The sequence below is a fragment of the Oncorhynchus masou genome, chromosome 13, assembly GCF_036934945.1.
Source record: "Oncorhynchus masou masou isolate Uvic2021 chromosome 13, UVic_Omas_1.1, whole genome shotgun sequence".
NCBI classification, from domain to species: Eukaryota; Metazoa; Chordata; class Actinopteri; order Salmoniformes; family Salmonidae; genus Oncorhynchus; species Oncorhynchus masou.
In genome coordinates, this window is record NC_088224.1 from 55,657,728 (window position 1) to 55,729,816 (window position 72,089).

The following is a 72,089-nucleotide window of genomic DNA, read 5'->3' on the forward strand; positions in this document are numbered from 1 at the left end:
CTCTGGTCACCCCCAAAACCAATTCTTTCTTTGGCCGCCTCTCCTTCCAGTTCTCTGCTGCCAATGACTGGAACGAACTACAAAAATCTCTGAAACTGGAAACACGTATCTCCCTCAGTAGCTTTAAGCACCAACTGTCAGAGCAGCGCACAGATTACTGCACCTGTACATTGCCCACCTATAATTTAGCCCAAACAACTACCTCTTTCCCTACTGTATTTATTTTATTTATTTTGCTCCTTTGCACCCCATTATTTTTATTTCTACTTTGCACATTCTTCCACTGCAAATCTACCATTCCAGTGTTTTACTTGCTATATTGTATTTACTTCGCCACCATGGCCTTTTTTTGCCTTTACCTCCCTTATTTCACCTCATTTGCTCACATCGTATATAGACTTGTTTATACTGTATTATTGACTGTATGTTTGTTTTACTCCATGTGTAACTCTGTCGTTGTATGTGTCGAACTGCTTTGCTTTATTCTGTGTTCTCAACTTGCCTACTTGGTTAAATAAAGGTGAAATAAAAATAAAAAATAACTGAAAAACAAAATCTCTGTTGTTACAGACATGATTCAGCATATTCACCGTTTCTTCATATAAATAATCACCATCTAATTATTTTCCCAGGTGATGTTGTTCTAAATTATATATAACCATAATGAATCATTTAGACTGTATGAGTTTTTAGATCACATTTTCTCTTGTAAGAAACATTGCAGTTATGTTCTTTTGAGTTTGCATTCCATTATTAAGGAAACGGCGATATAAATATTATATGTACATGTAATATCATTCAGTGGCTTGGGAGAACATACTCTTAACTGTGAATCTGGAGATACATTGTCTTGCAATATTGGGCACCACTTCTCGTTTTAGAAACCTATCGATGACTCTGAAAGAAAAAAACATGAATCAAAGCAGATGGATAAATTATCTTTGGTTGTCTACGGAGAGTTTCTGTAGTCAGACATGTAGAGAATAATATTTTTCGGAGAAGTAAAACCACACTGTGTTTTTCTTCCATAATGTCACTACCTAATCAGACTACCTACAGCCATCTTTGAGGCATAACTGATCTCATTTTACACCTTGAAATGAGTGGTTGAATGGCAAAGTAAACATAATTCCAAATAATATTTTTGTATGGAGATCCCCTGACATATATAGATGAGTCTTTCTCAGAACATGGTCAGAACCCCATTTAGTAGTAGTAGTAGATTTGATTATTTTCTCTCATTCATGGACTAAATTGTACACCAATTTGCAATCATGGATTATTATTAAATATAACACAATGCGAAAAGATACAATATATACGAAACAATAATACCCCAACAACAATGTTTGGGTCGCAGCAGAAAAGCGCAGAGCCTGACAAGTATATGGTATAATGTGTAGGCCTAATTTTCCACCTGTGCCTTTAGATCAAGCCAGAACGAACGGCGGGCAGATGGTGAATAGTCCATTTCAGTTGCTATAGGCCTATCAGGTATGAACATAATACATTGGTATTACAATGTAATCCTTTTCAATTTGATTATATTCTATCATATTATGTTCTGTGAATCTTTGAGCATTTTCCAGCTATCAATGAAGTGCAGAAGGCGCATAGCTTTCTGTAAGCGTGAACGAGGCCACTGTCCAATGTAATCTAGGTTTCGATACAAAGGACTATTTAGGCTACTTAGATTGACATTTTATTATTTTATGAAGCCATTTCCTTTACATGCGTGCTCCTTTTATTGATTGCCACTTCTATCCAAGCGTTTTCATAATTTGACACCCGTCTTGCGATAGGTTATCATATTCAGGTTAGGTTAGCGATTTATGACTGATCCAATTATTTGGAGGAAACAACCATGTTTGTATTCATTTTTCTTTTTCATTTGGTGCTGTTTAGGTCCGTGCTAAATGTGATTTACAATACAAGATTTCAATAATATAAAGACAACATCCATGGTAAAGAACAACCCTGTCCAGAACTGTTTGGATAATGCGTTGTGTCATTCTGAGATGCACTTTGTAGCCTACTCTGGAACTCAACTTGTTTCGGTTTTTACTGTGTGCATTAAGGCCTTACGTGTCATTTATATTTATACTGTGAAATAATTGTATTTTGGACATACATCCAGATATTCAGCTCGTTTGTGCGGTGATGTTTTTTTTTTTTGTATGGCTGTGGACAGGTCGAGGTTATTGGGACTACAGCCGATTACGGCCAGTCTTACATCGTTGGATAACAAACGTAGGCTGTAATGATCAGTATAAAACTAAAACTGTGCGGTTTTCTGTCAATTTATACAGCTTGTGTCATAACGGAAGGTCCAAGTCAGGTTGAATGAATTTGCATTCAGGGATGGACCATGGCATCTGGGCACAATGCGGACGCAGTGGCAGATAAGATACACATTTTATTACCATGTGTAGACACAACACATCTTGATCCGATAGCAATCCACGATGACAACCACATGTTAATGCAAAGTGTAAATCATGGCTTCTGTTATCTGATTGTGCCATTTGACAGAGTATGATGCATCTGGTTTGGAATGCCGACTCTCAAGAGTTGGATCAAGATTGACAGGAACATCTGTCAAATACATCTGCTGATGTCAAGATAAACAGGATTTATCATATCATCCTTGGGGCAGAGAGGGAAAAGGGCTAAGGTGTTAATCTTACATAGATACAACCAGACCATGAAAGCTTATTTCCTGTTGGAAAAAAACTGTTGGATCAACAGAAATCAAAGTTTGAGTGTGTGTTAGTGACATGAGACATATTCAGCTTCATAAGTTAAATTTTAAAAAGCTATAAAAAATGTGCACCCCAGTTTCAATTTATTTATCAGGCTGTAGAGAGCATAAGAGGATCCATGTTATTACGTTTCTGTATATCAATTATTCATAAAAGCAATTGAAGCATGGCAACGCCATTTTAGCATGATATTTCTAGTAACAAGCCTACATTTCAAATGAAACTTAGTAATTATAACATCTAAACCTCTGTATATTTTTTTCCTGTTCCCTTTTCCAGTTTGAACATGAATATCAATTACAGTGTCATATGCTCATGTTTTTTTTGTCAAGCTTATTTAAAAAAGCATCAGCTGTAATGTAAGATTTCTTAATGGCCTTGTTACATGATAGAAAGCCTTTATTTGGGCTTCAGTATGTGTCACCAAGACGTCAGACATGTACAACATTTTTCTCCTTCCTATTTACAAACACATCCACAAATCTGTTTAAATACATCATCCTATGAATGACAGAGTGCTTTTTTTGTGTTCACTGGACGGCGCAGGCAAATTATGCTAAAGCCTTTCAGTCAACGTAAGTCTGTAACGCAAGAACGCAGTTAGTCAAAATGGCTTCCCTGCGTAGTTGTGACACCTTACAAATTTTAGGCTGCAAATTCTGCAATGTAATCCTGCATGACAGCCAATTTGCGTCGCATACTTACATAGGCTATACATTTGCATTAACTGTGCTTCCATACTTGGCTCAGTCAAAGCTTTGGAGATTGAGGGCTCAAGCTAGATTGCTAATATACAACCATATGTTCACAAATGCTTAGAAAACATAATTGACTAAATTACAGTATACAAAACATGACAAGCAAGTCAATTATTCTTTTTAGACAATTACATTTAAAAAACTATACAAAAAGACAAACCCTACTGTTACAGTTGTGCTGTGAGACTTGGCAATGCTGATTCCACAAAGCCATTTGTGTGTTTTTATGTATCTGTGCAAGTGTCCCGCACCTCCGCAGCAAATGGTTGGGAGAGGTGATGGTCAGTGAACAGTCTCATCTTTCCATAGAGAGGTAGTGTCTTGTCAGATGAAACGCTCCTGATCAGCTCGTGGTCTTACCCGACCAGGTGATAGGTCAACCAGTACATGAATATGGGCTGGGCGGCTGCGATGGACATGGTCAGGTACATCCTCAGCTGGTTCCTGGCCCTGTGGATCAACACGCCTTGTGCTGCTGCCTCAGACAGGAGCTTTAGTCTCAATGTCCGGATCTGAAGAGAGGACCAAGGGAGGGAGCAAAAATGTATTTTGTAAACCTGAGTGCAGTAGTCAAGGCACTGGCAGGAGTAAATTAGATTCTAAAGTTAGCTCTTCCTGCTACTCACCATGAAGATGAAGATGGATATACAGCACCACAGCAGCGTTAGGTAATAACCCGTTCGACCAAATAGTAACCCTGCCACGACCCCTACAATCATCCTGCACACACAAGGAAATCCTTCACAATTCATCCAGTCTACACAACTTTTTGTTTTTGTTTTTAAATCAGACAACATCAAAGTTGAAAGACAGGAAAATCCAGAACCACAAAGTCATACTAATCATGTCAGAGTGAGAGACCATCCGTACCCCACATATTTGTATCCGGAGAAGGCCACAAGGTCGATGGTGGTGAGGTCTGTGTTGACTGTGACCAGGTAGAGACTGAGGAGGACAGCCAGCACCTCCATGATGAGCCACACCAGGGCCGAGCTGGCCTGCATGCCCAGGATCTCAGGGGTAAACCTAGAGACAGACGGGAGGTTGAGATAGATACAAGTTACAGGATACTATTTATACAGAAAACTGGGAAGAAAGTTGCAAAACAGTGAGTGGAAGTGAACCACCTTTACCTGTTCTGTGTTCCAAGTGCTAACCCAGACACCAGGATGTATGTGATGAAACCCATTGCTGCAAAAAAAACATAAAAAAACAATAGGCTAGTTGTGAGTCTTATTAGTTTGGTTCAGTCAGGGTGGTAGACCTGACCAAATCTACTTTACCTGGAATGTACAAGTCAGGAGCGTTGATATCAAAGTGTGGAGCCACTGGGGTGTCCTGTTGGTAGCTCACTTCCCAGTTCTAAAACAAAACAACAACAAAAAACATACATCTTCTTTAGTCACCCAATCAATGAGTGTCATCCAAGGGCGTAAGTTCAGTATCAGCTTGGTAGCTCGGAGTCTGGACATGGACACAAGCAATATGAACAGATGGCGACCAGATCTTACCTGGTGCATGTAGGGGAAGACGAGCAGTCCGAGTTTCTTGCCCACGTAAACTGTGTCCACAGCAAAGTAATACTTCAGTTTGGAGATGGGGAGGAAACGATCCAGCTGTAGATTAAATGGAGCAAAACCAAGATGATTTAGCCTTTCTTAATGTTGCTACTTACTAACTGGTACCACAACTATTTATCATCAGTACCATGAGTCTTACATTTTTGTCTACCAAGTCTTTGCCCTGGCTGGCCAGGCTGCTTCCGTACGCCATGGCCAAGTTGGACATGGGGTCTGAGAGGAGGGTCTGGCCGGGGTAGCCCATCGCCCCAACACCCTGGCCCGGGAACCCAGCGGGCTCCAACCCCGGCGCTGCGCTGGTGTCGTCAAACAGCTGGCTGGGATCTGTTCTGTCCTTTGACGTGTTCCTCATCCTCAATTTGGGATCTATTACACAAGATGAGGACGAAACCACACTCTGGTCAGTGGAGTGGGGGATACGGACTGCAAGTACTGCGCAACACATGCATGCATCGTTAATAGCTGTGATGTTGTGTGAAGTTGTAAGGTGACAAACATGGCAATCTTCCAATGCATTTGAAGGACCAACATTTTTTTTGCTGCAAAAGAAGGAGCTATGCAGTGCACTTTGAATCGTAGCAGCAAATAGCCTGGCCGAATCAGACAGTGCCAATAATGGGGTCTTTTCACCCCATGTGTAAGACAAACCCTGCTCTCAGTCATCAATTCTGGGTGTGTTTTATCCCCTGAGGGCAGAATGGTCCCATCATCACACACTAAGCAGAAGGACATCCTTACATCACTCCAGCCTCTTCCTATCAATTTATGCTTTGTCCTTCTTTCACAGACATTCATTGGCCTGCACTGTAGACTAATCATATTATTAATGCTTAACAACAGGATCCCTTGAGATTAGGAACCTCCTTATCAAGGAGAGATATCTGGCTAGAAGTCAGCCAGAACAAGTAGGCTCTATTTCAAAATGGACCAAAGAAACATTCAAACAAGCACACATTTATAGATCTTCGCTTGTGGTCTACTGTCGAGCTGGGTCGATAAACCCGAAAAGTAGAGAAACTTAACCAAACCCAGGATTTATCGAGGACATTTTACTGAAATCGATAATAATGATAATTAGCTTTGTGATGTTTAATGAAATAAGTCTGCTAATATGGGCTATTACTAACTGGGCGAATGGTACAATATTACAAGTAGTAGTAGTAGTTTTAAAGGGTCATAGAAAAAAAACTGGTGCACACTAATGTCAAAGTTATCATTTATTTCATCATTATCGTGACAATTGAGTCAATTTACAGTGATAATCGCCCAGCTCTAGTCTACTGTGTCAAAAAAGCTTAAAAGCCTATAGGCCTAAATAATTAAATACAATGTTGGTTATGCAGCAGAAGCACATCTCTTAATATCTGTAATTCTATTTCTGACATTTTCATGGGTAGGCCTATTGTTTCCTATCCTTTACAAAATCAGTAAGTTTACCATGGTGCTCTTAGCCCTTCTCATGACTCCAATTACATTCCAACTGTGCACAGTAAGTGTGTATTATTTGAAAGATTATTTCTCTCTTATATGAAAGTTAAGTTCCAAAGGTTTCCAAAACCGTATTGCTAGCAAGGTATAATAAAGTTTCAAGAAGTTTATGAAATGTGTATTTATTGCAGATTTCAAAAGTGCTATGTGTTCTTTTCTGCAAAATCCTCTAGAGGGCAGAATTTAAAAAAAACTATACGGGATACCACGGCAAAACATTTTTTTAAAGAAAGTGGGGAGGAGGATTGTGATTTCCCCTAGTTTATTTATTTTTGGTCTCAAAATCACACTTTTTTAAACAGAAAAACAACACAACTGGATGTTCTAAGTCCACAACAATGCTTAAACACTTTAGAGGACAATTGTTTCGAAAATTGTATATGTTTTGTGTAGTCACCCTTTAATTCAGGTGCGCGCCAGCCAGTTGTTTGGCTAGCCGTGTTTCTGTAGCGCACATGTGATGGGAGTTTTCAAAACAAATGGCCACTGGATTGATGCAAATAATTAAAAATGCCTAGCAGACCTAATTACCTTTTATTTGCTTTTCCATCTACCCGAAAACGGTTAGCACACAGGCTCATCTGGTTGTGTATTCTACATCACAATAAAAAAAATGTGGGCATACTACAAATTATAATTAATGCGAAGTTGTCCAATAAGACCTCATTGAGTTGTTTGGCGGTCATATTGGGAAAAGGCTTCTGTGGGTGTAATGCGTGAATTCTGTGATGGCCCTGTATCTACAAATATTTTTAAACCCCTGTTCGAGCTGTGTGTGTGCAATTTGGTGCCTTTATCACCAAAGTCACAATCAATAAACACAGCTTCCCCATTATATGGAATGTTATGTCTATGCTTCCAACATTCTAATGCCAATGGCACAATATACAAAACTAGTTATAGCTGGTGCTTTTAAAAGGTTGGTTATATTGTATATCATTTGAAAAGGTAATTTCATGACCTTTCAGAACCACTTGTCAAACAAAATTATAAAATGTATCAGGGTTTCCTTTTTAAAGCCATTTATACAGGCAATTCTAAAACGTACCCTTAGAGGTCAAAGTTACGTTGGCCTGAACATTCCCGAAAATATGTCTGATGCATAGCTGTGAATCTATGCTTTCCAATGATATATGATTAAAGGGTATAAGTGAACAACAACTTGCTGTATATTGACATTGTTTGTCATAGGGTAAAATCCCTATGGGAAAATTGAATGGGATGGGAGTGATGAAAGAGAGTGATAACACACAGAAGGCTACCATTGCTGCACTGCTCTCACATTTTCCAACTCTAGGGACATAGACCTTTAAAAAAAAAATCACTAAGAGTGTCGGCCCAAGTGAGCCTAACCGACCCCCCTGGCTCACGGCTACCTTGGATTTTTGAGAGATTGGGGGCTCTATCATAGAGCATATGCCCATTCATTTCCATTGCATCAAACAACTTCCTATATATAGTATTATAGAGCAGAATGAATCACCAACTCAGTCAATAGTACTAACTAGGCTTGTTATGGAGCCGTCCAGGAAGTCAGCCACCAAGTCCTACAAATCCCAAGTTCAATTGCACAAGATGCTGCCAAATTGGGACACCCATAGGTGGCCATTGTTGGGCTTACCACAGCGGTGCCAGTTATTTTAGCAAGTACAATGCCTTCAGAAAGTATCCACACCCCTTTACTTTTCCCACATTTTGGTTGTGTTACAGCCTGAATAAAACATTTAATAAATAGTGATTGTGTCACTGATCTACACACAATACCCAAAAATGTCAAAGAGAAACTTTGTTTGTAAATTTTTTTGACATTTATAAAAAAAGCTGAAATGCCTAGAGTCAATAAGCATTCAACACCTTCGTTATGGCAAGCCTAAATAAGTTCAGGAGTAAAATGTGCTTAACAAATCACATAAAATGCATGGACCACTAATAGTGGTTAACATGATTGTTTTGAATAACTATCCCATCTCTGTACCAAAAGGAGGGTTCATCAATCTAGTAGTGAATTTCAAGCACAGATATAACCGCAAAGACCAGGGAGGTTATTCAATGCCTCGTAAAAAATGGGCACTGATTGGTAGATGTGTAAAAATAGCAGATGCTGAATATCCATTTGCTCATGGTGATGTCATGAATTAGGCTTCGGATGGTGTATCAATACACCCAGTCACTACAAAGATAAAGGCGTCCTTCCTAACTCAGTTGCCGGAGAGGAAGGAAACTGCTCAGGGGCCAATGGTGATTTTAAAACAGTTATAGAGCTTAATGGGTATGATATGAGAACTGAGGCTGGACCAAAAACATTGTATTTAATCCACAATACTAATCTAAATGACAGTGTAAAAAGAAGGAAGCCTGTACAAAATAAAAAAAATCAAAACATGCATCCTGTTGACAACAAGCCACTTAAGTAATACCACAAAAAGGTGTTGCAATTTTTTAAAAACTTTTTGTCCTGAATACAAAGGTGTTATGATTGGTGCAAATCCAAAACAACACATCAATTACTGAGTACCACTCTTCATATTTTCAAGCATGGTGGTGGCTGCATCATGTTATTGGTATTGGGGCTTTACTTGGCTAATCGTGACCGAGTGCCTCCTTGTGGTGGGCCGGGTGCCTGCAAGCTGACCCTCGTCGCCAGTTGAACAGTGTTTCCTCCAACACATTGGTGCGACTGGCTTCCGAGTTAAGCTGGCGGGTGTTAAGGAGCGCGGTTAGGTGGGTAATATTTCGGAGGACGCATGACTCCACCTTTGCCTCTCCTGAGACCGTTGGGGAGTTACAGCGAAGAGACAAGATGGAAATTAGGGAGAAAAAAGGGGGGTAATAAAATTAAGAAATAAATATTAAAAAGTAACAGAATACAGCTATAAGCACAGTCAAAATCCCAGAGGAAAACCTGGTTCAGTCTGCTTTCCAACAAACACTTGGGACAAATTCACCTTTCAGTAGGACAATAACCTAAAACACAATGCCAAACCTACACTGGAGATGCTTACAAAGACAACATTGAATGTTTCGGTATGGCCTAGTTACAGTTTTGACTTAAATCGGCTTGAAAATCTATGGCAAGACTTGCAATAATCAACTTGACAGAGCTTGAAGAAATTTAAAAAAGAATAATGGGCAAATATTGCACAATCCAGATGTGAAAAGCTCAAAGATTTACCCCATAAGACTCACAGCTGTAATCACCGCCAAAGGTGCTTTTACAAAGTATTGACTCAGGGGTGTGAATACTTAATGTAAAGTATTTCTGTACTTCATTTCCCGCAGCTTTGGCGCAGCTTTCTAAGGCAATGCATCTCAGTGCAATATATATACAGTACCGGTCAAACACCTACTCATTCAAGGGTTTGTCTTTATTTTTACTATTTTCTACATTGTAGAATAATAGTGAAGACATCAAAACTATGAAATAACACATATGGAATCATGTAGTGACCATATTTTATATTTGAGATTCTTCAAAATAGCCACCCTGTGCCTTCATGACAACTTTTGACAGAGAGACAAAGAGAGAGAATTCAGGATTTAACACAAAATGTGGAACAAGTCAAGGGGTGCTAAATTACTAAAAAATGTAATGTATGAATACTTCCTGAAGGTGGCTACTGTAGCTCTGTTTTGGGGACAAGTTCTGATTGGCCACTGGGCGGAGACCAACAAGAACCTAACGTTAGCTGACATAACCAGAGGCACAGTCCCATGACCCGATTTAGAAGCAATGCAATGCGGGCAGTGGGTAAAGGCTTGATAAAAGAAAACGTAACTCTAGAGAGCGAATAGCGCGACCCTCTAACGTAAACCTGAATAATGTAGCCCGAAACTGATCAGACATGTTTCAGGTTCTCTGTCTACATAGAATATGAAAACCTATCTGGTGATATTATCTAATGTGGCTAACCACGAACAAGCTAACTTAGTCTTGTGCAACATGGTGTCAACTAGCTATATTAGCAAGACATTTGCTGTCATGATTGATAACACACAAGATATGACAAAAAAATAGTTGTCTAGATACATTTGCCAGGTAGTTAGGTTAGGTTTGGTTTGAAGAGCAGACATGGAGTGGGTTAGCTTACGAGCTAGTTATTAGCATGCCGGTTAACTAGCTAGCATACGTTAGCTTGATTTCTCGGTCAAAAAGCAAGACATCTTACCAATCCTTTGACCAAGTAACTTACACTGTGTGAACCCACTTTGGGTTGCTGTGTAATCCATGTCCATCAATTATTACAGGTAATTTGGGATATCGTCTCTAAAAACGCTGATATGACACCATTCAATAGACTTCTACAAAATTTGTACACAGCCACACCCATGTGTCAACTGGCCAATGATATTATCATACAACTAAAAAAAAAGACAAAGGCGTTCCTGGTAAAATGTGGACCAATCGTTGTTGTTTATCACTATAATCATTTATTTACGCAGGGAGGGCAACTCCGTGAAATCTTTTTTCGTTGTTAGTTACAGTACATAACACAATGTTAACATTAGTACTTTATACCACTGATTTTCACCTATATTTTTGGCACATTACATCTCCTGCACAGTAATGTGCAGCTGTATTGCATCCTTAGCAGGAATATTTAGATTCCAATCAGGTTATGTTATGGAGTGGGAAAGTTAATATGTTTCTAATGGGCAATGGTGTTCTAATGTCTTGCTGCGTTCAAATGAGGTCTCCTGCACGTTTTCAATTTAAGTCAACATTTTCTATTACTGCTCAGTTGAATTTACTTCACATTTAGGTAGCTAATGTAATGGTTTGTTTGCCAGTGCAAGTCTAGACAGCACAACCTGAAATATGCCTACAACAGTGAAGTTTCAGTCCGCTAGGTGCATCTCCACAGCATGGACATATCTCACATATCTCTGGACATCCCCATGCATCCCCACGTGAACATCCCCAATATGACGTTCAATATTGCACCATCCCATTCTCTGGGCTCTGTCTGCAATCATAACCAGTAGTATCTAACAGGAATAATGAAACATAGAATAATAATAGATATTTGGTGAGTATTTGAATTATGTATGACCACTGGAGTCTTTGCCAATCAAAATATATTTTTATTCAAATACTTTCACATTAATTTCGTCACTCAAAATCTGCCAACGCATATTCTGTGGGAGGGGTTAATATGAATTCAAAATAATTGTACATGATTTATATGAATTGGGTCATGAACATATGAACTTTGAAATGAACAAGGGAGAGGTTAAACATAGGCTAAGTCTGGGATAAGCTTATTCCCAAACTTTACAATAACTCTGTTGCAGTAGTTTTAGGTAGTCTCAGTATAAGCTATTCCCTCTATTGCAACACTGCTGCCCAGTTGAAGAGTTTGTGATCTCCATGCAGCACCACAGCACCATGCGCCTTCGGAAAAGCAGCCCTCAGCTTCAGAAGATGCCCTTCTGGAGGCATGAAACCATAGTCATTATACCCTTAATGTAGGCCTTTTTGCCTACTAGCCAAATAGTGCAGAGAATGCATGATGCTTGCAACGTATCATTCCAACATATTTGTACGTTTAATTCCTCGTTCAGTCAGTCAGTATGTCATCCATTGTCATTTGTCTGAGTTACAACAGGAACTAAATCAAAGAGAATAGAACAGTCTTAACCATTTGTTTATGTAAATCTAAATTCTCCAAAGTTCTTTAGCCTACCATTTTAATAATTCAATGTTTAATTTAGGCCTGTCCAAATAACTAAAAATAGGCCTTCACCTTGTAGGAATTGCAATTTAGGCTTTCATTTTGGGTACTGGTGTCTTGCCGAATACTTTTACAACTCTATTTGTGTTTTATAACTGTTGTGAATGGATCTGCTTGTCCGAAGCACCCTAACACAGGCCTGAGGCATAAAATGAATTGACCAGAGGCAGTGGTTGTGGTTCCTTTTCTTTTGTATCGTTTACTACATGGGTCTTCTTTCACCCAACAAAATAACTCCAGTACAGGGAACATCCAATGCTGAGAACACCAGTGTAATGAACTAAGCCGTTGACCAAAATGCCAGTGGCCAAAAAGGGAATGCAACAAACGGCTACTCCTGTCTTAGGCTATCGTCTACACATAAGTTGCAGGGGGAACACTTCTCTCTACCTAAAGCCTGCCTAGGTTAACAGAGAGACAGGGTGGCCAGTCACAGAAGCATCCTCTGAGGTAGGCAAAATAACTAAATAAACGACATCCCCACCTATATAGAGGAAGACACAAAGCAATTAGTGGGCCCAGCTGTGTACTAATTGGCTTTCCAATAAATACCTATCCCCTGAGGAGGGTGCTGTCATTTCATCTTCCTCCCCCTGGTCACTGAACTCTCACACTGTTTTTACTATAGGGATCCCCTTAAAAAGAGACCCTAACTTATAGGCCTCTAAATATAGCTTCTAAATACATTTGAAACAAAATAGTTGATGAGGCACGTGCAGTGGCTGATAGCCTATTCTTATTGCAAGATATGTTTTCCCTATCTGGCAGAGTTACTCCACATCAAGAATTCCATTTGGCGAAAGGTTCGGCATGTGCATATTCAGCCTGACTGGCTCTCGTTCAGGCAAATTAGAAATAAGTGCACTCAGGCTATGCGGAAGGCTAAAGTGAGTTACTTTAAGACCTGGAGAATAAACCCTCCTCCTCACAGCTACCACGTGTCCCTTAATGTTGATGATGTGGTTGTTACTGACAAGGAGCGCATGGCGGAGCTCTTTAATCACCACTTAATTAAGTCAGGATTCATATTTGAGTCAACCATGCCTCCTTGCCCATCCAACATTTCCTCATCTCCCAGCCCTTCTAATGTGACTTGCCCCTATGCTCCTCTCTCTTTTCCCTCTGCCCCACTACAAAGTTTCTCCCTGCAGACGGTCACTGAGTCTGAGGTCCTAAAGGAGCTCCTTAAACTTCACCCCAAAAAAACCATCTGGTTCAGATGGTTTAGATCCTTTCTGCTTTAAGGTTGCAGCACCTATCATCGCCGAGCTTATCTCTGACCTTTTTAACCTCTCTCTCTTCTCTGCGGAGGTTCCCATTGCTTGGAAGGCAGCCACGGTGCCACCTTTATTTAAAGGAGGAGATCAAGCTGATCCTAAATGTTAGAAGCTAATTTTATATTTTGCCCTGTTTACCGAAAGTGTTGGAAAATCTTGTCAATACTCAACTGATTGGCTTTCTTGATGTCTGTAGTATTCTCTCCGGTATGCAATCTGGTTTCCGCTCAGGTTATGGATGTGTCACTGAAACCTTAAAGGTCCTAAATGATGTCACCATTGCCCTTGATCCTAAGCCATGTTGTGCTGCTATTTTTATTGACTTGGCTGCCAGGTTGTGTTGCTACTGTGTTGTTGTCATGTGTTGCTACCATGCTGTGTTGTTGTCTTAGGTCTCTCTTTATGTAGTGTTGTGGGGTCTCTTGTCGTGATGTGTTTTGTCCTATATTTAAAAAATGTATCCCAGCCCCCATCCCCGCATGAGCCCTTTTGCTAATCTGTCATTGTAAATAAGAATTTGTTATTAACTGACTTGCCTAGTTAAATAAAGGTTTAAAAAATTTAAATAAAGTCTTCATCCTTCTCACACAAGTAATTTGCAGAAGGCCCAAGACTATACTCCGCCATCTACTGGTATATCATCACTGTTGAATGCAGTTCTAAAAGCTCTAGACTTTTATTTTGGAAATTAAACAGGAAGCTGCAGAGCAACTCTAACGTCTGGGCTAGAGTTGCTTGATTTACGAACTAACTTTGACTAGCTACGTTCGGTTCATGTCCTTTGCAGATTTTTTATTTATTTATTTATTTTATTTCACCTTTATTTAAACAGGTAGGCAAGTTGAGAACAAGTTCTCATTTACTATTGCGACCTGGCCAAGATAAAGCAAAGCAGTTCAACACATACAACAACACAGAGTTACACATGTGGTAAAACAAACATACAGTCAATAATACAGTAGAAAAATAAGTCTATATACAATGTGAGCAAGTGAGGTGAGATAAGGGAGGTAAAGGCAAAAAAAGGCCATGGAGGCGAAGTAAATACAATATCGCAAGTAAAACACTGGAATGGTTGATTTGCAGTGGAAGAATGTGCAAAGATAGAAATAATGGGGTGCAAAGGAACAAAATAAATAAGTAAATACAGGGAAAGAGGTAGTTGTTTGGGTTAAATTATAGATGGGCTATGTACAGGTGCAGTAATCTGTGAGCTGCTCTGACAGCTGGTGCTTAAAGCTAGTGAGGGAGATAAGTGTTTACAGTTTCAGAGATTTTTGTAGTTTTTTCCAGTCATTGGCAGCAGAGAACTGGAAGGAGAGGCAGCCAAAGGAAGAATTTGGTTTTGGGGGTGACCAGAGATATACCTGCTGGAGCGCGTGCTACAGGTGGGTGCTGCTATGGTGCCCAGCGAGCTGAGATAAGGGGGGACTTTACCTAGCAGGGTCTTGTAGATGACCTGGAGCCAGTGGGTTTGGCGACGAGTATGAAGCGAGGGTCAGCCAACGAGAGTGTACAGGTCGCAGTGGTGGGTAGTGTATGGGGCTTTGGTGACAAAACGGATGGCACTGTGATAGACTGCATCCAAATTATTGATTAGGGTATTGGAGGCTATTTTGTAAATGACATCGCCGAAGTCGAGGATTGATAGGATGGTCAGTTTTACAAGGGTATGTTTGGCAGCATGAGTGAACGATGCTTTGTTGCGAAATAGGAAGCCAATTCTAGATTTAATTTAGGATTGGAGATGTTTGATGTGAGTCTGGAAGAAGAGTTTACAGTCTAACCAGACACCTAGGTATTTGTAGTTGTCCACATACCACAGTCAGAGCTGTCCAGAGTAGTGATGTTGGACAGGCGGGCGGGTGCAGGCAGTGATCGGTTGAAGAGCATGCATTTAGTTTTACTTGTATTTAAGAGCAATTGGAGGCCACGGAAGGAGAGTTGTATGGCATTGAAGCTCGCTGATGCCACATTACTGACGAAAGTTTGTACATTTAAAAAAAAGATCTGTAACCGAGTAAAGGGAGATGTAAAATAATAATTTAAAGTGTAAATGTTAATTCATAGTCGTAACATACGTTTACAGATCTAATTTAAAGTTTACCTTTCATGTTTCAAGCATGGCTTTTCTTACCATCTTAACCATTTACGTATGGATTTTATTACGATCCTAATGATACCTCAACCTTTTGGCAGCTATCTCCTTCCATACTCATAGTTCCCAGTGGGAAATTACACTTGAATGACCCTCCAAATAGGTATTACAAGCAGTGGTGGAAAAAGTACGCAATTGTCATACATGAGTACAAGAGCGGCTCCCTTAATAGAAAATGACTGAAGTAAAGGTGAAAGTCACCCAGTAAAACACTACTTGAGTAAAAGTCTGAAAGTATTTGGTTTTAAACATACTTAAGTATCAAAAGTAAATATAATTGCTAAAAAAGTGACCCTCCCCTATACCTCAAATAATCATTAAAACATGTGACCCCCTCTATACCCAAAATAATCATTCAAACATGTGGATAGGAGAGAACATGTCTGCCATTTACCATAACGTCTTGGACAGACCAGAGCCTTGGATATGTAGTTTTAGAAACTGTTCTTTGTCCTGTAAGCATCACATGGGAATTTTGATAGCGCACAGGACTCCGGGCCAAACGGTTGTGTATCTGCAGACCACTATGGATGAGAGTAGGGGTGGAAAGATCTCCTATATAGTCAAAGCAAAAATAGCCTTTTATAAACATTTCATGCAATTCTCCGCAATTTGACATATTAGCAGAATATTTTTTTTAATACCACACAAGTTACTGAATCTACAGGCTAAGAATGGACAGAGAGATAGGCATGTGTTCCTCTTATCATATGTCTCCAATGACATATCAATGTGTCTTGTTTGCAACGAACATGCTTGTAAATAATAAAATCTGAGACATTATTAGGAATCTGAGCACGGTACTGTACTTTCAAATATAAGGCCTACCTTTCCACCCCAGACAGAGTAGGCCTACCAACGCAGAAAAATGTAAGCTTTTAACTGCTGGCTACTCTTCTTCCGTGGCTTAACCCAACGAGAGAAGGTCACAAGTGTTTCCCTAGAAGCTGTCTGGGTTTAAACATCTATTGTACGGAAAGTGAGTAGCTTAATCAAGTGATAGTGATAGAATTCGATTATTTCCCAAGCAGAGTACATTTCTTGTCTCCTCGGGTATAGAAGGTTGTAGCTCAGCCTCTGAATAACAACGATATCCCCATATGCATTGGAGTCATGTCTTTTACAACTTGTTCCTAGTATAAAGCATCGTTGACCAAAGCGCTGTTATAGATCACTTTATATAATCGGCCTCAGGATGGAATATCCATTGCAGTGTGTAATGCAGCCTAGTTTTTATTTACACCATCTCAGCAGCCATCTTAGAAAAATAACTTTGCTCTGTGCATCTCCGAGCATGCACTTCGTAGCTTATAGGCTATGGATAATTTGATTGAGACCACACTAAATAGCCTGTAGGGACACTTGATATTGCGCGCCAAGCAGACAATCAGAGATGAGGGGCGGTATCGGGCACACACCAATCTATAGCCTTATAAGCAACTCATTCTAAAACAGTGAGAAATATAGACATTTAGTCAATTACAAATTACATGACCCTCCCCTGGACTAGATTTAAAAAACTAAATAAACCCCTTGACTGAAATTGATCAAGCATGACCCTCCACCATTTTCATTCAGCTACCCATTATGTAAATTCCGATCCATCCCTCATTATCAAAAGTAACAGTTTAAATCATTTCTAATTCCTTATTTTAAGCAAAACAGGCAGCACCATTTTCTTGTTATTTTTTATTTAAGGAAAGCCAGAAGCACAGTTCAACCCTCAGACATAATTAACAAATGTGTTTAGTGAGTCTGCAAGATCAGAGGCAGTAGGGATGACCATGGATGTTCTCTTAATAAGTGCTTGATTTAGATTATTTTCTGTCCTGCTCAGCATTATAAATATTAATGTCAAGTACAGATAGACAAAAAAAAAAAACACCAGTCTCAACGTCAACAGTGAAGAGGCGACTCCGGGATGCTGGGCTTCTAGGCAGAGTTACAAAGAAAAAGCCATATCTCAGACTGGCCAATAAGAATAAAAGATTAAGATTTGCAAAAGAAGACTGACACTGGACAGAGGAACTCTGCCTAGAAGGCCAGCATCCTGGAATTGCCTCTTCACTGTTGACATTGAGACCGGTGTTTTGCGGGTACTATTTAATGAAGCTGCCAGTTGAAAAGTTGTGAAGCATCTGTTTCTCAAACTATACATTCTAATGTACTTGTCCTCTTGCTCAGTTGTGCACAGAGGCCTCCCACTCCTCTTTCTATTCGGGTTAGAGCCAGTTTGCGCTGTTCTTTGAAGACAGTAGTACACAGCCCTGTACGAGATCTTCAGTTTCTTGGCAATTTCTCGCATGGGATAGCCTTCATTTCTCAGAACAAGACAAGACTGATGAGTTTCAGAAGAAAGTTCTTTGTTTTCAGCTGTGCTAACATAATTGCAAAAGGGTTTTCTAATGATCAATTAGCCTTTTAAAATTATAAACTTGGATTAGCTAAAACAACGTGCCATTGGAACACAGGAGTGATGGTTGCTGATAATGGGCCTCTGTACGCCTATGTAGATATTCCATAAAAAATTTGCCGTTTCCAGCTACAATAGTAATTTACAACATTAACAATGTCGACACTGTATTGCTGATCAATTTGATGTTATTTTAAAGGACAAAAACTTTTGAACAGTAGTATAGCCAGTTTGGTCATGTGTCAATGTTAAGCAAGCTAGCTAACTTTATTATTAGCAATGTTAGCTAGATTATCAAGCTAGCTAACATCTCATTGGTTGAATAATTGTTCAGACTTCAAAGACACATGAACACATTCATGTTGTATTTATGACTTCCCAATACCCCATGAGCATATGAAACCACCCTCTCCCTTAGGGTCCAGCATTATGCCGCGTTCACGCGCTAGTCGGAACTAGGAAACTTGGAAATGCCCAACTTGTTAAATGGTTGAACGCAGCTTGGCTCGTGTATAACTACAAGCTATTGGCAAGTCGGACATTTCTGAGTTTCCTAGTTCTGACTAGCATGTGAACCCAGTATTAGTCCTCTGGATAACAGTGTAGTTTTATCTGGTTCTCCATGGGTGATGCTTGAGTAGAAATGAGGAGCAGGAATGAAATTGAAATCTCAGTTTATTAATCTCAAAGGCACCCTGTACCTTGAAAACAGTTTACAAACATAATCTGTCAAATTATACAATAATTAAGCACACAATGTCCAGCATTTTCCTCACTTATATCATCATTATTATTTTGACTGATATCACTTGTTTTGTATTAAAAAGAACAAGAAAACATATATATAGATGTGATAATCAATTCATACAATGTAAAAAATAACAAGGTTTTCAACAACATGTATGCCTTTTTTTTCCCAGCAGAGGGCAATATTGTAAAGTGAAAAACATTTTTCTGGCAGGGAGGCAAGTGAAGGGAAGGAAATGGTTGCTGCCTCTGAAGTGAAGTATCAGAAAGTCTATTCCACAATCAACAATTGTTGTTAATCATCATGAATTCGTGTGTGTGTTTACATGAGTATGTGTGAAGGAGTAGAGGGGTGAGATGCGTCTGACCACAGTTGAAGCACAGTACATAGAGGACGTTTCTGTTCAAGCACAGGAGAGTAGTAATGATCCTTTGAGGACATCCTTTGGCTCATTATTTATCCTCGTCATGGTGGTAGCCACACACCACCCCCACATCCTCATCGTGTGCACAATTGTGCTTGCCCACCTTTGCCCGTTTGCAGTCCAGTAACGTCCTCTCTGTGCCCTCACACTCCACATCATCTAGCAAGATACTGCCACTGCCACCCCCCAGTTCTGCCCGTTTAGCCACACGCAGGGCTACAGGGAAGCCTAGTTGCTGGCAGACCACCGTAGCTGCTTTACTATTAAACAAGTCATCACATACTGTGCCCCACTCCCCCCGTATGTAAATCTCCACCCGCCCACGATCCGACAGCTGCTCTGCACTGATCAGCCGCACCGACCCAGCCCGATGCTTCCGGCGCCGCTGCTTCCCAGGTTTGGAACCCCGGTTCTTCTTGTTGACCCGGTTCCCTGTGGAATGTTCTGTCTTGTCACTCTGCCCTTTCAGGAACTTGTCCTGGGCCTTTGAGAGAGTGAAGTTAGGCCTCTGGGTGGTGTGCTTTGTTGCAGCTGTCCAGTACGTAGGCCTTGGTGTTGTCTGGGGCCGATTGGTCGTAACTCCTAGTGGAAAGGGTCTGACTGTGGCGTGTGGTTGTGGTCGGGTCAAGGGTCGTGCTGTTGGTGGAGAGGGCCTTCTGGCTCCAGTTGTCAACAGTGGTCGGGGCTTCGGGGTAACAGTGGGCCTGGTGTAGGACAATGACGGTCTCTGCCGGGAAGGAGTGGTGGCATGACCTGGCCTGGCCGTCATTACCTGCCTCCATGAGATGGTCAGTGCAGGTGTAGTGGTACCAGTAGTCCTCTGCTGCATTAAGGTGGGATTGGAAGGTGTTGTTACAGGTTTAACAGTAGCTCGTGTTGTTAGAGTTTCAACTGTAGCCCTTATCGTTGCAGGTTTAGCAGTAGCCTTCAGGGTTGCAGTTGGAGGTGTGTAGGTAGGTCTCGTCGTCATGGAGCGCATGGTGGTCGGAGGAGTACGGAGCGTGGTGGTAGCTGTTGTTCTCGCAGTAATAGTGGGTGCAGCGGTGGTCGTCGGCTTCTTGTCAATGACAAACTCTGTAGAGAGGAAGTCAAGCGAAAGAAACAGCCCTTTAGAGCACTCCAACTGACTGAGATGTGTTGCGCTGTGACTCATGATGGCCTGCAAAGGAACGCGTGTTTGTTTGTGGTGTCACTTACCCTCCTTCGGGTGGAAGTGAATCAGCTTGCCTTTAATCTTGACAAGAGTTGGCTTGAAGCTGCACTTGCCTGGAGGTGCTCTCCTAGATGGTGAGAGAAATCCATCAAACAATCCATTGATTTTAATGCTGCCCACGACAGCTCTATCTCCTACTAATACAGTATAGAGCAATTTGAATCATACATTATAATAACCACATGGAGAACAGTTCTATCATTGATAAGCACATTATATTCAGTAAATTGCCGTTATGGTAAAAGATTTAGCAGATATTCCCTTTGCGTGACACAGAGCGATTACATTAGCTGATTACATAGTTAAAGTAAGAGATATACTAAACAAACACAGGGGGATTGAAGACCACATCAATAATTGGATGGACAATAAACATTAGTATATCTGGCAAAGGTATGTCTGTTTTGGGAATCTGCCATTAATCCGAGATAGGGATGAATTCCCAGAGCCCCCTGGCTGTTGGGACAATGTGACCCTTGTGTAATACCTGGATGGATCCACTATCTTATAGATCACCCCCGCTCTGGCAGACGCACTGGGAGCTCCCGTTGCCAGGAAGTACAGCTCCCCTAGAAACAAGAGGAAAAAAGGATCTAAGACCCAGCACAAAGATATGCAACACTTTCAAAGTGAAATCAAGACAGCCCGTTTCTTTTGAACCCCTTCCCACTCTACTCAAATCAGCTTTGAAGTCAAGTATTCTGAAAAAGTTTGCTTGTTGAGACTTATCTGAAGCTAAAGAGCATGCACTAAGTGGCACACCACTGGGTTTGAACTGGGTGTGTTATTTCTTTATTTCTGTTCGAAAGCAGCAGAGGCTCATCATGAAATAACTCAGAGAAGCAGACAATTTTCCATGGTTGTCTTGGGTGACTGAATTCACAAGCAGCATGCATCCCCTAATGGCCTTTTCATGTACGGATCAGTACAAACAAAACACAAAAAAGACAGAAAAACATGCAAAGCTAGTTGTCAAGGTTACCTGCCTCATCTTCAGCAAAGGAAATGATGTATTTGTAATAGCTGTTGATAAGTTTGGGGAATCGGCACGTCTGGTCTTTTCCCATACAGATCTCCTTGTACTCCCACTTCCCAGTGCTTTGGTTCTCCTTCAGTGACATCAGGCGCCTAGGCACACAAGGAGTCACTCAGATTGTGCATGTGTCAAGTGAGTTTTAGGGCATTTGAAACATTTGTCAATGATCTTTCAATATTAAGAACATTTGTGTATCAACTTTTTTTCGAGGCATGACAATCTATGAAACATTTTGTGCATTTTAATCAGTATAACGTTGTATAAACACACACCCACTCATGAAATCCCCGAATATGTAGAGGCCATTGAGATTAGGCATCTGGCAGCCGCGGTATATGTAGCCTCCAGTGACCGACTTCCCCAGTTTGTGGGGGTAAGCAAAAATAGGCAGGATGTCATCTGAGGAGAAAAGATTTTTACACTGCTTAAGGGATTTAATACATATCTGAATCTCTTCACCAAATAATGAATTGATTCTTCATAGAGAAGCAGTCTGCCACCTCTACCAAGTTCTGTTGGAGGAATAGCCTACTCACCAAGAGAGGAGTTGTGACACAGCCTGTTGTCATAGCAAGAGAAGCCCTCCTTGGCTCTCCAGCCATAGTTGCCACCCTTGACGATGAGGTCCACCTCTTCAAACTTATTCTGTCCCACGTCCCCGCAGAACAGTCGGCCACGGCCCTGCCCGGTGATGAGGTCACCCCGGTCGATGGAGCAGCGCCACATGTTACGCACCCCGTAGGCGTAGATCTCAGGCAGCGAGCCCTTCTCCCCCAGGAAAGGATTGTCCGATGGGATGCTGTAGGGTTCCACGTCATCGTTGTTGTCCACATCGAGACGCAGCACCTTGCCCAACAGAGTGGACCTACACACACATGGGTTTAACTGAATTGTACTCATAGGAAAATGTCTGAGTATTTTAGTGTGGGCTTCTGTCATTGTTTTTCATTTGTGTATGTGTATCCAACCTGGTCTCAGAACGTTTTGTATTATTCTGTACGTAAATCTGAGACACTCCTTTTAGTATGATATGTTCCAAATTACAATTGGTATTATATGTTACGACTTTCCAAAATGTACAATATGTTAGGAATTTGCTAAATATACGACATACAAATTCTAGCTAGGTGGCAAGGTGGCTAATGTTATATAGGCTAGGGGTTAGGGATAAGTTTAGGAGTTCGGTTAACAGGTTAACGTTAGGGTTAGCTAACGTGCTAAGTAGTTGCAAAACAGTGAAGTAGTAAGTCGTTGAAAAGTTTCTAATTAGCCAAAATGCTAAAGTTATCCGTGATGAGATTCGTACTTGCAATGTATGGGTTGCTAAACATTAGTCATAACAACTGTAACGTGTCATGCTAATTTGAGTGTCCTTGATTTACTTTTACTATGATACGAGACCAGGCTGGTGTGTCACAACAGTCATCAAAGACATTTACGATTAATGAAAGTTATAGATGCACAAAGATCATGCCCCCAAAAGCATTTTTTAGGAGGAATGATATTTATGCCTCTGTGACTTTCTCTCACTCATCATTATTCACGATTCATTCATGATTATCTGTAATCATGGTAACATCCACATTAATGTAGAACTGTTCAGAAGCATATTATATTCCTATTTACATTAAAACGGACTCTAATGACATAATACATTATTTACCATTCATTTCTACTAGGCACAGCATCATCCGAAACACAACCAATGCAAACTGCAAATGCCTCCAACAAGTTTGTAGGGTCACAAGCTTGATGCAGTCATTGCGTGCTAAGAATATGGGACCAAATACTCAATTTTTTGACTACATTTAATACACTGTAAGTGAATTTGTCCAAATACTTATGACACCTTCAAATGGGGGGATTAGATACACAAAATGCTTTCATTTCTAAATGATAAAACAGATATGTATGAAAATACCCTCAAATAAAAAGGTAACATTCTGTACTGTCACCTCATATAAAACATTTGATCTCAAATCCAAAATGCTGAAGTATAGAGCCAAATGAATTATTTTAGCTTCACTGTCCAAATAAATACATAGGGGATTCTCTCTCTCTCTCTCTCTCTCTCTCTCTCTCTCTCTCTCTCTCTCTCTCTCTCTCTCTCTCTCTCTCTCTCTCTCTCTCTCTCTCTCTCTCTCTCTCTCTCTCTCTCTCATACTATTATACGGCCCACAGCGTCTTGTGTAAATATTAGCCTTGGCAGGTCCCAAAACCCTCATATCCCTGGCCTTCCACTCATTGGCTGTCAAGAAACCCTCTGCTCATCTTTCTTCTCCTGGGATGAGCTGAAAGGGATGTTTTCACCAAATGCAACTCAGTACAATGCCTTTACCATAAGTACCGCCCCCGAGATAAAGCTGTGATGTATAGAACCCCCTTTTTCGGCATGCACAAATTCTGCTATCCACTAGAGCTACCCAACTATGAAATAGACATAACCCTCTTCTGAGAATAAAGCATAACAAGGTTGATTTAGAGCACCTGCTCTTACTCATGCCACTGTTTAAATTAGGAGGATGCGGTCATTGTTGTGGCTGGAATAGAATGAATGGAACGGAATCAGTCACGTGTTTTCCATATTTTTGGGATTCGTTTGATACCATTCCATTTATTTCATTTCAGCCATTACAATGAGCCCGTCTTCCTATAGCTCCTCCCACCAGCCTCCTTTTACATCTACATCGTAATATTCTGAACAGAATAGCAGATATTCCACCTCCGTTCGGGTCTTTAAAAGGAGTGGCAAACATCCCTTTAAGCTCAACTATGCAATACTGTAGTGATTATCACATGGTAAGAAAATGCCGGACATCGCCCGACAGCATTCTCCATTAATATTTAGCCTGACACAGCAGGTCCAGACTCTGGCCACTGACCAAAGCGCTGTGGGGGTGGCACTCACAACCTGACTGGTACTACTATGCCCTGTCCTTGCCCATGGTTCAAAATAAAGTGCATTCTAAGACACAGACTGTCCAGAGCTCAGTGATGTTTTTCTTCAAAGAAGGGTTTAGAGTTTCTCATAATATCACTGTGTGTACAATTCTGTCACGGTGTTAAAACTATAGAGGCAGGTCACTTTCAGTTAAATGTTTTGGGCTGCCTTTGAGTCCTTTCTGAATGGCCCTGTGACACTATGTAGATTCTGGGCACTGCCAACCCCTGCCTTGGCCCCTGCCAGGAGAAAGCTAAACATACCGTGCCAAGGCTAATATTGTGAACAACTGTACTGTCTGTCTACATGAATGTACATATAGCCTTGAGCTGAGTGTTTGTCATGTCAAATGCTCAGGGGTTGAGGTCATAGATGGCGATTTCTCTCCCAATGTTACCAAAGCATTGGCGCCATTGACAAGTAAAGGTCATAAAATCGCACTTTCATGAATAGCTGCTGAGTGGCATTGCTGAAGGTCCTGTATAAAGTTAATTTAGCTTCAATCCATACATTTGTCACTCTCAATGTTGAGAGCTTGTCAATTTCTAGTCAAATTTTTTATTAAAAGATTATTCTACCCTCCGGTGTCAATTCATCTTCTGGAATATTATACTTGTTTATGACAAGTTGACAACAACTCAGACACAAATTTAATCTAAACGTGTATTAGTCAACCATGAAAATAATAATTACTAGACATTTACCAGGGCAACAGGATTTTCCATTCTTTAAAAATAGAATCGTGTATCACTATGGTACCATATGAGAACATCACATAATTTGGCAATTGAGTAATACAGTTTACAAACACACTAATTGACTAATTGTGCCCTGTGGTCCCCTTTACTGTAGCTTATATTTACATCAACAAAGATGTCACGCTATAGGTTAAACTTTTTGAACTCCTATTTTCCAGATTGAAAAAAATAAGTATACTATGAAGAGCCAGATGTATCACATTAAGCGTTTCACTCCACTATTAACTATAATTGTCACTTCTACTCCCTCTCCGGGGCTCGAGGTCGGCAGTCTGCTGATTATTACACACACCTGTCACCATCGTTAAGCGCACCAGCGCCTCATCAGACTCACCTGGACTCCATCACCTTCCTGATTACCTTACCTTATATCTGTCACTCCCTTTGGTTCTTTCCCTAGGTGCTATTGTTTCTGTTCCAGTGTTCATTTTGTACGCTACCTGTGTTTCTTGGTTTGTTCTATGTCCATTTAGTTCTTAAATACACTCCCTGAAATTGCTTCCTGAATCCCAGCGTACACATTGCAATAATACTCCGACACCACTGTTTAGGTGTCCTTTGTTGAACTATATCTTCAACTTTAAAAATGTAGGTCTCTGAAGCAAACATATCATTCTGACCTTCAAAAAACATCAACATGGGGTGAAGGCTAGATATACACTAAATAACTAAATGTCACCCCTTAATTTGTTTCCCCTGAATGAGTTTTGAATTGTATAGAGCACGGGGACTTACTTATTCTGGGAGTTCCCAAATTTGCCAAAGGGATCCCCTGCTCTTCCCCCATCGCCGATGAAGATATAGAGATAGCCATCGTGTCCGAAGAGAAGCTGGCCCCCGTTGTGGTTCGAGGCAGGTTCCACCACTTCCAAAATAGTTCTACAAAGAAAACCACGCATGACCAAACATCACTAAATTCTAAATCTGAAAGGATGATTGTAGTTGCAGATCTTTATTTCAAACCTGCTGATTTGTATTGTTTCAAAATGTCAAATACATGCATGTGAATGGAGCCCATGTCACCACAGGTTCTGATTCAGTCCATGTCATTTGGTGATACTTCTCTTACCTCTCTGAGGAGTGATCTAGTTGGTTCATATCGTCAGCGGACAGTGTGAACTCACTAATGCGGATCCTCTCCTCCTTCTTCACAGACACAGAGTAGTAGACATAGGCCTTCTGCACCAGCGTGAAGCGCGGGTGGAGGGCCATGCAGAGGAAGCCTCTCTCATCCCCCGCCCAGGGAGAGGTGAGCACTGCCTTAGTTAGGTTAAGGAAGGGCCGGTCAATACGGGAGCCGTTGGGCAGGTACGTCCACACGTAGCCCAGTTGCTCTGCCACAAAGAAGCGGTGGGTCCCGTCGTCGGCGTGGACCATAGCCACCGGGTTCCTCAGACCGTTGGCCACCTCCTGCAGGCACAGTTGGAGACAGCCCTCGGGGTCCGCCCGAACATCTCCCAGGTTGGCGTTGAGCTTGTCGTCGGAGAGCACATTAGGGTAACAGTACTCCCTGTCTTTGAGCTCCAGGAAGTTACAGAACTTATTGCGGTCCTCCTCTATGCCCACCGTGGCGTTGTTGTCGGTGAGCAGGCTAATGGTGTAGCGGCACTGGTGCCAGAACTCAGAGCAGTAGTCTCCGCACAGGCCTGGCAGCTCCCTCATGGGCGTGTTGGCATCCTCAGCATCGTACAGGTGGGCAGAGTAGGGAGAGCACTCCTGCGAGGATGAGGAAAGCTTGTTTGAAAAGTGGCAGAGGTATTGGTGCTCGGACTACACACGCTTATGAACAAAACTCAGTAGATCTACCTTGTCGGCTGATAACTTCCATAATGAGCTACTACTTAAACTGTAGGCTATAGCAGCTTTGTGTAATCTCAAATTGAAACTTCAAAAGCATAGTCTACATGTTAATGCTATGTCATGTCTGTTCATGATACTGTGCAGCTATTTTCATGATGAACTCTCCCTAGGCTTGTAAACGTTTGAAATTCAGCATGTCCTCTTTTCCTCCCAGTACTCACCAGACCAGCTGGTAATGACTATTCTGGCTATAAATAAGGCCTGTTTAAATGCATCTTTGAACATCCAATCCCCTATTAAGTCAAAGCCACACAATTACACCCATTTTGACACTGGTAATCCGCCGGGACAATGATGCAAAACATATAAACCACTGTAACAGCTGGTACTGAAAGAAACAATTCTGTTACAAAAACGGATGAATAATATAATGATTCCAAGTCTTAAGCAAAAGGGGCATAATGTGTTCTGGAGTTCTGCTGAGTAATTTTTCATTTCTTTCCATTTAAATCTGGGATATGCTCTCCCAAAAGGTGCCATCAAATAAACGGTGCCATCAAAAACTCTACATCAAAGTGTTTAACATTAACAACACTTGGCCAACTCAGGGTTTAAATCTGTTGCTGGCCGTAGATTGCAGGGTGGATTATGCAAATCACATGATTCCCAGGCAGTGACGTAAAAAGGGGACAATCTGGAGGTGGTATGTGTTACACACAGCCACATGTCTGAGTTAGGGGTACAGTATAAAACTAGTAGGTAAGAACTGGCAAATGTGGGCATATAGCTGCTAAAAGGAGCACAAATAAAAGCATGTATGAAATTCCTTAATTTTAAACAAAATGTAAGATATATCAGGTCATGGCACATTGTGAGGCCCATTTCTTAAGGTACTGTATCTGTGACCAATAGATGCAGATCTGTAGTCCAAGTCATGTGAAATGCATAGATTAGGCCTCCCGGGTGGCGCAGTGGTTAAGGGCGCTGTACTGCAGCGCTAGCTGTGCCACCAGAGAGCCTGGCTTCGCGCCCAGGCTCTGTCGTAACTGGCCATGACTGGAGGTCCGTGGGGCGACGCACAATTGGCCTAGCATTGGGGAGAAAAGGGGTAAAATTTCAAACAAATAAAAAAATGCATAGATTAGGGTCTAATGAATTTATTACAACTGACCTCATATGAACTGTAACTGTAAAATATTAGAAATTCTTGCATGGGAGAGGTGAGCAAAGGGCCAAGTTTTTCAAAAGTTATCTATCTGGATTTCACCTATTGGATAGGATTAGATGCATAAAAATAGAATGAATAGAATGGGTTTCCCCATTCAAGTCAATAATTTGACGGTTCTATTAATTCTATTTCTATGCATTTAATCCTAAACCAGATAACTTTTGAAAAACTGGGCCCTGGTCATTGTTTTTTGTCATATGGGTGTTGACTCCTTTGGCCTCTACTGCAGGCAGCCCTGATAATGCAGTCACTTAGCCAACTATAACGTTCTGTTTAAATTCTTTGTAAATACTGTGTTGGATGGGATGGGGAGCCCTGACAACAGCAATCCGTCAAACTTAACTCCACATGCCTTTTGTTCACAGAGATGGCAACCAGATATTACAGTACCTTGCAAAAGTATGCATCCCCCTTGGCGTTTTTCCTATTTTGTTTCATTACAACCTGTAATTTAAATGGATTTTTATTTGGATTTCATGTGATGGACATACACATTTTTTTTCAAAATTGGTGAAATGAAAAAAATAATATAAAGAAAAGAATGGAAAAGTGGTGCGCGCATATGTATTCATCTCCGTTGCTATGAAGTCGCTAAATAAGATCTGGTGCAACCAATTACCTTCAGAAGTCACATAATTAGTTAAATAAAGTTCACCTGTGTGCAATCTAAGTGTCACATGATGTGTCAAATGATCTCAGTATATACAGTATACCCCTGTTCTGAAAGGCCTGAGTCTGCAACACCACTAAGCAAGCGGCACCACGAAGACCAAGGAGCGCTTCAAACAGGTCAGGGACAAAGTTGTGGATAAGTATAGATCAGGTTTGGGTTATAAAAAAATATCTGAAACTTTGAACATCCCACGGAGCACCATTAAATCAATTATTAAAACATTTAAAGAATATGGCACCACAACAAATATGCCAAGAGAAGGCCGCCCACCAAAACTCAGGGACCAGGCAAGGAGGGCATTAATCAGCTCCACAATGGAAATTGGAGTATCTGTCCATAGGACCACTTTGAGACGTAAACTCCACAGAGCTGGGCTTTACAGAAGAGTGTTCATAAAAAAGCCAATGCTTAATTAAAGAAACCAAAAATATGGAAGAAGGTACTCAGATCAGATGAGAATAAAACAAGATTTTTGGCCATCAAGGAAAATGCTATGTCTGGTGCAAACCCAACACCTCCCATCACCCCAAGAATACCATCCCCACAGTGAAGCATGGTGGTGGCAGCATCATGCTGTGGGTATGTCTTTCATCGGCAGAGACTGGGAAACTGGTCAGAATTGAAGGAATGATGGCTGGAGCTAAATATTGAGAAAATCTTGAGGGAAATCTGGTTCAGTCTTCCAGAGATTTGAGACTGGGACAGAAGTTCACCTTCCAGCAAGACAATGATCCTAAAGCATACTGCTAAAGCAGCACCTGAGTGGTGTAAGGGGAAACATTTAAATGTCTTGGAATGGTCTAGTTAAAGCCCAGAACTAAATCCAATTGAGAATCTGTGGCGTGACTTAAAGAATTCTGTACACCAGAATGGGCATAAATCCCAGTGGCTATATGTGTCAAGCTTATAGAGACATACCCCAAGATACTTGCAACTGGAATTGCTGAAAAACGTGGCTCTACAAAGTATTAACTTTGGGGGGGGGCACAAAACCCCCAAAAATACATTTTAATTCCAGGTTGTAAGGCAACAAAATAGGAAAAATGCCAAGGGGATGAATACTTTTGCAAGCCACTGTATGTTACAAATTGTACATTTTATCGTAGAAACAACCCTAGACTAGCACTACCACACGAACACCCACAATCACTGTGAGAGTAAAGAAGGACAGTAGTAAAACGGTTAAGTACACGATGCAGGGTGAGCTGGTAGGGTTAAAGCTGTGTGTGTTGGTTTCCTTTCCTCCATGAGTCACCAAAGTCAACATAAATACACTCAAAGAAACCTCTAAAACGGCCCACTTTCCAAAAGGGGTGGGCAGTAATGAGAGAGTGCACATGTGCCACATCGTATAGGACAACCCTTCAACGTTCCACGTTGCCACGATCACTGTAAATGTGAGACTTCTCAGCTTCCAAAGTTGGGAAGGAGGTATCGGATAGGCTGTATTTATTTAAATGGTTGACGTCAATGTTACTAATTGTTTTGTAACCCAATAGTCAGCCTTAATCCTACCACAAGTAGACGGTATAGTTCCTTCAACTACTTCAGCTGGATTCAACTCCTCACCTCCCTCTTCCTCCTACCCCCCCTCTCCCTCCTTGCCCTCCCTCCCTATCCCAGTGGAAATATGATACTGTATATCCTGTTCAGTGACCAGAGAGGAAATTGATGTTTGGCTGGTGGTCAGTGGGCCTCTTGACAGATCACAAGCATCCCCCTGCATCTATGATAACTGTCTGGACAAAGAGCATGATTGAGCAGAGTTTACCCTGGCTAAGTGGCCTTGGGCATTGGGTCTCCAGCCACTGTACCTTAGCATGGCTGATATGAGAGCTGAGCACAATAGCTAATTTCCACTGGATGCAAAACCGAACAAAGCTGAGGACACGTTCACGTTGTCTGCAATTATCTTCATTGGAGAGGAGAACAAATATATTCCATCCAGTAGTGATGTTGTGGTACTGTGGTTCAGGCCCCAAAATCCATCATTGGTAACAGTACTGTCGTATCTCATGGTTGAACAGACACGTCAACGCCTTACATAATCCCTCCAACTGTAATTTGTTCCAATCTACAGCGTGCACATTTGGAAAGGCCTGGGGTATGTAATTATCATGATGTTCACATACATTTCAATAATGAAGGGGGTGTCAATGTGTAAAAATTGGAATGAAATATAGTTTCATGAAATATGATAGATTAATCTGTATAAAATGTTTTATATCCTGTGATGAAATAGAATTTTATTACAAGCGAAATTTAAAAAAAAAAACATGCGTGAAGATAATCCATTCTACAAATGCACTCTTAGAAAAAAATGGTATTGTCTTTTTGTGGAAAGTTTTAGATAAGGAGGCATTAGCTAACATCCGACGACTGACAGACTTCAATTTACCTGACAGAGGATGGTGCGTATGTATTTCGCACAGGTCATGTAACCCGAGTAGTCAAAATAGTCCATGATCTTGTAGAAGTTTTGGGAGATCTTGTCATCTTTCTCCAGGTCACAGCAACCAAACTTGGCGTACTCCTTACAGAAGACCAGAGGCTCCCGTGGCTGGAAGGGGGGCTTGTAATCCAGGCACTGGGGATGGGTGTTCCCATGTCGGGGTGCGTGTAGGACCAGTAGGACCAACAGCCAACGGGACAGCAGCTCAACTCCCTTTACACTTACCCTGCTCATTGCAATAGTAGTTTACCCTGCCACCTGTAGAGCTAAGTAATGGAGAGACGCAAAATTCCAAAAGGTCTGTGTGTAGTGGTGATTCTGTCCCTTCCCCCGGTGCCTGACTGTTGGAGAGCCTTCCTATGTTTGCTCTGGACATGTGCTCTTTCGCGGGACAAAAACGAACGGTGGCGGAGAGCAACAGGCCCTTTCATTCAGCAGTCCGCCCTGGCTAGCCACGATGCTTCCACTCTCCACTCAGAACCTATTCCCCCCCTCCTTCTGCTCCCTCCTCCCCTTACTCTCCCTCTCTCCTCCTCTCCCTCGCTCTCTGTCTGTCCTCCACAGACACATGGCATTCTTTCCCATTGCGGCCTGTCTATATCACCCTGCTGTAGCTCTCCTCCCCCCTCTACATACTCAGCCTTTTCTCTACTTCACACACACCTCCCTACCCTGCCTCAGACATATTCACTGAATGACTCAGGACATGTGCTGAAAGAAGAGAGCAATGGATCCTCCACACACCTCAAACAATGGCATAGCCTATAAGCAACTGTATGTATATGAAGGATTACATATGGATAATGCTCATGTGTTTAATACAGGCTACTGCTGTTATTCAACAGGCATTTGTAAACCACTTGGTGATATGAAATTGGTCTAAAACCAGTAGACATCAACTAAAAAATCTGTTGTAAAGTGAATTGAGTCTAAGGATAAAAGGCGAGACAGCCTTTGAATTGGCTTGCTGCTGAATGTTGTGTCCTAGACCTACAGGGTATACAAATACCAAAGACATATGTCTTTCATTTGGACTCAGCGACCTCCCTCCCATGTACTTGGCTTCAGGTCTGACATATTTGCACAGCGCGTCTTAATTTCTCTTTTAACATCATAGGAACTGTTTCTATTTCCTCTTGCAATGACATATTTTGAACATGTGGATATTAAACCATCTGCCTCTGGAAAAAAATAAATACAGCCCGCTATTATTAGAGGAAAGGCTGGATAAAAATCCCATTAATCAAATATTGTTTTTTCAAACTGGTATCTTTTTTAATTTCTTTTCCACTCAGACCTTTTCAGACCTTGCATGGCTGTCCGTGTTCTGTGCTTTATTGAGGTGAAACGGCTGTGAGTCAGAGTGAGTCATAGAGAGTTCATCTGCTTTCTGGGAATTGTACTGCCTCATATCAGTAAGCCGAGCCTCTTAAACACTTCAGATAGACAGAATTAAGACGTAGATTGGGTCATGACTTTTTGGAAAGGCTATCGATTATTTCTTCAGAAATATTATGATAGGTTAGTAGTCTGTAGGGTGTAGTTTGTCTTACTGTACCATTTTTAAATACTTCTGCCATTGGCAAGTGGTGCAGTCTATTCCTGCATGTACAATGATAAAACTGAATTTCAAAGAAAGTGTTAAATAATACAGAATGCTATACTTTGGGGTAGGGAGAGAGAAAAAAAGCAATGTCTCATCTGAATGAAAGAAGCCTGGTGTTTGAAGGCCAGTAAATCAAATCAAGAGTGTGCAAAGCCTGTCATCAAGACAAAGGGTGGCTACTTTGAAGAATCTCAAATATAAAAAAAGTTTTTGATTTGTTTAACACTTTTTGTGTTACTACATGATTCCATATGTGCTATTTCATAGTTTTGATGTCTTCACTATTATTCTACAATAAAGAAAAACCCTTGAATGAATAGGTGTGTCCAAACTTTTGGCTGGAAAAAGTATGTGAACCCTTTAGAATGACCTGGATTTCTGTATAAAATGGTCATAAAATTCGATCTGATCTTCATCTAAATCACAACAATAGACAAACACAGTCTATAAACATTCACAGTGTAGGGTGCAAAAGTATGTGAACCCTTGGATTTTATAACTGATTTGGCAGCAATAACCTCAACCAAACGTTTTTGGTAGTTGAGGATCAGACCTGCACAACGGTCAGGAGGAATATTGGACCATTCCTCTTTCCATTCCTCACACCAGCAATATTCTGGTGTGAACCGCTCTCGAGGTCATGCCACAGCATCTCAATCGGGTTGAGGTCAGGACTCTGACTGGGCCACTCCAGAAGGCGTATTTTCTTCTATTGAAGACATTCTGTTGTTGATTTACTACTGTGTTTTTTTTTTTGTACTGTTGCATCACCCAACTTCTGTTGAGTTTCAATTGGCGGACAAAAGGTCTTCATCAATATGGGAATTCATTTTTTCATCAATGATTAGATAAGATTCAACTGTATTGTCATTGAACAAGTACAAGTACAGGACAACGAACTCTAACCAGAAGTGCAAATAAGAGTACAACAAATTTATAAGTGAAACAATTAAGTACAATGTATATTATTAAGTGGGATGTACAAATGTGCAATGAAGGCAAACGGCAAGTACAGATGGCAAGTCTAAATGTGCAATGAAGGTAAATTGAAAGTGCAAGGAGGCATACAACTGAAATACAGGGATAGCAGCAATGAAGTTACCGAGGTAGACATCTACGTGTACAACTGAATAATGTCTAATCAGACTTTGCAAAATAATATCAGTGTCCAGTAGTACCGTGAAGAGTGCAAAGTGAGTAATGCAACAAGAAGTCATTAGCCTTGGGGTTCACATACTTTTCCCAACCTACACTATGAATGTTTAAATTATGTATTCAATATAGACAAGAAAAATACAATACTTTGTGTGTTATTAGTTTAAGCACACTGTGTCTATTGTAGTGACTTAGAGGAAGATCAGACCACATTGTTTGACTAATTTATGCAGAAATACAGATAATTCCAAAGGGTTCACATACTTTTTCTTGCAACTGTGTGTGTTTATTTTTACTATTGTCTACATTGTAGAATAATAGTGAAGACATCAAAACTATGAAATAGCACATATGGAATCATGTCGTAACCTAAAAAGTGTTAAATCAAAATATATTTCATATTTGAGATTCTTCAAATAGCCAACCTTTGCCTTGATGACAGCTTTGCATTCTCTCAATCAGCTTCACCTGGAATATTTTTCCAACAGTCTTGAAGGAGTTCCCACATATGCTGAGCACCTGTTGGCTGCTTTTCCTTCACTCTGCGGTCCGACTCATCCTAAACCATCTGAATTTGGTTGACGTTGGGGGATTGTGGAGGCCAGGTGATCTGATCACTCTCCTTCTTGGTAAAATAGCCCTTACACAGCCTGGAGGTGTGTTGGGTAATTGTCTTGTCCCACTAAGCCCAAAACAGATGGAATGGCATATCGCTGCAGAATGTTGTGGTAGCCATGCTGGTTAAGTGTGCCTTGAATTCTAAATTAATCACAGACAGTGTCACCAGCAAAGCACCCCGACTCCATAACACTTCCTCCTCCATTCTTTACGGTGGGAAACACACACGCAGAGATCATCAGTTCACCCACAACGCATCTCACAAAGACATGGCGGTTGGAACAAAAAATCTCCAATTAGGACTCCAGAACAAAGGATAAATTCAAATCAAATCAAAGTTTATTTTTCACGTGCGCCGAACACAACAGGTGTAGACCTTACAGTGAAATGCTTCATTACAGGCTCTAACCAATTGTGAAAAAAAGGAATTAGGTGAACAATAGGTAAGTAAAGAAATAAAAACAACAGTAAAATACAGTGAAAAATACCAGTAGCGAGGCTATATACAGTAGCGAGGCTATAAGTAGTGAGGCTACATACAGACACCGGTTAGTCAGGCTGATTGAGGTAGTATGTACATGTAGATATGGTTAAAGTGACTACGCATATATGATGGACAGAGAGTAGCAGAAGCATAAAAGAGGGGTTGGTGGGTGTTGGGTGGCAGGACACAATGCAGATAGCCCGGTTAGCCAATGTGCGGGAGCACTAGTTAGTCGGGTAAATTGAGGTAGTATGTACATGAATGTATAGTTAAAGTGACTATGCATATGTGATAAACAGAGAGTAGCAGCAGTGTAAAAGAGGGTTTGGGGGGCACACAATGCAAATAGTTTGGGTAGCCATTTGATTACCTGTTCAGGAGTCTTATAGCTTGGGGGTAAAAACTGTTGAGAAGCCTTTTTGTCCTAGACTTGGCACTCCGGTACCGCTTGCCATGCGGTAGTAGAGAGAACAGTCTATGACTGGGGTGGCTGGGGTCTTTGACAATTTTTAGGGCCTTCCTCTGACACCACCTGGTGTAGAGGTCCTGGATGGCAGGCAACTTAGCCCTAGTGATGTACTGGGCCGTACGCACTACCCTCTGTTGTGCCTTGTGGTCGGAGGCCAAGCAATTGCCGTACCAGGCAGTGATTACAACCAGTCAGGATGCTCTCGATGTTGCAGCTGTAGAACCTTTTGAGGATCTCAGGACCATGCCAAATCTTTTTAGTTTCCTGAGAGGGATAGGCTTTGTCGTGCCCTCTTCACGACCGTCTTGGTGTGTTTGGACCATTCTAGTTTGTTGTTGATGTGGACACCAAGGAACTTGAAGCTCTCAACCTGCTCCACTACAGCCCCGTCGATGAGAATGGGGGCGTACTCGGTCCTCCTTTTCCTGTAGTCCACAATCATCTCCTTAGTCTTGGTCACATTGAGGGATAGGTTGTTATTCTGGCACCAGCCATGCCAGGTCTCTGACCTCCTCCCTATAGGCTGTCTCGTCGTTGTCGGTGATCAGGCCTACCACTGTTGTGTCATCTGCAAACTGAATGATGGTGTTGGAGTCGTGCCTGGCCATGCAGTTGTGGGTAAACAGGAAGTACAGGAGGGGACTGAGCACGCAACACTGGGTGGCTCCAGTGTTGAGGATCAGCGTGGCAGATGTGTTGCTACCTACCCTCACCACCTGGGTGCAGCCCATCAAGAAGTCCAGGATCCAGTTGCAGAGGGAAGTGTTTAGTCCCAGGATCCTTAGCTCAGTGATGAGCTTTGAGGGTACTTTGGTGTTGAACGCTGAGCTGTAGTCAATGAATAGCATTCTCACATAAGTGGTCCTTTTGTCCAGGCGGGAAAGGGCAGTGTAGAGTGCAATAGAGATTGCATCATCTGTGGATCTGTTTGGGCGGTATGCAAATTGGAGTGGGTCTAGGGTTTCTGGGATAATGGTGTTGATGTGAGCCAAGACCAGCCTGTCAAAGCACTTCATGGCTACAGACGTGAGTGCTATGGGTCGGTAGTCATTTAGGCAGGTTGCCTTTTTGTGTTCTTGGAGACAGGGACTATGGTGGTCTACTTGAAACATTTTGGCATTACAAACTCAATCAGGGACATGTTGAAAATGTCAGTGAAGACACCTGCCAGTTGGTCAGCACATGCCCAGAGCACAAATCAAATCAAATCTCAAATCAAATCAAATTTTATTTGTCACATACACACACACACACATACGTCCTGGTAATCCGTCTGGCCCCGCAGCCTTGTGTATGTTGACCTGTTTAAAGGTCTTACTCACGTCGGCTACGGAGAGTCGTCCGGAACAGCTGATGCTCTCATGCATGCCTCAGTGTTGCTTGCCTCAAAGCGAGCATAGAAGTAATTTAGCTCGTCTGGTAGGCTCGTGTCACTGGGTAGCTTTCGGCTGTGATTCCCTTTGTAGTCTGTAATAGTTAGCGAAGCCCTGATTTAATCTTAGCCCTGTATTGACGCTTTACCTGTTTGATGGTTCGTCGTTGGGCATAGCAGGATTTCTTGTAAGCTTCCGGGTTAAAGTCCCGCACCTTGAAAGTGGCAGCTCAGTGCGACTGTTGCCGGTAATCCATGGCTTCTGGTTGGGGTATGTACGTACAGTCACTCTGGGGATGATGTCCTCGATGCACTTATTGATAAAGGCAGTGACTGATGTGGTGTACTCCTCAATGCCATCGGAAGAATCCCAGAACATGTTCCAGTCTGTGATAGCAAAACAGTCCTGTAGTTTAGCATCTGCTTCATCTGCTTCATCCACTTTTTTATAGACTGAGTAACTGATGCTTCCTGCTTAATTTTTTCCTTGTAAGCAGGAGTCAGGAGGATAGAGTTGTGATCAGATTTACCAAATGGTAGAGCTTTGTACACGTCTCTGTGTGTGGAGTACAGGTGATCTAGAATTTTTTTCTCCCTCTGGTTGCACATTTAACATGTTGATAAAAATGTGGTAGAACTGATTTAAGTTTCCCTGCATTAAAGTCTCCGGCTACTAGTAGCGCTACCCCTGGGTAAGTGGTTTCCTGTTTGCTTATTTCCTTATACAGCTGACTGAGTGCGGTCTTATACAGCTGAAAACTCACTAGGCAAGTAGTGTGGCCTGGAATTTATCACAATATACTCTACTTCAGGCGAGCAAAATCTAGAGATTTCCTTAGATTTTGTGCACCAGCTGCTGTTTACAAATATGCACAGACCCCCCCCCCCCCCCTCCCCATCGTCTTACCGGACGGAGTATGCTGTTCTATCTTGCTGGTGCAGCCTATATCCCGCTAGCTGAATATCCATGTCGTCATTCAGCCACGATTCTGTGAGACATAGGATATTACAGTTTTTAGATGTCCCGTTGGAAGGATATTCGTGATCATCTAATTTATTGTCCAATGATTGCACGTTGGCGAGTAATATTGACGGTAACAGCAGCTTTCCCATTCGCCTTCTGCAGGTCCTCACGAGGCAACCCGCTCTGTGTCCTCTATACCCGCGTCTCCTCCTCTTGCAAATAACGGGGCTGTTGGCCCTTTCGGGTGTTTGGAAAATGTCCTGTGCTTCCTGCTTGTTGAAGAAAAACTCTTTGTCTAATCCGAGGTGAGTGAATGATTTCCTGATATCCCAAAGCTCTTTTTGCCGTAAGATATGGTTGTAGAAACATTATGTACAAAATAAATGACAATCCCCACATAATAGCACAAAAAAAACATATGATAGCACAATTGGTTGGGCGCCCGTAAAACTGCTGCCATTTCTTCCGGCGCCATTTTAAGGTGTAGACCTTACAGTGAAATATTTACTTACAGGCCCTAACCAACAGTGCACATTTTATGTAAAATATAGGTATTAGGTGAACAATAGATAAGTAAAGAAAAAAAAACAACAGTAAAAAGACAGTGAAAATAACAGTAACGAGGCTATATACAGTAGCGAGGCTATAACAGTAGTGAGGCTATATACAGGCACCGATTAGTCAGGCTAATTGAGGCAATATGTACATGTTGGTATAGTGACTTTGCATATATGATAAACAGAGAGGAGCAGCAGCATAAAAGAGGGGTTGGCGAGTGGGGTGTGGCGGGAAACAATGCAGATATTCCAGGTAGCCAATTTGCAGGGGCACCTGTTAGTCAGGATAATTGAGGTAATATGTACATTAATGTATAGTTAAAGTGACTACGCAAAGATAATAAACAGAGAGAGCAGCAGCGTAAAAGAGGGGTTGGCCAGTCTGAGATATGGCTTTTTCTTCACAACTCTGCCTGAAGGCTATAGCACCCAGTGGTCGCCTCTTCACTGTTGAAGTTGAGACTGGAGTTTTGCCGGTACTATTTAATGAAGCTGCCAGTTGAGGACTTCTGAGTCGTCTGTTTCTCAAACTAGATATTGTAATGTACTTGTCCTCTTGCTCAGTTGTGCACCGGGGCCTCCCACTCCTCTTTCTATTCGGGTTAGAGCCAGTTTGCTCTGTTTTCTGAAGGGAGTAGTACACAGCATTGTGCGAGATCTTCAGTTTCTTGGCAATGTCTCGCATGGAATAGCCTTCATTTCTCAGGACAAGAATAGTCTGACGATTTTCAGAAGAAAGTTCTTTGTTTCTGGCCATTTTGAGCTTGTAATCAAACCCACAAATGCTGATGCTCCAGATACTCAACTAGTCTAAAAAGGTCAGTTCTTTTGCTCCTTTAATCACACAACAGTTTTCAGCTGTGTTAACATAATTGCAAAAGGGTTTTCTAATGATCAATTAGCCTTTTAAAATTATCGACTTGGATTAGCTAAGACAACGTGCCATTGGAGCACAGGAGTGATGGTTGCTGATAAAGGGCCTCTGTACGCCTTTGTAGATATTCCATAAAAAGTCTGCTGTTTCCAGCTACAATAGTCATTACAGCATAAACAAGGTCTACACTGTATTTCTGATCAATGTGATGTTATTGTAATGGACAAAAAGTAGCTTTTCTTTCAAAAACAAGGACATTTCTAAGTGACCCCAAATCCTTGAAGGTTTTCATCAAGGATCTCTCTGTACTTTGCTCCGTTCATCTTTCCCTCGATCCTGATTAGTCTCCCAGTCCCTGCTTCTGAAAAGCATCTCCACATCATGAAGCTGCCACCACCATGCTTCACCATAGTGATGGTGCCAGGTTTACTCCAACGTGACACTTGGTTTTCAGGCCAAAGAGTTCAATCTTGGTTTCATGAGACCAGATAATCTTGTTCCTCATGGTCTGAGAGTCCTTTAGGTGCCTTTTGACAAACTCCAAGCAGGCTGTCATGTGCCTTTTACTGAGGAGTGGCTTCTGTTTGGCCACTCTACCATAAAGGACTGTTTGGTGAAGTGCTGCAGAGATGGTTGTCCTTCTGGAAGATTCTCCCATCTCCACAAAAAACTCGGACACTCTGTCAGCATCACCATCAGGTTCTTGGTCACCTCCCTGACCAAGGCCCTTCTCCCCTGATTGCACAGTTTGCAGCTCTGGAAAGAGTCTTGGTGGTTCCAAACTCCTTTCATTTAAGTTTTATGGAGGCCACTGTGTTCTTCGGGACCTTCAAGACTACATAATTTTTTGGGTACCCTTCCACAGATCTGTGCCTCAACATATTCCTTTCTCGGAGCTCTACAGACAATGTGGCAAAGCAATTTACTTTTTGTCCTGAATACAAAAGCATTATGTTTGGGCCAAATCCAATACAACATATTATTGAGTACCACTCTCCATATTTTCAATCATAGTGGTGGCTGCATCATGTTATGGGTGTGCTTGTAATCGTTAAGGACTGGGGAGTTTTTCAGGATAAAAAAATAAACGTAATGGAGCTAAGCACAGGCAAAATCCAAAAGGAAAACCTGGTTCAGTTTGCTTTCCACCAGACACTGGGAGATTCATTCACATTTTAGCAGGACAGTAACCTAAAACGCAAGACCAAATCTAGACTGGAGTTGCTTACCAAGTAGACAGTGATTGTTCCCGGGTGGCAGTTACAGTTTTGACTTAAATCTGCTTGAAAATATGGCAAGACCTGAAAATTGCTGTCTAGCAATTATCAACAACCAATTTAACAGAGCTTGAATAATTTTTATACAAATAAGGAGCAAATATTGTTTATCAAATAAGGGGAAAATGTTGCACCATCTAGATGTGGAAAGCTCTTAGAGACTTACCCAGAAAGACTCACAGCTGTAATCGCTGCCAATAAATTCACTAATATTTCTGAAAACATGTTTTCACTTTGTCATTATGAAGTATGTGTGTGTAGATGGATGAGGAAATCAATCTACGGAATCAATTTTGAATTTTCTGAAGGCAGCAGTCTCTAAGGTGCAGGGTAGAAGAAACGGGTGATAGCCAGCTAATAGGTCCTTGATGATCTTCTTGGCCTTCCTGTGACACCGGGTGCTGTAGATGTCCTGGAGGACAGATACAACTACAGCCAATGTATGTTATGTGATAACCTGTGAGTCCAATCTAAGGTTGATAACTTATAAACACATCTTGGATCTAAGTTTACCCCGTAGTAATTCAACATAAACTTGCTATACTTCTTTCTCTGGAAAATGTGGTATATTGTAAGTGTTTTGTGTAGTGTAAGTGTTTTGTACTGAGTGTACAAAACATTAAAAACAGCTGCTCTTTCCATGACATAGACCAGGTGAATGCTATGATCCATTTTTGATGTCACTTGTTAAATCCTTTTCAATCAGTGTAGATTGAAAGGGAAGGAGACAGTTTAAAGAAGGATTTTTAAGCCTTGAGATAGTTGGGACATGGATTGTGTGTGTGTGCCATTGAGGGTGAATGGGCAAGACAAATATTTAAGTGCCTTTGAACGGGATATGGAAGTAGATGCCAGGCGACAGGTTTGTGTCAAGAACTGCAACACTGCTGGGTTTTTCACGCTCAACAGTTTCCTGTGTGTATCAAGAATGGTCCACCAACCAAAGGACATCCAGACAACTTGACACAACTGTGGGAAGCATTGGAGGCAACATGGGCCAGAATCCCTGTGGAACACTTTTGACACCTTGTAGAGTCCATGCCCTGACTAACTGAGGCTGTTCTGAGGGCAAATGGCGGTACAACTCAATATTAGGAAGGTGCTCCTAATGTTTTGTACACTCAGTGTATATCTTGCTAACGCCAGTTCCCACTCGCCCTCTTTCTCTCCTTGCCTGCCTGCCTCAGATTACCATCTCAGGGTTGAGTATCCATTAACTCCGGAGACAACGCTGGAGCAGTGCATTTCATGCTCTGACGCTTCCCTCTATCTCCAACCTAAGAGCCAGACAGGGTGAGTCAAGGAGTGGGAGAGGGTGCATTCAGATCGCCCAGGAAAGTGATGAGCGTCTGGGGTCGTTCAGGGGTAACCAGTATACCATGCTGCACTTTCAGAATGATACACAGCCAAATCCACCCTTTAGTTTAGCATCACTAAGCATAATTTCTTATGTGATATGTTGGTTTTATAAACAGTGACTGCTTGATTGTTATGCAATTCCATCATTTGAACAAAAGTGGTGGAAAAGGTTATGAGATGACTGTATTATGCTTTAGAGTCCCCACACTTCTCTATACCAAGTCTCTCTCGTGAACACGCCTCTCCGATGGCCTCCCAAGCACCATCCCACTTCTGACATCAATGTAGCAAATTCAGGGGTACCTCCGACAGGGATTCAAATCTGGCTCTAGTGATTGTACACTTTAGCCACATGTGGTTTTACTGTGTTTGTGTAGCATTACAGATAATCTGACCTGAAAATCAAGGCATCTTTCAGTGTTAAAATCAATAAAGGATTGATATTTCATTGTGGACCAGTGGAGACTGTATTGAGGAAGTGGAGGATAGCACCCTACTCTCAGTAAATTGCTGTGACATTGGGATGGCAGCAAATTAACATGTTTTGTTAAGCTTTAGAATGCCCAGTGGGCTAACAGAGAGGGGTAATCCCAGTGTGTGTGTATTCTCTCCCCAAAGACACATATGTGGTTTGGCTACAGATGGCTTATCATGGATTGCCTGGAGCCCAAACATCCTGAACTGTACAAAACACACCCAGTGTGTCTTACGTATACACATCAACTGCTTACCGTACTATAAAACAATCCATTTAAAATGTAATATGTAAAATGTAATATACACTCTGTACTTTCTTACTACCTTTCAAAACTTTAACAAATAATTGCAGCCTTTATACTAAAGATTTTACTGGTTTTCCACAGTGGACTGACAGTCAGGCTGACACCAATATGTTTGGTATTAATATTCCTAATTCCTATGTAAGCCAATTTCCTGACATATTATGTAACACATCAGCCAAGTAAAGTTAGTTCCCACAATCCAAGGTTGTTCCAGCTCTAACACGTCAGGTGGATTAGTGCTTTTACCTCGTGGTTCACCCCAGTTGCTCTCAGATAAAAAATAAATAAATGAAATGCTTAAATGTCCCTCAAAAAGCCCAGGATATAAGCTTCAGTCAAATTGCTACTGACTCTAATGGATTCTCATTTTAATCGTAAATATGAGAGATAGAAGAGCCACATACAGCTGAAGTCAGAAGTTTACATACACTTAGGTTGGAGTCATTAAAACTATTTTTTCAACCACTCCACAAATTCCTTGTTAATAAACTACAGTTTTGGCAAGTTGGTTAAAACATCTTCTTTGTGCATGACACAAGTAATTTTTCCAACAATTGTTTACAGACAGATTATTTCACTTATAATTCACTGTATCACAATTGCAGTGGGTCAGAAGTTTACATACACTAAGTTGACGTTGCCTTTAAACAGCTTGGAAAATTCCTGAAATATATGAAATTCCAGAAAATTATGTCATGGCTTTAGAATCTTCTGATAAATGATGTCAATTAGCCTGAGTCAATTGGAGGTATACCTGTGGATTTATTTCAAGGCCTACCTTCAAACTCAGTGCTTCTTTGCTTGACATCATGGGAAAAGCAAAATATATCAGCCAAGACCTCAGAAAGAAAATGGTAGAACTCCACAAGTATGTTTCATCCTTGGGAGCAATATCCAAACGCCTAAAGGTACCACGTTCATCTGTACAAGCAATAGTACCCAAGTATAAACACCATGGGACCACGCAGCTCAGGAAGGAGACGCCTTCTGTCTCATAGAGATGAACGTACTTTGGTGTAAAAAGTGCAAATCCATCCCAGAACAACAGCAAAGGACCTTGTGAAGATGCTGGAGGAAACAGGTACAAAAGTATCTATATCCACAGTAAAACGAGTCCTATATAGACATAACCTGAAAGGCCGCTCAGCAAGGAAGAAGCCACTGCTCCAAAACCGCCATAAAAAGCCAGACTACAGTTTGCAACTGCACATGGGGACAAAGATCGGACTTTTTGGAGAAATGTCCTCTGGTCTGATGATTTGGCCATAATGACCATCGTTATGTTTGGAGGAAAAAGGGGGAGGCTTGCAAGCTGAGCACCATCCCAACCGTGAAGCACAGGGGTGGCAGCATCATGTTGTGGGGGTGCATTGCTGCAGAAGGGACTGGTGCACTTAACAAAATAATGGCATCACGAGGTAGGAAAATTTTGTGGATATATTGAAGCAACATCTCAAGACATCAGTCAGGAAGTTAAAGCTTGGTCGCAAATGGGTCTTCGAAATGGACAATGACCCCAAGCATTCTTCCAATGTTGTGACAAAATGGCGTAAGGACAACAAAGTCAAGGTATTGGAGTAGCCATCAAAAAGCCCTGACCTCAATCCCATAGAAAACTTGTAGGCAGAACTGAAAAGGTGTGTTCGAGCAAGGAGGCCTACAAACCTGACTCAGTTACACCAGCTCTGTCAGGAGGAATGGGCCAAAATTCACCCAACTTATTGTGGGAAGCTTGTGGAAGGCTACCGAAACGTTTGACCCAAGTTAAACAATTTAAAGGCAATGCTACCAAATACTAATTGAGTGTATGTAAACTTCTGACCCACTGGGAATGTGATGAAACAAATAAAAGCTGAAATAAATCACTCTCTACTATTATTCTGACGTTCCACATTGTTAAAATGAAGTGGTGATCTTAACTGACCTAAGTCAAGGAATTTTTACGATAATTAAATGTCAGGAATTGTGAAAGACGGAGTTGAAATGTTTTTGGCTAAGGTGTATGTAAACTTCCGACTTCAACTGTAAATGTTGCATCACAGTATAATAGTCCAATTTGAGTCTATCTCCTTGCAAGGGGCATTATCTCTAGAAGGCCACATGAGTGTGGCTGTACCAGAACGAATAAGATGATTTCAGCTTTGAACTGGAGTTGCCATTTCAGAGCCAATGCTAATTCTGAAAGAACGAGCGAAAGTTCTCTCTTTAAATTAGGATAAGTGACCCATCACGTTGAATTGGGGGGGAGGGGGGGGAAACATTTGTTCAAAGGATGAAATTAGTCCACTGCGGATTCAACCCCATATGAGCAGGACACTGACAGATTTGTGATAGCACAATATTATTCATTCACATGCAAATGAAGAATAACCTGACAGGACGACCCATCATTTTCACATTCTTATCACTTTAATTGAATGAAACAGGATGGTAAAACATGAGGTTAACAGACGACATAGATTTTATTATGTAGGTAAAAACATGTTTACTTCTAAGCTTTTCTGTTCACTTGCAAGAGTGTGTAAAAAAAAATACATCAAGACTTTGGCAGCGATGTTTCTGCACTGACAATTGCTAAAACATTGGAAATATGTACATGATCAATAAAAAGTTGACAAAAAAATATTCCACATTAATTCTACATATTTCTCCATGTACCAAGTAATGAATCCTCCAATCGATATTCCATAATGTTATGATTATTACATGATTTATTCCTTACTGGAACGCAGCTTGCAGAGTTGTCGACTAACAATATGTCGGGACGGAAGTAAACACAATACATGCCATCAAGCTCAGTAAACTCATACTAAAGCTAAATATCACAATAGAAATCGGAAAGACAAGAAAATGATCCTGGTCGAACTGTCACGTTGTCTCGCACCAGCTGCGTCTCAGTGTTTTCCATATTAAGACGTCTTTGCAATGAGCATGCACACGCGGCTTGGATGTTGGGTCTACTGGTAGTGAGGAGCAAATGAACAACAGAGCTGGTCTAATTTACTGACGCGTACACATCCATTATCCTTATACGGTACACGTATTGAATCCTGGCTCCTGTAATGCAAGCCACGTTTCGCAATGCGTGTGTGCGCATGTTTTGGTAAATCTAGCATGGGAACAAAATAATAATGAGCCTCAAATATTAAAAATATAAATGGTGTCAATAAACCCCCTAGTGTTTATACTGTACACTGCAACCATGCTTGTACACATACTGAAATAAAAAAAATAAAAAAAAAGTTAGATTTCCTGTTTTTTTAAAGATATCTTTTCAAAGTAGGTCATACATTAATGGAAAGTCAAGACAGTAAGGGTTCCCATCCCCCTCTAGAAATGTAATTTAAAACAATTGCAGTGACATGACTCTGTGCAGTATTTTGTATGAAGTAATTGTTATAGAATGCTTTTGTGAATTAACATTGTGAATTCATTGAACTAATACAGCTCCTGTATTTAGCCAACAGCCTTTCTGTTCATCAGTATTTCATAGCAGTAACCCTGACACCCACAGGGAGGTATCAGAACGTACAACACTGCAACTGGATGCACAGAAATGTAGAATCCAAGTCTTCAGAGTCAAGAAAGGCGATAAATAGCCATCCATTCATTGCAATGAATATGTGAATCGCTGTCAGAAATCCATTTCAAAACAAAGACACAGGGCTCAGGGCTCCAGGAGGATGGACATAGTGTGGTTTCACTTTCTAGGTCCTTTGAGTGTCATGAGTCACAGCACATTCCAAATCAAGTTAACTACAAGTAACCTTGAATAAGATATGGTATCATTTGTTGAAGTCATAAATATGATGTCTGTTACTGTCACCTCTCAAGTCCCACCTATACACAATATTCCTCCCAGCCTCCATGTAGTCTTTATGGGTTTCCTCTGGGTGCTTTATTAAAGTCACAGTCCCTAGTCAACCATACTGTCTCTGTTGTACTCAGGATATAGGAAGTCAGCTTTAATTAGCATATATATTCCTGGAGGCCGAAGAACGATGGAAAATTCCTGGGAGTCTGCAGAGACAAACACAAAACGAGCCATCGGGTTAGGGGAGCCTCTGTGAATCAGCAGGGAAGGGACATGATGTCCGGCAGCATTAAAGTCAAGAAGCGTTCTCATATCTCCGACTTAACAAACATGCAGCAAAGCCTCATTGGGTAATGCAACACTCTTCAGAGGAAGAGAGCTGGGATGCTTAGCGTCTGATGACGACCCAGAGCCAGAGAACACCACAAAAAGTGAGGTGATCTATGGATGGGTGTTCCCGTGGCAACAACATATAGAAACACCCACTGAAGTCGGACTATATTTTCATTACCCCGCTAGGTCATTGGTCAATTTATACATGGGTATATTGTGATATGTGAAATGTTGGATTCAAAAGCGTTTAAATATTTACAAATTGTTACGATTCTTATGAATTATAGAGCTCCCAAGTTAGTTTGGGGGAGCATATTTACTCAAAAGTCTAGGACTATACCTCAGCATGTTTGAGTGTGAATGAATAACTACAGTATGACATTCAGCAATACAGTGCTTATTAATTCAAGCTAAATTATAACTAGTATAATTGGATCGAATATTAGCCTCAGGCCTCTATTCAATCTTTATTGCAGAAGTGCAGAGTTACATCGGGATTGACATGTAAAGGCCATGTTCCCATGTTAGTGGAGACTGCATTCTTGGTAAACTCTACATTATGTCAGCTCAATTACCTTTACATTTATATCACACAATCTGTAATGTTTCACCGATACAGACTGAATAGAAGAAGCAATAGACTGAACAGAATCCAAAATTGAAGCTTACCTAATCTAGCTCAACATTAAATGGCCCCGATAAATGTTATCATTTGCTAACTATAACTATGATGAGAAAATCGTGTAAAACATTTACAATGTATTGAAAGATAAGAACAAAATACAAACCCTGAGAGCACATAATGACATCATAGCATTGTCATCACAACCATGTTATAGAAAGGTACATTTACATTGTGTGTGTGTGTGTTCGCTTATATACCCAGCTGCTTCTTGCTCTTACAGTTCTCCTCTCGTAGGAGTGACTTGTCCATTTCACCCAGCAACGACCGGACTATTTCTTGTTGCCTGGGAAGGAAGAGGCATGTGGGCATGAGGTGCCCTGCCTCGGGTCAGAGGCCAGTGCCAATGCAGAAAGCACGGTCTGGTGCTCTGCATGGATGGAAGGAGAGAGAACATAGGGGAAAGGAGAAGGAGGATGGGATGCTCTATGGGGTGTGATTAAGCAGACTTCAGTCCCCTCTGGGCCTAGGGAGGGAGGAAGTCAAACGTGGTGAAATGCATCTGTTGGTGGAGGGAGCACTCCATGGCCACGTCTCCCCCATTAAACAGCTGTAACTGGCAGGGTCTTCATGAGTATTGCCATAGTAGTACTTCTATATAAAATGCGACATGTATCATACTATACAGTAAAGGAGACATGATCGCAAGTCGACACACGCTCTCAGTTAACACTGGGAAGAGACTCGTCCATTAGAACAAATAAGGAAATGACATGCTTAAATGGAATGTTTCAACTCAATATGTAGTGTAGACTTAGTAAGACTGAAGTAATATTGACTTATAGAAATAAAGAAACACGGTACATCAAACAAATATGATTATGAATGAAGCATCACTCCAAGTTACCCAATACTAAAAAATAACTATTCCCTTTTAATGTATAACTATTCCCATAATGTATAGCGCAACAATTCACTTTTTTTACATGGAGGCGGTAATTAAAAACAAATCTTAAAACAGTAAGGGGCAGTTTCTCAGACACAGATTAAGCCTAGTCCTGGAATAAACAGTACGCTCAATAGAGAATCTCCATATAATTGATTTATTTTTGTCCAGGATTAGCCTTATTAATCTGTGTCGGGTGAACCGTGCACCTAAGTGACATTGCAAACTGGTTCACACGGTACCTGGGCTTGAGGCTGTGATGACCGTTTGTGGTGTGTAGGAAGACCATCATCCATGGTGGTCGAGGGGCGTCCATGGTCAATAAGCAGTTGACGGGTAGGAGTTGTGTTAGTCAGTTCAGGCACATAATTCGAGCCGTAGACAGTGGGCACCTGAGCCTTAACCAGTCCCATGTCAAAGCACACAGCCGATACAAGGGTAGAAGAAATTCCTATTATAGCTAACTGGGATTCCTCACCTAGTCCATATGAATTTGGCTTCAGAATAGTTACAGTATTAAAGTAACTACATATAGTGGGGATGTATAATTCTAACTTGTTAGCGTCATCTTGAGTTATTGCCAGCAGTTACTTATGAAGACCCCATTCAGTGCGATTGTTGTTGTTTATTGTAACAGACAACAGATTAATGTCCCTGCATGTTTCTGGCTAAGCTCTCTAAGGACCTTGAAAAGGACCACTCAGAGATGCCATGATGAATCGGTCTCTTGTTTTCATTAACTCTACTGTACAGTGAGATCAGGGTAATTAGCTGTGTGAAGTGATGGCTCAGTCAGGCCTTTGATCCTAAATCTCTCCATTTTCAAACTTTTTATTCCACTTCGTTGGTTTCAATAAAAATAATGGAATTCTCCATTCAACTTCAAAAAAAGTTTTGTATTTCAAAGAGATGACATGGAAGTTGGCTGTTAAAAATCAATTCCCATGCAGCCACTCCTCTCGTCCGCTCCTCTCTCCTTCCCCTTTCTCTCTGTCAACGAGTGCTGATTAAATGAGGAAGTCACACTCTAAAAATGCACTTGAAGCACTATCTTTGTTCAGAGCAGCTGAGTGCAGCAGGGATCAGCTCTGTTCTGATCACCACAGCGCAACGGGAGGTCAGTGTTCGCTTTAGGAAAGAGAGAGAGAGAGAGGCATTACATCTCATTAAAGCCCTGCTGTTTGACAAGTCTGTGGCCCGATTCCACTGGGTGCATGGGAGACAGCACAGCACAGAACTACTGGGGCTGCTGCCACCTACACACACTAGTCTACTGAGAGACATTCTGAGGCGAATGTGAGATTCTGACTGCCTGGCACAGCAACTAAAAAATGAGTGTTAACAGCAATGGGGTTTCTTATGACGAGAGAACTCATTTGACTGCTTGCTCTACAGCTTGAGGCTGTTGTAGCAGTGGTCTGGTAATGGTGGGCGGCTCAATGATTTAGTGCGATGTAATTGGTGGTTCCGTAACTTCAGATAATGTCAGCAGGGGTGGTATAACATCTGATTTGTGCTGACAACTTCATTCACTCATTTGGCTTGTGGGTGATACTGTGTTTCTATACGTTTGTCTCACTCAAACATGAGCCACTGCCATCCCACTGACGGCAATTCGACATCCATTCCATGTTGGTTCAACGTGATTTCATTGAAATGACATGGAAACAACATTGATTCAACCAGTGTGTGCCCAATAGGATGCCTTCACTGCATAGTTAAACTGGCACAGGTCTACAGCCACTGCAGAACAATGCAGTTAAAATGGAAGAAAACTCCCCACTTTATTGCGTTTTATAAAGTGCTTGGGGAGATTTCTATCACTGACAGGCTGATGAGGACAGGACAGAGCAGTAATGGTAGTGCAGCGGTGCAGCAGTCACAGGAAAGAACACCAGGTACTGGGGGCACTGCCAAGCCTGCCCTGGGCCCCTCCGCTGTCCCCTCTGCCCCACTACCAGCCACCATCTGTCACATATCTCGCCACTGGTCTCCGAGACGATGGCCAGCCACAACGAGAACTGCTGATTATTTATTTCACCCTTATTTAACCAGGTTAGTCTCGTGGAGATACATTTTTTTTTACATTTTTCAAGAGAGAACTGGACCAAGACAGCAGCATCAACACATCCATTCCAGACAAACAGTCACATGACATCAACAAGACAAAGATATATGGTGTGGTGTTCTGTTCAGGTTCACAGGCAAAGGGGATCTCACAGCTGTACACTTCCATAATCCTTTAGGCTGACCTCTGGTGGTAAGCAGAAGGGAGGCTCACTCAGCTGCTTTATATATTGCCCACTTCCTTAACTAATTTAGCATGTTCATTATAAAAAGGCACAGCCCACATCTGCTCACTTCACCGTTTCTCATGATTTTTCTTTTTCTACAGAGGATTGTTTCTCTCATTCCTAGTCCTAGAGAACATCAGTTAAGCCAGTCCCTATATTTACACTATCATATTCCGTTGACCCTCAGAACGGGGCCTTGGCTTTAATATTATGGATGGACACTTACAAAAGTAAAATGAATACAGGGATAGGTTAAAGTGGAGGAAAGACGGGGCAAGTGGGATGTTTCGGCTGTGTGCTTGCAACTAACGGGTCTTAGAAGGCACAGGCGCAAACCACTGCTACCACTACTATGTTGCCGATGGTTGCAATGACGGCCACCCAAAGCCAGATGGCGTCGCTGGAGTACTTGCCCTCCTCTTCCGCCTCGGTCGGCCGGGAGAAGTTGGCGTTGAGGTTGGAGGTGGAGGTCTGGAGGGACGTGTTGCCATTGTACGGGGAATCCATGAAGGCCCCACTCACAGCCGGAAAATGCTGAGGGACAAAAGAAAAGAGGAGAGATGAAAAGATGACTTGGATCAAGGCCAGCATAATAGCATATCAGAGAGAGCCCATATGTACAGCAGCTCTATAACCCTGTGTAAAAAAAAAGCATCTGGAGGGTAACAGGTATCATAAGGTTGATAAAATGGTCCAGTACTCAGTTATTGAAGTACTGAACACTAAATGTGTTTTACAGGGTATAATAGCGAGACACATCAGTGTAACATGTAGACACTTGAGAGCATCCCACGTATAATGTGAACTGTATGATGTGAACAGAAATACCCTCAGTGCTGTGAACAAGAACAATCAAGAGCATCTGGTTAGTCACTCTTGGGGTTTCTACCCTGTGTCCTATTCTAACGATCACAGCTGCATGACCTATATTATCCAACACAGTCAGTCATTGTTTCCCTCTCCCCTATGGGAATCACCAGTGTTTGTATATAAGCTTTAATCAAATAATTTACTGAGTCAAACTATACTACTCAAAATTAAAACCCATTAAAAAAAGTTTAAAGGTGCAGTTTCATGGCCATAAATAATAAAATAAGAATATTTTTGCTGTGGCTTTGTTGATGTGATTCTTGCTGGAACATTGCTGGACATGCTTCCATTCAGCCATAAGAGCATTAGTGATGTCAGGTACTGATGTTGGGCGATTCGGTGTTCCAATTCATCCCAAAGGTGTTTGATGGGGTTGAGGTCAGGGCTCTGTGCAGGCCAGTCAAATTCTTCCACACCGATCTCGACAAATCATGTCTTTATGGACCTCGCTTTGTGTACGGGGGGATTGCCATGCTGAAACAGGAATGTGCCTTCCCCAAAATGCTACCACAAAGTTGGAAGTGCAGATTTTTAAGATTTCCCTTCACTGGAACTAGCCCGAACCATGAACAACAGCCCCAGACCATTATTCCTCCTACACCAAACTTTACAGTTGGCACTATGCATTAGGGCATGTAGCGTTTTCCTGGCATCTGCCAAACCCAGATATGTCCATCGGACTGCCAGAGGGTGAAGCGTGGTTCAACACTCCAGAGAACGCATTTCCACTGCTCCAGAGCCAATGGCAGAGAACTTTAGACCACCCCAGCCGACGCTTGACATTGTGCATGGTGACCTTAGCCTTGTGTGCGGCTACTCGGCCATGGAAACCCATTTCATGATGCTCCTGACGGACAGTTCTTGTGCCGACGTTGCTTCCAGAGGCAGTTTGGAACTCGGTAGTGAGTGTTGCAACTGAGGACAGACGATGTTTGCGCACTACACGCTTCAGCAATCGTTGGTCTCGTTCTGTGAGCTTGTGTGGCTTACCACTTCGCGGCTGAGCCATTCTTGCTCCTAGACATTTTCACTTCACAATAACAGCATCTACAGTTGACCGGGCCAGCTCTAGCAGGGCAGAAATTTGACGAACTGACTTGTTGGAAAGGTAGCATCCTATGACGATGCAAGTCGCTGAGCTCTTCAGTAAGGCCATTATTCTGCCAGTGTTAAGCTATGGAGATTGCATGGCTGTGTTCTCGAGTTTATACACCTGTCGGCAACGAGTGTGGCTGAAATAGCCAAATCCACTCATTTGAAGGGGTGTCCATATACTTTTGCATATATACTGCATTTGGAGGATTGTTTGGAGGACACAGCCAGGTTTGTTTTCACTCCACGTACTTATTGGTGTTTTCTGTCTTCTTCACCCCTCTTCACCTTGCCTGGCTTAAAACGCACATCCATTTATCAGCCAAGTCTGAGTTGGCCCACCCTGCTCTAACATATGGCAGGACCAGCCAGACGGGACAACTGCACCCTGTGATGGCCCAATCATTTAGCTGTTCCCTGTCCCCGCGCCTCATTGCACCGCCGGTCTAGATGGAGACATACTCGATCCATCAGGTAGGGACAGGTTCATCATTCCCTTCCTCCCATCTGCTACTGATAAGAAGTGAGAGGAACCAGGAGGAACCACCGTCTAGCTCCACTACACCTCCTATCAGGAAGAGTGATCAGGGAGAACTTGGGTGTCAAACAAAGTTTCAATTGATCAGCAATTAAAGTTGTGTAGTGTTGTCAAACTGTCAGAAACCTGTATCAGGGAAGCTCATCTGCGTGCTGGTCGTCGTCACCAGGGTCTTGACCTGACTGCAGTTTGGTAACCAACTTCAGTGGGCAAATGCTCACCTTGGATGGCCACTGGCACACTGCAGAAGTGTGATCTTCACAGATGAATGTCAGTTTCAACTGTACCGGGCAGATGGCAGAGAGGATGTGTGGCGTCGCGTCGTGTGTGGGCGAGTGGTTTGCTGATGCTAATGTTGTGAACAAAGTGGCCCATGGTGGTGGTGGGGTTATGGTACGGGCAGACATAAGCTACGGACAATAAACACAACTGCATTTTATCGATGGCAATTTGAACGCACAGAGATACCGTGACGAGATCCTGAGGCCCATTGTCGTGCCATTCATCCACTGCCATCGCCTCATCTTTCAGAATGATAACGCACGGCCCCGTGTCGCAAGGACCTGTACATAATTCCTGGAAGTTGAAATTGACCCCGATCTTCCATGGCCTGAATACTCACCAGACATGTCACCCATTGAGCAAGTTTGGGAAATTGTTGCCTTGTTACATTCATATTTTTGTTCAGTGTATCATATTTTTGTTCAGTGTTATCATGTCGATTTATAACAGCTGGACATCGTGATTCAAGTGTTTCCATGACCTATTTAGGCAAATTGCCCGTTAATACATTTGCGACTGCCAGTATGCCGTCCCACCTATCTGTTTAATGTCTCAGGTATCCCGCATAGATAGAATGCAATAACTGACACATATTCTAATAATTCTCATGTGCCAACGCATCGCCACATCATATCGCCTAGGTTAGTCCGTGCCATGGTGAAACTTTCACGCCGGTAGATCTGAAATAATTGGATGGTGAAACTTGCCAGCCAACCAGAAAATCAAGGCGAAGAAATTCAGGCATTCTTGAACAGACAGGACAATCCTCGTATTGCAAAGAAACATTTTTGTTTATAGTTAAACATTTTTGTTTTGCAAGCAGTAGGCATTTAGAATTAAATGTCAAATGGAGCTTATACATTAATTACTTGATGACGTGCCCCATGTGCCTTCTAAAGTATTCTGCAATCGTAATTCATTTCCATCATCATTTGTCGCAATAAAGACAGTTAGGCAAAACAAATACGCCCATGTCAAACGGATAAAAATGTTGTCGATCTATAGAAAGGGTATCCTATATCTGATCGTTTCCAATACACGGCGCAATGATTGCATTTGTCGAATAAACCTGGGTTAATGGAAAACTGCCCAATGTGTCTCAATATTGAGGATGTGTCTGAGGCCCTGAGCTACTATGAAATACCTCAGAGACACGGGCCCGATGAGGGAATGAGACAAATTACTTTGATTGGCTCACAATGAGCTCCGTCTTTCCCTGGAGGCCAATGAGAAACCCATTGAAACAGACAGAAGGAAGCAGCAAATTAAGACTTGAGGTTCATCAATAGCGACCACTGTTAGGAGTTGTAATTAATACTCTCTGACAAGGCAATGGGAAAAGAGCCAAGCATTCACTGGCAGGCAAGGGAGCCTAACTGACAGGCTTCTGTTTCCTGTCACCACACGAGAGGAGAACCCAGCTAAATAACAACCATGTCTTTGATTATGTCATCGCAGTTTTATTTCAGTGTGCTATTAAACCCCGGGAGGACCACGCCGGGTGTAAAAGCCACCAGAGAAGTGTGGTGTCATGACAGGGATGATAAATGTTGAAGTAAATAGCATACAGGCCCCGTGGCTGTGTTGTTTAGCATGATGATCACACACACACACATCAACTGGCCAGCTGCCTCCAGCTTTGAGTTAATGTTTTTTCCTTTATCCAAATACTGTTCACCAGACAAATGATTACAGTTGGTGGTGTCAGGTGTTTAACTGTGCTGAAATGTGTGCCAAAAGCGTGTTCCACTGAGGTGATAAAAAAAGAGAACTTTCCACTGAAACGTATATCACAGTCAACAAACATCTGGGTCCCAAATAAAGCTCTGGTTGTACTCCACAACATGCAGACCCCCTATATAGAATAGGACACTGGATATTCATAGCAACTCATTTCAGCAAAGTTAATAACCAGCTTCAGTACCAGGGAGAGTTCTGAAGGTGTCAATCCAACCATGCATGTGCTATATGTGGATTTACCAATCACCATGCATACCACGAAGATCCTAAAGACCTTACACTTTTCCTCACTCCTCAACTTAGTTTAGAAGCAACCAGAGGTGATGTGCCCTGCCGCGTTTGGATGGAAGAGTTGTCTGCGGACGTTGTCACTGAAGTGGGGTCAGGGTGCGAGTTCACCGGTCAATTCTTCTTTTAATGATCAGTCTGTCTGATAACGTCTCCCTCACCTCACCAATTTTCAGTGAAGATGACAAAACCTAATCTAAGGCTCGGGTACAGCCCATGGTGTCAAAGCGAAAGTTCTAAACATGGACTTTTCTTACAGTGGAAGATGATTTGTATTATGGAAGATAATATCCAAGACAATATCCAAAATTCAATATCCAGATGGTTTAGATATCAATCTTCTGACAGAGAATAGACAACATCAACTTACACGGTCACATAGAGGAGGCCTGCGTGAAGGATGAAGGAACATATCTATAAAACATCACAAACGTCATAGGTATTCACGTATGCATAGCAGCACTTAAGTGATCTCTTACCACAGAGGTTCATCATCTGTCTCCATTCAAGTGTTGTGCTCCAGACAGGGATGACAGGGAAGAAGAAGAACTAAAAATGCAATGTAGACTAAGAACAATAATGTATGAAGGAGAAGGGAGAAGTTTGCTTTTTTGCAACAAAATGTATGTTTTATCACGAGCGATACCTATCCGTCCAGTCTACAGGTAACTGCCAAAATAAAAGGAAACAATTGAGTAAATGAGGTGTCCAGACACTTTTTTGTTGTTGCTTTCACTTGTTTGTGAGGAACTAACAAGCGATTCATTTCCTAATGTACGAAAACAATTAAATCTGGGATTAAGAAAAATAATATATATATATATATATAAACCTCCACAAAGAAAGGCCGTTTAAGATCTGAGTGGTTGTAGTTCCCTTTTTGTTTTCGTAGAAAAGACTGAGCCCGAAATAAGTATACGTGGTTGTAGTTGAACTATCCTCATTATTACGTATTGTATCGCAACATCAATGAGTAAGCCAGCTAGCAGTTGTGACCTATTGGTCTTGTTTGTTTACATTTTGTATGCAAAGTCATGCTTCTAATTCCAAACATTTTAAGACATAACGTTGTGTCAGAATAATTTAGAGAATAATATGTCAAGGTCAACACACAATCCCTGGTCTAATGATTCATTTACTCTCACAGGAGAGAAACGACTGACATAAATGGGAACGTTGTCAACCCAGCGAAAATTGAAAGTGATAGTTATACCATGTAAAGTCCGTCATGAGAGTCTGGTCATTAGTATACCAGCTTAGAAGGCTAAAAGCCTAGGTCATGCACCATTAACTTGCCAAATGCATTTAACAATTCACAATTTACATGCACCAATCGTACTTTGTTTAGCATGTCCCAAACATGCTCTGCCCACGTGTTCTTTCTTCAATGTGCATTACAATCACAAGGCAGAGTGATCAGAAGTGCAAGAACCGCTTCAAGTGAAACTACACTGTGAACCACGTACACCACACTGTCAGCAAAACAAGCAAAGTACAAATTTGAGTTGTGTAGAGGATGCAGGGACAGCGAAAGACAAAGTCTAGGGTCGACCCAGGGGAACGGGTGATGGGGACGACACAATATTTGAGGAGAGGGGGGGGAGAGTGGGAAAAAGAAGAGTGCAGGAGTACCTACTGTAGGCTGTTTCAGCAGACTTCTCTACCACTTGCTGTATCACCGGAGGGCTGCGCTGCGAGTGCTGATTGACCACAGAGAGGGGGATTTAAAAAGAGAGCGCAGGACTCAGACAGCACTGAGCAGTGATTGGACCAGTGCAGAGAGACTCGTGACTCTGTGTGTGTTTGTGTGTGTGTGTGTGTGTGTACGTGTGTGCGTGCGTGCATATGAGGGAGGGGCAAAGGGAGCAGAGGAACAGAGGTGAGTCTATAATTTAGCAGTGGGATTTCAGTAAACAGATTAAGGTCAGTCTACAATGATGATTTACGTTTAGAGCTAACTCTTTGGGAATCTAAAGCCCATACAGACATAAGTCCACCTGGTCCCTGTCAGAATCCTGGATCTGCCGTGTGTACAGCCACACTACGTCACCATTTCCCCCAGCCGCCCCCCTTTGCAAATAATATCATTATTCCACTAATCTATAAAGCCTTGCAAAGACAGTTGACACGATAGGCTCCTAACATGCACAATGGACATCCTGACATGCACATTGCTGTGGGCTTTGGCTCTGATGGACAAATAAGGTGAAACTCTGTTCCATTCAGAGAAGGGTGATCTTATGCAATATTACTTAGTTGAGAGGAGATGGAGTCACATGAAAAGAGCCTGTGGTGATCTTTCATCAACCTGAGCCCTCAGAGCCAATATCAGAGAAATGACTGTGAATCAGGGATAAAGGGAGATCATCTTGGAGAAAGTGTGGGGTCATACTAATCAGAAATGGGCAGTATTTATGTTGTTGTATTTGAAGTACGTATTTAAATAACTTGAGTATTTTGTCAATTGTAATTTCACTGGCGTGAACTACAGTCCAGCGTATTTTGTAACAAGATACTCTAGAGAACTGTATTTTGTATTTTCAAAATACAAAATACTTTTCAACAGTCCTGATAGAAAATGATATAGGGCCTATTTCTAAAATAAGTTGATATTTAAAAAAAAAATGTTGGTGTTCACACATGTATTTGTTCAATTTACAACTGCACGGGATATTTTACTTAAATAGTCCATTATTTTTTGGGGACTACTTTAAAATGTATTTTCTGTATTTAAAAAATGTATTTAGTCATTTATTTGCATACATTTTGATGTATCTTTTCCCATCTCCAGTCATTCAAATGTGGTCTTGTTTGGGGGTGGAGCTAATTAGAATAATAATACCATGTGGTCATTTTTAGATTTAGGTCATTTTGCATCCAGAGCAACTTAGTCAGTGCATTCAACTAGTAGATAAACAACCACATCACAGTCATAACAAGTCACACATGTTTTTGTTACCATTGCTGTTGTTCAGGTTAAGGGGGGGAAATTACTCATGTATTTTGAAAATACAAGATACCGTACTTATCTTTCATTTAAATACAATACTTTGCAAAAGTATTTTGTATTTTACTTTTGATACATTAGGCTGTGTTGTAATTGTATTTTGTAAATATCTGACACTCATATTTAGTCAGTGTCGTGTTTAAAAGAGGGAGAGAGAAAAAAAAACAATTAATAGATGAGAGAAAGGAAAATAAGGAATTGGTATATGTACCCAGCAGGGTGTTGCGCCTGCATTAACATGAATTATGAATGCCGTCACAAAAGAAGCTAAAATATTCAAGGTACCAATTATGTAATGACATTCTCCGCTGGGAAACAACGGACCAACTCTCTCCCTACTGTCACATGTTAACAGCGTCATCACAGCTCCTTCTACCTCTGTCATACGTGTATGAGAGGGGCAGTTGTTAAAAATACATTGACATCCACAAAAACAAGCCCACTTTGCCACAGTACAGAAAAAGCCCTTTTACACAGAGCCAACATTTTACAGTGAAATTAGCCATCTCTAAAGTGCTGTTGTGTAGATGAAATTGCACTCTCTGTTGGCTTGTCTCCACAGCCCCTTCTGAGAATAGAGGTGGGGGGGGGGAGGCTGCAGAGCAAGCAGATGTTTCTCCCCTCTGTAACATCTGTCTGAGTGATAGGTAATCAGTTGCAGAACTTTACTGTTTGTCCCATTTTAGTAGTACACCTCAAAACAAGGTGGTGGAACCATTTAAGAGGTAAGAGCATCGGTAAGAGAAAAGGCATCACGGTCTACAATGGAGTCTTGGGCATACTTATTGTTAAAAAATGAGGAATATAAATATTGTATGTTTCATGCAGCTTCAGCTAAAAAGAGATGAGCCCTGGGGCGAATTGTGTGGTGTTCCGTAGTCTTACCTGTCAACGTGACAGAAAGCATAGACAAAACAAACAACGAAAAGCGCTGACCCAGTTTCCTACAGATATATTACCCCAAATGAAAAGTGTAAAGTACTGACACTGATGAATTTCCAAAACGGATCTAAACAGATTTTTGGGGGGGGGATTATAACCGTGCATCTAAACGTCCTTGAGGGTGAAAGGTCGTCTTCATGAGGTGACAGACACAACAATGGACTTTTCTAAATCACACCAGTCTTTCCCTCCACTTAAAGTCCAATCTCACTGATTTCGCACGTCAATGTCTCGCTGTGTATCCTACTCTTGTACTGAGCCATATTATCCTCAATATGTTCTCAGAACATTGACAAAAAACATACAGGAAATAAAATGGACGTGTGTCCTCTTTTATTGATGAGCCCCTAACCAGTTGAAGGGAAATGCACTCTGAACATGACAAGTGGCTGGATTTGGCCTGGAGCGAGGGTAGAAAGGATGGGGAACACAGTGCTTACAGTCTGACTTGTTTTACCCCTCTTCTAAAAACTCACTGTGCTCTAGAGTGGACGTCAACTGCACACCCATACACACACACACACACACACACACACACACACACACACACACACACACACACACACACACACACACACACACACACACACACACACACACACACACATGCACACACACACAGTCAGTGGTGTAATGTACTTAAGTAAAAATACTTTAAAGTATTACTTAAATTGTTTTTCAGGGTATTTGGGGTACAGACTTCTGCTCAAGTAGTAGTTAACTTGGTTACTTTCACTTATACTGGAGTCATTTTCTATTAAGATGTCTTTACTTTTACTCAAGTACGACAACTGAGTACTTATTCAACCACTGCTCAAAGTACTCTCTCTTACACACACAAACACCGGTCTTTCCACTCATTCAATCATGCTTGCCCTGAAAATAGTCTATTCGGCTCAATTTGCTCTGTTGAACTGACATGTTAGCACAGTTGAGCTTTTCTACACATGCATGTTCATCATGCTTGAGAAAACTACTGAGCTGAGAACATTGCATGAAACATATTTGTATACGTGTATACATTTAATTGGTGGGAGATAAGGCTGCTACAAAAGCATTGTTTTGAGTTTAAATGCTTTTTTTACAGAACATTACAGTATTAAAACTAAGTCTCAAATGTTCTGAACATGAAGTCAGAGCAAGACACATTTTACTGCATTTTCCTTTCACAGCTTTAGCAAAAGCCAAATAAGCCAAACTAATATTACAGACAATCCATCAAAGGGCCCATGTTTGTATTTCTGGTCAGGTGGCATTATGTGTTCAAAAGGAGAATGTGATGATGTCCAATGTTTGTTCCATGTGATGGTGGATAACCATGGTGATTATCCTGTACTAAATTAGCTCTCCTTGATTATTGCTGTGTATTTAAACCTATGGTCTGTATTAAGTACTGGTGTAGAATGTCCACAGGCATTCTGAGGGCATCAGATTCCTCTAATTCAACCTCATCTTTTCAAGGCCTGAATAGCTCCCAGATCTTATCTCTTCCCAGTGAACGGCACAAAGCGCTGTGTCCATTACGCCACCGTTGTCAGATTATGTGATGTATGTGTGGATGGATGATCCCTTTCTTCCGTGAGAGAATTATTAACACAAGGGTTTGTCATCTCCTTAAACAGGGCTCTGGGTTGTATAAGCAACATCATCTGCTCCTCTGTGTTATTCCCTATTAATTGGACAGGTTTGTCATGATATCGACCCTGATAACATGAGAGAGTGCATGCTCCAGTACCCGCAAAACACCAGTCTCAACATCAACAGCAAAGAGGTGACTCCGGAATGCTGGCCTTCTAGGCAGAGATCCTCTGTCCAGTGTCTGTGTTCTTTTGCCCTTCTTAATATTTTATTTTTATTGGCCAGTCTGAGATATGGCTTTTTCTTCACAACTCTGCCTAGAAGGCCAGCATCCCGGAGTCGCCTCGTCACTGTTGACGTTGAGACTGGTGTTTTGCGGGTACAATTTAATGAAGCTGAGGACTTGTGAGGCATCTGTTTCTCAAACTAAATACTAATGTACTTGTCCTCTTGCTCAGTTGTGCACTGGGGCCTCCCACTCCTCTTTCTATTCTGGTTGGAGCCAGTTTGCGCTGTTTTGTGAAGGGAGTAGTACACAGTGTTGTACAAGATCTTCAGATTCTTGGCAATTTCTCGCATGGAATAGCCTTAATTTCTCAGAACAAGAATAGACTGACGAGTTCAGAAGAAAGTTATTTGTTTCTGGCTATTTTGAGCCTGTAATCGAACCCACAAATGCTGATGCTCCAGACACTCAACTAGTCTAAAGAAAGCCAATTTTATTGCTTCTTTAATTAGAACCGTTTTCAGCTGTGCTAACATAATTGCAAAAGGGTTTTCTAATGATCAATTAGCCTTTTAAAATAATAAACTTGGATTAGCTAAGACAACATGCCATTGGAACACAGGAGTGATGGTTGCTGATAATGGTCCTCTGTACACCTATGTAGATATTCCATAAAAAGTCTGCCGTTTCCAGCTACAATAGTCATTTACAACATTCTACACTGTATTTCTGATCAATTTGATGTTATTTTTAATGGATTAAAAAAAGGACATTTCTAAGTGACCCCAAACTTTTGAATGGTAGAGTACATGAAAAAAAGTAAATTGTGTGCCATTACGTATTGTTTTTAACCGCAACAAGTACATTGGGTGGGAAAAACAACACTGGTGGGGATATTTGCATATTCTCTTCATTCGATTTTTCGCATGAAAATCTGTTGCCAATTGGATGGGAATCTAGCTACTGACTCCTCAGATACAGCTGCAAATTGGTATTGGACTGAAAGAGCGGCATAAGTCGTCGGGCTCCCCGGACACTTGAAAGGAACGGGACATCAAAAAGCGAATGCAGCGTTGACAGAGACAGGTTAGTTTGCAAATGTAAACCAATCCATACATTTTAAATGAAGTACTGAATTTGGAAAAGTTGACACTTGTTCCACTAGCTTTTAGTTTGTGTGTTTCTTTATTTTTTATTGTTTTTTTTTACTTTTGAGATTCCCAATGTTCAAGACCGTTTGTTTATTGGGCAGAATAACTTATTGTCTCCTATAATTTAACAGGCTCTGGCCAGTCGGTCAATTGAACTCTCTTGCTGAAGAGAAGCACCGATTTGCGGGGGCTACTGAAGACATGATGTCTGATGTGGAGACAGACCCGGAAGACCCAGAGGAAAATACTTTGTCAGAACGAAAACCGTCCACATCCTCTGCAGCCCTACCCAGAACATCTGATTGTGCAATAGACCACAGACAATCACCAGCAAAGTTCCTTGGTGTCCACATCATTAAGGAATTAACATGGTCCTCACACACCCAAACATTTATGAAGAGGGCACAACAGCATCTCCTCCTCAGGAGGCTGAAAAGATTTGGCATGGGCCCACAGATCTTCAAAGTTCTACAGCTACGCCAATGAGAGCCTCTTGACTGGCTGCATCACATCTTGGTACGGCAACTGCACCCTGCCTAGTACATCACTGGGGCCGAGCTCCCTGCCATCCAGGACCTCTATACCAGGCAGTGTCAGAGGAAGACCCCCCAAAATGTTCAGACTCCAGCCACCCAAGCCATAGACTGTTAAATATATATATATATATCCCATTTAGCAGACGCTTTTGTCCAAAGCGACTTACAAGTCGGCTGGGGCCACTACTTTTACATATGGGTGGCCCCAGCGGGAATCGAACCCACGACGCTTGGCGTTGCAAGCGCCATGCTCTACCGACTGAGCCACACAGGACACACAGCCTGTATATGTAGCGGTACCAGTGCACCAAGTCTGGAGCTAACAGCACCCTGAACAGCTTCTACCCCCAAGCCATAAGACCACTTGACAAGACGGCTGGACACATTGGCAGTCAGGATATCTAGTCTCCACCAAGTGTTGCTAACAACCCATGGTTCCCCTTATCGAACTGTCCTAAGATCTTCCGACTGGCATGGAAGTGGGCGGTTAGAGTCTTCAGAGTTGTAATCCCGTGTAGCTCAGTTGGTAGAGCAGTAATTGGTGGAGCGGTTCCCAAAAAGCGACCTGGGACCTGGCTTTGGTCCTGTACGCTCTATGTGAGCCTCTGTTTGAACCATTGGAGATTGTGGACCTGCATGTTTTTTCTAAGAAGACTGCTCTGCTCATGGCCTTGCCGTTGACCAAGCGTGTTGGGGATCGCCACATGCCATCAGCGCAGCCTTCCTGTTTGGAGTTCACACCTGGCAACTCCAAAGTGATGTTATATCCTAATGCAGCTTTTGCTCCCAAGGTTATGCCAATGTTTTAAGGCGTCAGCATGCTTCAGTTCGGCTGTGGCCCAACCAAACTCGGCTAGGTGAAACGAATGAGTGGGCTCGCATACTCCCTTAAAAAGTCGGTTTAAAAAAAAACTAAAAAAGCACCAATAGTACGGTTTGTTCATTTTGAGACGCCATAGCCAGTATACATGTATCCTCAAAACAGTCAGAATTAATCTAAGATAAGAAATCTGTCATTCATTTTGAAGTTTTTACCGAGGAGATCTAGGCAATTGTACATCTAAGATCTTTGCTGCAGTATTTCTCAATGAAAAAAATGTGCTTATAAATGAGTTGTCTCTTGTTGAATGACAGACTACCGTTTACCAATCACCGACGAAAGGGCGTAGATTTTGGCTACCAACTTTAGCTTGTCTCAAAAAAACTTTGTGTGCCCGAATGGCCCCCAAAAAATTAAAAGTCCAAAAGGAACAAAGACATCGCAAAATGTTGTCATAATATATGCATGAACTCTTCTGAACCGTTTCGGCTGGGAAGCATGCGGGCTCTTTTACAGGTCCCTGGCTTGAGTTGTTCCCTTTCTCACACCCTTCGTTTGCTTCCAGTGAATAACAGAGGTTGCATGGCCTGTGTCCAGTGCGCCCTTTACACACGTATATGGATATCTGCGTTTGTGACCAGATTTTTGTCTCTTTGCTAATCCACCTCGGGATAGGGTGCTTTCTAAGCAGCAGCTTTCTCATTGGCTTGATCACCCTGGAATATGACAGCAAAGGACAAGGGTTGCTTAGTGGTGAGTGTGCTCACTCCACTAGAGGTGTGGCGATGTCTTGGGCATTGTTCAGTGGCATGATCATTTGGTGATATCTGCGCTGCAGCGAGTTGGGATTCCCCCGACATACTTTTATGAGGTTTAATCGCTTGGATGTACCTGCTCCCAGTGTGGCTCAGTGTTCTTATGGCTGGGTCTGGGAGTGTGTGTTAGGCAGCGTTGCGATTGCATATTTATCTGGGTTACAACAGTTCCCTGTGTGTTTGTGCCTTGGGGTGTGCCAGGGCATCATGTGTGCATTATCAGGGCTAACACAGTTTCCTGTGGGTTTTGAGCCTTGGGCTGCCGTGGCAGAGCATGAGTACACAGTTTCCAGGTTACTGCAGGTTTCCTGTGGGTTTGAGCCTCGGGCTGCCGTGCACTTTACCAAGAGTTCTGTTATTTCAGGCTTGCAAGGTAAGTATTGTTCTTGGAACCATGGGTTCTATCGGCAGCATGTCAGTGCACATAGCCATGTTGCAGCAGGTTCTGGTTCCCTATATGGGGATCTGATAGTTCAGGCTTCTTGGGTAATTATTAGGGAAAAAGGTGGCTTCTGTAACCACTTTTTGGAGCCGGTGGAACCTGTGTGTGCATGGGTTGCTGTGGGCCTCCTAGTTTGGTACTCTCTGAGCCGGCATGACGCGTGATTGTATATCCCCATAGTATGTTATACCGAGTGACCAACTGAAAGGGCACATACAGTTATGAATATAACTACTGTTCCCTGAAGGGGGAACGAGGTTTAACAGATTTTGGCCCAGCGCCGCCAAGGGGTTTGGCTAGAAAGACGGGACATCCGATGGCGGCCTTGGCATCCTTTTTCGGGAGGGTGGGGGGGGGGGGGGTGAATATGATTGGTCGTTGTCTCCTCATAGTATGTTATACCCCATTCCCTACTTCAGGGAACAGAAGTTGTATTCATAACTGTATGTTTCCATCAGATAGATTACCCGAGATTACAATGCAAAGCACAATACTTACTGATGAGTTTCCGACACTGATCTAAACTGATTTTGGGGGATTATAACTATCCACCTAATCGTCCCTGAGGGTGAAAGTTTGTCTTCATGTGGTGACAGAGAGACACCAATGGGCTTTTCTACATCACACCAGTCTCGCTATCCACTTAAAGTCCAATCTTACTGATTTGGAATGTCAATTTATTTCTTGTGTCGTGTGTTCTCGTACTCTTGTAGTGTGCAATGCCCTCAATTTGTTTCCACGACATTCATTGACAAAAACTTACAGGAAATAAAATGGAGGGAAAAGGGAAATGCACTGCAAACATTACAAGTGGCTGGATTGAAGTCCACTGTGCTCTACGGTGAACTTCAACAGCACACCCATACACACACACACACACACACACACACACACACCCGAGTAATGCTCTCTCGCTAAATCTATTAGCATAGGAACATTTGAGTCATTTTGCATGAGATTACCTTGAGGAAGCAGTTAAAGTGCAACCAATTATGTCTTCTATGGAGACTGATGTCATTGTCAAAATGGACCATGAAGAATAACTTGTTTTTTTAAAGTATGATATTACCACAAGTGGACATTTACACTGTTAATGTGGACACTAAACATTTCTATGATCTTGTAAGCCACCCCCCGATGAATTTGTAATATGTGTTATGACTAACTCAAGAGTGCAGGTTACATGTTCCATTAGCATAGCACTAGTTCAACCACTATGTATCCCAATCCTTCTCAGCTGCAATGTGACTCATTTTGTTACATTATTAAAGCTTTGTCACCCTCTCCAACCCCAGTCCCCCCACCCTCTCAATATGCCTCCCATCCAAAAGCCCATGGAGCATAGAGGAATTACAGTCTGGACAGCGGATGTCTATGGTAATAAAAAAAACAGGGACGTCTGGTCCAATGCTTGTAAGCCACAATCATTTACTCTCCATCTGCTGTGATGGCCAGAGGACTGAGAACTAAGGACAGAGACAGATGAAGCTGACTGGAAGTTCACATAACCCGAGAGATAAGACCACACTGAAACATACTTATCCTTACAGTTGCTTTCTTATTAACTCTACCTCATTCACATACATTGCATTTGGAAAGTATTCAGACCCCTGGACCTTTTGCACATTTTGTTACTTTACAGCCTTATTCTAAAATGGTTGACATTGTTTTTTCCCCCCGCTCATCAAGCGACACATAATACCCCATAATGACAAAGAAAAAACAGGTTTAGACATTTTTGCTACTTTATAAAAAATGTAAAACTGACATATGACATTTACATAAGTATTCAGACGCTTTACTTAGTAAAACACCTTCTCCCATTTGTCTCTGCATATTCTCTCAAGCTCTGTCAGGTTGGATGGGGAGCGTCGCAGCAAAGCTATTTTCATGTCTCTCCAGAGATGTTTGATTGGGTTCAAGTCTGGGCTCTGGCTGGGCCAGTCATGGACACTCAGAGACTTGTCCCCAAGCCACTCCTGCGCTGCCTTGAATATGTGCTGAAGGTCATTTTCCTGTTGGAAGGTGAACCTTCGCCCCAGTCTGAAGTCCTGAGTGCTCTGGAGCAGGTTTCTCTCTGTACTTTGCTCCATTCATCTTTCGCTCAATCCAGTCTCCCAGTCCCTGACACTGAAAACATCCCCACAGCATGATGCTGCCACCACCATGCTTCACCGTAGAGATGGTGCCAGGTTTCCTCCTCAGGCCAAAGAGGTCAATCTTCGTTTCATCAAACCAGAGTCCTTTAGGTGCATTTTGGCAAACTGCAAGCGTGCCGTCATGTGCCTTAGTGAGGAATGGCTTCCATCTGGCCACTCTACCATAAAGGCCTGATTGGTGGTGTGGTGCAGAGATGGTTGTCCTTCTGGAAGGTTCTCCACTCTCCACAGAGGAACTCTGTCAGAGTAATCATTGGGTTCTCGCTGACCTTGGTTATTCCAAAGAAAGAGTCCAGGTGGTTCCAAACTTCTTCCATTTAAGAATGATGGAGGCCACTGTGTTTTTGTGGACCTTCAACGCTGCAGACATATTTTGGTACCCTTCCCAGATCTGTGCCTCGACACAATTGTGTCTCTGAGCTTTATGGACAATTCCTTTGACCTCATGGCTTGGATTTTTCTCTGACATGCACCGTCAACTGTGGGACCTTATATAGACAGGTGCGTGTGCATTTCCAAATCATGTCCAATCAATTTAATTTTCCACATGTGGATGCCAATCAAGTTGTAGAAACATCTCAAGAATGTTCAATGGAAACATGTTGCACCTGAGGACAATTTTGAGTATCATTGTAAATATGGTATTGTCTCAAAACCTGTTTTCGCTTTGTCATTATAGGGGTTCAGTTTTTTATTTGCAATACATTTCCAAACATTTCTAAAAACCTTCCCTTTGTCATTATGGGGTATTGTGTGTAGATTGATGAGTAAAATGTTGTATTTAATCCATTTTAGAATAAGGCTGTTATGTAATAAAATGTGTAAAAAGGGAAGGAGCCTGAATACTTTCCGAATGCACTGTATGCTCTTCACTCTCACTCACATGCACTTACTTGGTCAAATACATGTACATACACACACAAATGCAAGCACATCTATGCATGCATGCACATTCTGAAGGGGATTGTTGGCCTGTGACAGTGAATCACTTGAGAGAGGATGACCTAGTACATTCCAAGTGCACTTCAGATGACCATGATTACAAGCTCAGTGGAGTCACTGTCAGCAACCAACGTCCTCCACTTGTATCCGCTGTGTGCCTTGTGCCATAAACATTATGGTAAAACTATTTTGCTCAACTAACTAAAAAAAACAGAAATAAACAGAAATATTTCCTCACTTCCAGTTCAAGAATGAGAACTATATACTAAATAAGTTTGAAATTGTGTCTATGGACATTTAATAAGCATAGCACTCAATGGCTTTTACTCTCAAACGTGTGTTTCTATAATTATAGCAGCTAGGCAATGGAGCAGATGCGCAGTACATGCAAGCCTGTGCTCTACTTAAGGCATCTCATTAACATTCTGCCACTTGATTAAAAACTGCCCAAAGAAAGAAGTTGTTTAAACTATTACCAGCTGCGTATGCCCTTCCATCAAGTTTACTCAGGTGTAAAATAATCAAAACAATGGAGGCGTTTGTTTTAGTTTGTATGCCTTAACTTTTGAAAATTCATTCTTGAAACTTTAACATGACGATTATCAGAGCAAGAAATTAATTTGAAAGAGGAAGAAAATTACTTTAAGCATCTGTTCACTTTTCAGTCTCCTCCATTTCAACCAACTGAAGCTAACTGTAGGGATTTGTTTTTATAATAATAGTGTAAAATTAACAGCGGTACAGAGAGACGTGTGAGGGCCAAATTGCAGGGGAGGAACATCTTGATGCAATTAAAGCCTTTAGGCCAGGGGAAACTCTAGCGCTGGATGGGATAGCAGTTGAGGTATATGAAGAAAATAAATCTACTCAAAGATCCACTATTAGCAAGTTTGAACCACTCCTATAAAAATGGTCAACTATCAGGTACACAGCGAGAAGGTTTGATTTCACTATTACTGAAACAGGACCCAGGTGGTAAGTATAAAGATCCAGTCTATCAAGAAAACTGGAGGCGCCTTACACTACAGTGTTGTGATGCAAAACTCCTAGCAAAATGCATAGCACATAGAATCTAAAAAGGTGTTGTCGGATATTATTCATCCTGATCAGACAGGTTTTTTTTCTACATGGAAGATACATTGGAGATAATATCAGACAAGTTCTTGAAACAATAGAATACTATAAAAAATCTAGGAAACCAGGTCTGGTATTCATAGCAGATTTTGAAAAGGCTTTTGATAAAGTACGGCTATAATTTATACATAACTGCCTGGACTATTTACATTATGGAGAATCTCTTCCACAATTGGTTAAAGTTATGTATAGTAACCGCAAGTGTAAAACACAAAATAATGTCTACTTCTCAGAAAGTATTAAACTGTCAAGAGGAGTAAAACAAGGTTGTCCACTGTCAGCATATCTATTTATTATGGTCATCAAAATGTTAGCTATTAAAATCAGCTCCAACAACTATATACAGCAGAGGGGCTAGAAATCCAGGGATTAAAAACTATGGTGTAATTGTACACCGACGACTCAAATGTTGCCTTAAATCCGCAATCTGGATCATCGAACAGCCTCAGAAGGTCTAGATAATTTTTCTAGCCTTTTCTGGATTACATCCGAACTATCATATTATGTATTGGACCTCAAAAAAACGTTTACATTACTGTGTAGTTTATCAATAAAATGGTCTGGGGAAGTGGACATAGTCTGTATTTGTATCCCTCAAGAAATAAAATAACTTAAAACAAATTTTAACAGAACGTTAGCAGAAATAGATAAGATCTTGCTACCATGGCAAGGTAAATACCCCTGATGAATTGTTTACCTACATACTTATGGCTCTGGCAATGCCGAACGACTTGTCTTTTTTTGCAAAAAAACAAACACTTTATTTTGAATTGCAAGCCAGACAAAATAAAACGTGCTTATTTATATAATGAATTTGCGTTCCGGTGGCTAACATTATTAAATATTAAAGCATTAAACCTCTCACTAAACGCATCAGTCATACAAATGTTATAATTAATAATAATTATAATAATTAAATGAGTAAATTAGTAAGTATGGCTCATCCCTTGTTCAAAAAATGGCCTTTTTTTAAAAGACAGGTGTCTTTTATACAGTTAACAAACTGAGATTAGGAGCACTCCCTTTAAGAGTGTGCTCCTAATCTCAGCTCGTTACCTGTATAAAAGACACCGGCGAGCCAGGATTCTTTCTGATTGAGAGGGTTCAAATACTTATTTCCCTCATTAAAATGCAAATCAATGTATAACATTTTTGACGTGTGTTTTCTGGATTCTGTTCAAATAAACCTACCAATAAAATTATAGACTGATCATTTCTTTGTCAGTGGGCAAACGTACAAAATCAGCAGGGGATCAAATACTTTTTCCCTTCACTGTACACCTTAGCCAAATACATTTAAACTCAGTTTTTCACAATTCCTGACATTTAATCCTTGTAAAAAATCTCTGTTTTAGGTCAGTTAGGATCACCACTTTATTTTAAGAATGTTAAATGTCAGAAAATTAGAGATAATTATTTCTTCCAGCTTGTATTTCTTTCATCACATTCCCAGTGAGTCAGAAGTTTACATACACTCAATTAGTATTTGTTAGTATTGCCTTTAAATAGTTTAACTTTGGTCAAACATTTCGGGTAGACTTCCACAAGCTTCCCACAATAAGTTGGATGAATGTTGTCCCATTCCTCCTGACAGAGCTGGTGTAACTGAGTCAGGTTGTAGGCCTCCTTGCTCACACACACCTTTTTAGTTCTGCCTACAAATGTTCGATAGGCTTGAGGTCAGGGCTTTGTGATGACCACTCCAATACCTTGACTTGGTTGTCCTTAAGCCATTTTACCACATTCTGCGACCCATTTGCAACCAAGCTTTAATTTCCTGAATGATGTCTTGAGATGTTGCTTCAATATATCCACATAATTTTCCTACCTCATCATGCCATCCATTATGTGAAGTGCACCAGTCCCTCCTGCAGCAAAGCAACCACACAACATGATGCTGCCACCCCCCTGCTTCAAGGTTGGGAGGGTGTTCTTCAGCTTGCAAGCATCCCCCTTTTTCCTCCAAACATAATGATGGTCATTATGGCCAAACAGTTATATTTTTTGTTTCATCAGACCAGAGGACATTTCTCCAAAAAGTATGATATTTGTCCTCATGTGCAGTTGCAAACCGTAGTCTGGCTTTTTTATGGTGGTTTTGGAGCAGTGGCTTCTTCCTTGCTGTGCGGCCTTTCAGGTCATGTCGATATAGGACTCGTTTTACTGTGGATATAGATACTTTTGTACCTGTTTCCTCCAGCATCTTCACAAGGTCCTTTGCTGTTGTTCTGGGATTGATTTGCACTTCTCACACCATAGTATGCTCATCTCTAGGAAACCGAACTTCCTGAGCGGTATGACGGCTGTGTGGTCTCATGGTGTTTATACTTGCATTCTATTTTTTGTACAGGTGAACGTGGTACCTTCAGGCGTTTGGAAATTGCTGCCAAGGATGAACCAGATTTGTGGAGGTCTACCATTTATTTTCTGAGCTCTTGGCTGATTTCTTTCGTTTTCCCATGATGTCAAGTAAAGAGGCACTGAGTTTGAAGGTTGGCCTTGAAATACATCCACAGGTACATCTCCAATTGACTCAAATGGTGTCAATTAGCCTATCAGA

The 72,089-nt window shown here is 41.7% G+C and overlaps 2 protein-coding genes and 1 long non-coding RNA gene across 4 annotated transcripts; all 3 read right to left on the minus strand.

Annotated features, from left to right (window-relative positions):
- Positions 1 to 2,828: 2,828 nt before the first annotated feature.
- Positions 2,829 to 10,926, minus strand: LOC135552610 (protein YIF1B-like). The gene is made up of 8 exons (XM_064984326.1): positions 10,779 to 10,926; positions 5,240 to 5,466; positions 5,032 to 5,136; positions 4,804 to 4,882; positions 4,654 to 4,711; positions 4,391 to 4,546; positions 4,147 to 4,240; positions 2,829 to 4,032 (listed from the first exon to the last, which is right to left on the minus strand). The coding sequence occupies exons 1-8, from the start codon at positions 10,819 to 10,821 to the stop codon at positions 3,877 to 3,879; spliced, it is 918 nt and encodes a 305-aa protein (XP_064840398.1). The 5' UTR covers positions 10,822 to 10,926; the 3' UTR covers positions 2,829 to 3,876.
- A 7,905-nt stretch (positions 10,927 to 18,831) lies between these two features.
- Positions 18,832 to 31,934, minus strand: LOC135552612 (HHIP-like protein 1). Its single transcript, XM_064984327.1, has 9 exons — positions 31,388 to 31,934; positions 26,358 to 27,004; positions 26,024 to 26,167; positions 22,126 to 22,454; positions 21,862 to 21,988; positions 21,536 to 21,681; positions 21,041 to 21,122; positions 20,538 to 20,620; positions 18,832 to 20,414 (listed from the first exon to the last, which is right to left on the minus strand). Exons 1-9 carry the CDS (start codon positions 31,673 to 31,675, stop codon positions 19,369 to 19,371), a joined length of 2,892 nt encoding a protein of 963 aa, XP_064840399.1. The 5' UTR covers positions 31,676 to 31,934; the 3' UTR covers positions 18,832 to 19,368.
- A 13,411-nt stretch (positions 31,935 to 45,345) lies between these two features.
- On the minus strand, positions 45,346 to 51,279 carry LOC135552613 (uncharacterized). Of its 2 annotated transcripts, XR_010457485.1 has the most exons (3): positions 48,916 to 51,279; positions 47,988 to 48,157; positions 45,346 to 46,978 (listed from the first exon to the last, which is right to left on the minus strand). It is a non-coding gene; the product is annotated as an uncharacterized LOC135552613 (long non-coding RNA). The 2 variants fall into 2 exon arrangements; XR_010457484.1 differs by having other exon boundaries at positions 47,988 to 51,279.
- Positions 51,280 to 72,089: the final 20,810 nt, after the last annotated feature.

Bases quoted from the DNA above. Each gene is read 5' to 3' on its own strand.
- LOC135552610 (XM_064984326.1), bottom strand. From the start codon at position 10,821: ATGGACATGGATTACACAGCAACCCAAAGTGGGTTCACACAGT. The intron at 5,137-5,239 runs GTAAGACTCATG...TTTAATCTACAG, and splicing joins AAGACTTGGTAGACAAAAAT to CTGGATCGTTTCCTCCCCAT. The intron at 4,241-4,390 runs GTACGGATGGTC...TTGTGTGTGCAG, and splicing joins TCCGGATACAAATATGTGGG to GATGATTGTAGGGGTCGTGG.
- LOC135552612 (XM_064984327.1), bottom strand. From the start codon at position 31,675: ATGAGCAGGGTAAGTGTAAAGGGAGTTGAGCTGCTGTCCCGTTGGCTG. The intron at 26,168-26,357 runs GTAAGAGAAGTA...TTTTCTTTGTAG, and splicing joins CTAGATCACTCCTCAGAGAG to AACTATTTTGGAAGTGGTGG. The intron at 20,621-21,040 runs GTATTACACAAG...CTCACCATCTAG, and splicing joins AAGATAGTGGATCCATCCAG to GAGAGCACCTCCAGGCAAGT.